At 38.9% G+C, this 72089-nt stretch overlaps 1 protein-coding gene and 1 long non-coding RNA gene across 2 annotated transcripts; one reads left to right on the top strand and one right to left on the bottom strand.

Annotated features, from left to right (window-relative positions):
* Positions 1–10772: 10772 nt before the first annotated feature.
* Positions 10773–11524, bottom strand: LOC135834216 (uncharacterized). Its single transcript, XR_010556613.1, has 2 exons — positions 11055–11524; positions 10773–10971 (listed from the first exon to the last, which is right to left on the bottom strand). It is a non-coding gene; the product is annotated as an uncharacterized LOC135834216 (long non-coding RNA).
* Positions 11525–46919: 35395 nt separating this feature from the next.
* Positions 46920–55609, top strand: LOC135838232 (uncharacterized). The gene is made up of 2 exons (XM_065353856.1): positions 46920–53482; positions 53600–55609. Exon 1 carries the CDS (start codon positions 46920–46922, stop codon positions 52413–52415), a length of 5496 nt encoding a protein of 1831 aa, XP_065209928.1. The 3' UTR covers positions 52416–53482; positions 53600–55609.
* Positions 55610–72089: the final 16480 nt, after the last annotated feature.

Raw genomic sequence — 72089 nt, 5'->3', positions numbered from 1 at the left:
CCACTTGTGAGTCGTCTGGCCGGGAACCTGACCGACTCCAGATCAAGGTGGGAAACACCGAGGCAGAGAACCGAAATAGTGCATGTCCTTTGGATGGGTTTCAATTGGTTCGACGACCAAGAGTGCTGATCAGCGGTCTTCCTGATTTGAACATGCGTATATAACACCTTATGTGTTACAGTTCATTTTTGGCTCACATCGCCAATGATCAAGGTAACAATCGCCCTAGCAGGCGGTTCTTTCCATTGGCAATGGAGATGGCAATACCGTGCTCTCGAACAAGCTGCATTGCGCAAGGTTGTCGGCATGGTATGCCTCCATGGCAGAGTACCAATTAATAGCATGTCCTTTTTTTCAGGGTGTAAAGGGTTCGTAAACCTTGACCACTAATTTACCAATTTTGAACTTGCTGTAATTCGTGAACCAGTTAAATAATACCTTGCATCTACACGACGGTAGTTGCATATACCAACACGGTAAAAATAAACTCTCCGAGCATACTAATATAACACCTAATGTGTTACCATCTATTTTCGGTAATATCATCTACACAGCCCAAAGGTGAAGAAGTCTTTGAGCACAAGTCTCCTCAAGATCTCGCGATTTGATGGTGACTTGTCCCAAGTTCTCAACATCTTGGCGCGTAGACGTACCGTGGCAGAGTACCAATTATTTTAATATGCTCCTAGTGGAGGTGTTACGAGCGGCTTACAAAATCTGACCTGATAGTCGATTAAAGCGCATACTTCAACTGGTTGTCATTACAAGCAATGTGACAAGGCCGAAATGAGCTTTCAGATACGATTCGACGATCGTTTTCCTGTGGCTCGAAAGACTCGATCAGTTTATCGTGTGAGAACTACACCGCGGTAGTTCTAATTACCATCGCGGTAATTGTGCTCCCTGAACATTGTATCACCTCGTGGAGATACTATCTGTCATTTTTTGGTAATAACACCCAGCGTTGAAAAAATAGTGGGTGTTTACCCAGGCAGAGTACCTGTTGTCTTTTTGGTAATGGCCCAAAGTTTCCGAAAAAATCGTGCAGGATTTTAACAGCCACTTCGGTATTACCCAGGCAGAGCACCTGTTGTCGTTTTAGGTATCAACAAAACACGAGGAAAACAACGCGAATCCGTCGCTTCTTTATATCCTGCGATACCAGGGCAGAGTACCTATTAAATTAATGTTCTTCTAGGAGACTTGCGGCTTACATTTCCAACCTGAATGTCGGAGAAGGCGCTTTGCAACTGATCGTTTTATTTGAGAGGAAAGTCAGTTTATCTTTTAAAGGGACTACACCGCGGTAATCCCGAATACCATCGCGGTAATTCATTTAGCTCTCTGAACATTTGTAACGTTCTTGCGTTACGTACGAAATTGGAATTATTCACGGAGCCATCGGAACTCTGTCCAGTGGAACTCGCGCCGTCTCGGTTGGACGGGAAGCGTGATAATTCTTCATTTTAGGTCACGTTCGGATAGCGTGAGCTCGCCTCAATCTAAGACTCTAGAAAGAGAGAGGCTCGATAGGTATCGCGTATCCGATTCGTGCCTTGGCAGAGTACCTCTTATTTTAATGTTCTTGTGAGAGCGAGCGACTTACATTTCCAACCTGAATGTCGGATAATGCGCATTCAACTGACCCGTTGTTGCTTGTTGAGGGCTGCGGTCCAATAAATAAATAAATAGTTGCGTTCGACGACGCATCTTGTGTCAACCAGGACAAAAAAGAGTGCTCTTCAAACTAGCTACACCTACTGTGTGGCTTATATTGTTTGAAGAGACTTTGCGGCTTACAGTATCAACCTGTTTGTCGATTCATGCGCCATCTTGTCCTGAGGCGGAAAAAATATCTATTCAGACTGCGTGAAAATCGATTCTGGCAAATCAATTCTCGAGTTTGCACGGGGTATGGAATACCAATTCAACGATTGGTGTTCACGTGAGATTACTTCGCCGAGTATTCATCACGCTTAACCAGTTGCAATATACGACGATATCGCATTAAGGGTTTGCAAAACACAAGAGAGAAAATATAAAGCAAAAAAACTCTTCGAAAATGCAAACAAAGATGTTACTAATAATAAAGTCGTTTCTACCTTCGACGAGGTAGTAACAGCTTGTAGGAACTATGTACAAATTAACGAAAATTAATACTAGAACATAAAAAAGTAAAAAATACAAAACAACTAACAAATTAAGGTGACAAACACATCACTGGGTGAAAATTCAAACAAGAAATAATACGAAATGTTACAAAAGAGAATTAATACTAATCAAAGGAACAAAAACGTCATCACCGTGATACATCAATCACAAAAAATTAAGTCTTCTAAAAATTAGTTCAAAACGAAAATACAAGTAACAGAAAATTCATACACGTAGGTATGTAATTTGAAAACAAAAGAAAAAGTAATTTTAACATGATATTTACATAACAGCCATGATGAGAATAAAAACAATAAAAACTTTGAAATATCTGCACGCAGGCAGGATTGACAAAGAAAATACAAAAATACAAAAAACAAAAAAAAAATTATTTACAAAGAAAAATTTACAATGGTAGTATCGAAAAACTGGTCATTGCGGTGCAATTCGAATGTCATCGACGTAAGTAAGCGGCGCGGTGATTCGTTCCAATTGGATCGTGAACGGATGTGCCGTCGGCGCTTCGTTGAGCGGTAGAGGATTGAATTCCGTGTTCGGCTCGGGCTCATACCGCGACTGGAGTATCTCATCGACGATGGAATCATAGCGGTTGAGGGGACGTACCGTTGATCGCCGATGAACCTGAGTCCAGGTGATTTGTCGCTGATCGGTAGAATTTGCCGGTCCCTGGATTGGTTGAAGTTGCGGCTCGTCGTTGGCATTGCGGGTGATCTCATAATATCGCCGCTCTTCGCCGCTTGGCATTACCGTGATAATGTCGGTTACTTCCGGAGTTGGCGGCCGGCGAGTGAGAATATTCGGCTGGAACCTTTGACGACGCTCGACGGTGTCATCGTTCGGTGCGAGTAAACGTCTCAACTCTGGGTGCCACGGTGGAATAATTGGCCATGGTCGGACTGGAACTTCGTTGCCTCGGACTGGCTCGTGTAACACGTCCAACGATGGCTTTCGGAACGAATGCCCTACTGGCATTTTCGATACGCAAACCATTTTTTCGATACTGTTGAAAAAATATAAAGTATTAGAATTGGCAGTAAAAAACTCAACAAACTACGACGAGTTTGTAACATAGAGAAAAGACCACCAATTCGACGATTGGGATATAATTCTATTTTTCGATCAACTCCTGTTAGAGAAGTTCGAAAGTTGATGTATTGAAAGTTTCAACAATTCGACGATTGTGAGCTTTCAATGTTGTAAATTTGCCAAATTAAGTCTGTGTAGAGTAACAGCAGTGCAAACCATAGTATAAAATACTCTTTGTCGAGTTCAATTGAACGAGTTGTTGTCGATACATAAAAGCAGTCATCTTGATTATGACATCTAATGCTTATGTGCGCAGTTTTTTCAGATAAGGCATACGTTACTGTGAATGCGTGCACCAATCTGTCGACAAAGCGCAATATATAATAAATATCGTTGAAGGCACACCAGCGTTCTTGAATATTCATTATTGCTGTAATCAAAATAATTTCGACAAAGTAAATAAAAGAAATTGATTCAAAATCTTGTATTCTGATATCAAAAAGTCATACAGTATAGCTTATTAGTACTACGACAGTGTGTTTTGGCAAATGTAAGAAAACGAAATACGATCGAAACAAAACAAACAAAAGAAAAATTTTTTAACTATTTATAAAGAAAACGCGAGTTGGTTTAAAGATCTTCGTCGTCTTCATCCTCCTCGTCGTCTTCACCTTCATCGTCATTTGAAGGTTCGATTGCCGGTACGCCCGTTTGCTGTACTCCTTCATCGAGGAGCGCTGCTTCGGTGCGTGGTGATACTGGCTGTTGAGATTCTTCGTCGTTGCGAGGACTCTCATTAGTCAGATCATAAGTACCAACGAGGTGTGCCGGCTCGGTTGTTTCGATCGCTTCAGTAGTGACTACGGTGGTCACTACTTGTCGAATGGTAGTAAACTCATCATTCTCGACGGAATGTAGAGTTAGAGTCGTATCCTGTACCGCTGTATCAACCTTTGTGAGTATGCGCTGCTCGACTGACTGCGCTCCTTGAGGTAGTTCCTCCTCGGCGGAAGGATCTGCCGTATTGGTAAGGTCGATTGTTTTGAGCGGTTTATTCGACTCCGTTAGCGACGTTGATCCGGTTAAGTCGACCGTTTTCACTGGTTTCTCATGCTGCGTTGATTCTGTTAAATCAAGCTTCGGCACGAGTACCTTTGGCTGAGTGCCGACTGTTCCTTCCGTCGTAGGATGTTTGGCATCAGTTTGTTTTTTCGGTTGAGACTGTGTACCGAATACCTTTTTGAGGACTAAGTTGCGCTTAAGCGCTGCGTTTACTCGCAGCTGCTTTGCACGCTGCTGTCTCGGAATGTACGTCAGTAACGTTTGCGGCGGCGAGAGCTTAACTTTCACCGAGCTGCGTGATTTGCGCGGTTTTGATTTGACGACTTTTGTCGTGTCGCTTTCCGATGCAGATGCAGAGGTTGTTGAGTCAGTAGGCTCAGGTACGCCATCGGTATTACCGAATATCTCGTACATTCGTCGCTCCGTTTCGGTCGGAGGATTTCCCGATGGTGGAGTTTTTACCATATATCCGATGTATTTGTCCTCTTTATCGGTAGTCGGGTTAGGTTTAAGACCGGTGTTGAGTACGGACGACTCATCTCCCGACTTTACCTTGCGATCTTTTGATTTATTCGACGATCGGTGCTCTGAGCGGGAGCGTTCTCTTGCTTTGGAGGTTGCGCGGGATGGAGTTTTAGACGAGCTTTGCTTAGACTTGTTTCTTGAATCTTCCGACGAGTTCCCGGATTGTTCAGAAACATTGCGGGCTGGTTTCTCCTTCGACGAGGAGATGCCCGCTTTCGCATTGTCAGCTTCTTTCTTCCACTCCATCTTTTCCTTCAGCGATTCGCGCGATTTGGCGTCTGCGGCTAGTCGCTCCTGCTCTTTCTCTTTACTAGCTTTTACGTCGGCTTGGATTTTAGTGAGGACTTTGGCGCGTTCGATCACCTCCTTGTCGGTAAGCGGTTTCTGTTCGTCGTCAGAAAAACCTACGTTTGTTAGGTGCAAGCCGCTGTATGGTGAAATCTCAACTTTCGTTGAAGTTGTTGATTTCGCCTTTTGGTTGCGCGGATCTAGCGGATGACATCCAGGTGTCGCTGTACCCACTTTGGGGTATGGCGGCGTGCCCACTGCATTATTTCCCAGGTAGTTCGCTGTTGCCTGTTGCAACTGCGGGTTTACGTAGGATGGTGACAGGGTGTCGGTTACTATGTCATTCGGGCTTTGCTGAAACGACGATTTGGGTAGATTGAACTGCGGCATCACTGGTGCGGAAGTTTGTTGCGAATCGACGTTCGTATCAAGCTTCGCTTTTGATGTCGGCGGCGTTGCAGGTGACGATGCGGCGCTATTAGCGTTATTCAACTCGACGGTTGAATCGTTTTTTTCGATGACTGGTTCCGGAATAAATACGGCTGCGATACAGTTTGCTACTTTTTGGTATGTAGCTTTCGTATATTTCGGGCCAAGCTCGTCCACTGATGCCAATTCCAGGTTCAAGTCGTTGAGTAAGTGGCTCGCAACCATATACTGGAATTTTCCAGTTCCCCAATTGTACGAGAATGTTTGTGTAATTTGCCGGAACGTGTTGTTGTGCAGTCGGCCGCTTGCGTTCGGAGGCAACATGATTACCTGTTCGACTTTTTTATCTCCTAAAACTTCGATGAGTTTCCGGAAATTTAAGTCGAAGGTATTCGGTGGCGTAAATGAGAAGATGTCGAACGTGCCAATAGATATCATGAGATTTTTCGGGATTTGTTTTAATTCGACGATTAACTCAATCAATTCCGAAATCTTCATGTCGCGCTTATACATGCGCTTATCCATGTTGTCATGGTATGGTTTGCCTTCCGTAATCGCATGCATGATGCCATGAGCATGGATGTCGCCTACAATCCAATATTTGTACGCGAACAGAGCCATAACGGGTTTTGCTTCGCCGATTTTCAAACCGCAGACCGAAAAGTGTTGCGGGTAGGCATTCGTTGGGTAGAATGGCGCTAACACTTCGTGCGTTACCTCCGGGTACCGTGAATCGAAGGTGTCTCGATTTGCTTTCGTATTGGACTGTTTTCCCGGTTTTGCCCGCTTTTTCTTTTTTGGTACAACCGCCGGAGACTGGTTCGCCGTTGGTTGAGCGCTTTCGGCTTGATTCGGTACGTTCAAATTCGCGTTTGGATCAACGGAATTCTGCGTGTTGGCGGTATCAGGCGCGCTGGAGTTCGACTGCTCGCCACTTTGAGCGAGTGGTCTTCCCCAGTAGTCTGTTTCCTTCTTTTGCGGAAAATTCCAGTAAGGTGAAATCGGCGAGTGGGAACTTGCATCCGGTACAGTCGGCGCTGTACCCGGTTGCATGAACGGGATTTTGAAACTAATAAGCGCCCCGTCGGCCGCGTCCTCGACGTGAGCGAGTGTCCGTGGGGCGGTTGTCGTAGCGGCGTTCGTCGTGATGGTGCTCGTATTCGTCGTACCGTCGATTATCGTAGCGTTCGTCGTAGCGTCCGTCGCTGCGTTCGTTGTAGCGTTCGTCGCGGCGTTCGCTGCGGCGCCTGTTATGATCGGGAAACCGGGCGGCGGGCGGTGGAGGCCTCGCGCAAGGTTGCTCGCGGTAGCGGCGTTTGTTTGAGGTATCCCTGCGCCCACCGGCGTGGGCGCGGGGATACCTCTTTCCGCGTTTTTTGACGGCTTCGGAACTTTCGGCGTGACCTTTGGTGTACCGTTGTTGACCGGAGGTGGTGGCGGGAACGGTGACGGTACAAACCCCTGGCAGAGCTCGTTTGTCGCCGCGGTAGGTGCAGTGGTCGTCGAAATCGGCGTCGTATTCGTCGGTAAGGTGGCCGTAACCGCTGGCAGCGAAGCTGGCGTCGTCGCATTCGAGCTGGTTGCAGATTGCTGGTTCAAGTGACTGGCTATCGCTGTGGAGCTCGGGAATAGCGATGACATTTTGGCTTTACGAAGTGCCTCGTATTTCGCCGTAGTAGTTTCCAATTGAGCTTTTAAACTCGCGATCATATTATTAGCATCAGTTAATTGTACTTCGAAATCTGACATTTTCTTGTACATGTCTTCGGACAAATCTTGTTGTAGTTCTCTGTCGGTATGCAACTGAGCGATTTCCCTACGGAGAGCTTGCAACTCGCTGGTTGCGGCTTCCGTAGGTTCAGGCGTCGAGATTTGAATACGAGTTACCTCTACCTTGTAGCAGATGTCCTCGCTCACATCTCGTTCGCATCCAATATGTGTACACTTAGTCAACTGCACGCCGGCAGGATTTCGAAGTTCGGAGTTTTTTATCGCTTTCATGATGCAGCTCTTATGATAAAGATGCTGACACTTGGTTATGTAGATTGATTCGGGGACCTTTTTGTCGCCTCCATACTGCTTGCCTGGTGACGTAATCACCAAACCGCATTTGTCGCATGCGAGATGCGTAGATTCTGCCATCACTGTGAACAGAAATGCGACGAGGTGTTAGACGAAGATGTAAGGCAATACCGGTTTAGCGAAAAATAAATGTTGAATAATTATTCGAAAACAAATCGGCATGGTGGGCCTATTGTCTTTTACGTTAACACTGCTTAGTAATGTGAAAGCATAATAATCATACGAGTTTGTACTTACCACAGGAGCTGATGACAAATATTCAAAAGTTTGAAGCGAGAAAACGAAAAAAATAATATACTCGAATAAGTAATAATTACTTACGATAGCAACGCAAAAAATATTACGCGAAAAAAGAATACAAAGATTCAAAAACGCATTAACAAAACATATAGCAAGAGCAAAGACATGTACTCGATAGCACGTGAAACGAAATAATGATTTCGATAGTTGGATCAGGTTCGTCGTTGCTTCCAACTGCCGAGTCTTTCCCCCACTTCGCTACTCGGCGGCAGCGAACGGGATTGGTCGAACTCGGCGTTGTGTTGGTAGCGATGCGCTCGAACGGCAGGTTTTGACTATAACCTTCTAGAATGTTCTAAGCAGAAAATGTCAGACGGCGCCGATTTTCCTGGAACGGGTTTGTCAAAATGTGCGCCTAAATGCGCAGTTCGGCGGTCTTTATTGTTATGATAAACTACGTCGCAATTAAATCGAATTTTTTTAACGGCCTGTCAGCCATTTTGCTATCGCTACGAGTCACGTCGCTTTCTCTTCATCGAAAGAAAACATCTGCCTTTTGCTAAATGCACGTTTTTTCTTTGTCTCGAAATTATTGCGTCAGATTTCTTCATCGATTCCAATCTTTTCTCGGATTCGATGGTTGAAATTTGCGTGCTGGTGATTTTTGTAATTATCACCTCGAAATTCTAATTATCCAAATTGTTTCTTCTTATTCGTCACCAATTAAATATCATTACTCCTGTGGTTTTTATTTGTGTCTTTTTTTTTTTTAGGTGTTTATTCGAAGAAATTTGCATCATAGTCTTTTACTGTATTGCAAAAACTTCGTGAAAAAATATCCAAAATCTATTATTTCGGTTATTTTATCGCAATTTGAAGTTTTCAAAATTACATTTTGATATTTGAACTAATTTCGAGTCAACAAAATTTAATTATTTTGGACTCTCAATTATTTTCATACGTATCTAGGATTTTTCAAAGTTTATTATCATTTCGAAAACATTTCAAAATGAGCGAATTTCAACTCTCAATTTCGATTTCTCGCAAACAAGAGGGCATATGTTGGTGAAATGAATCACTATCTGTGTATAGTATTACATTTCTTGATATGTACTTTTCGAAAATGAAAATGTTTCAAAATCTATTATTTCGAAAGAATTTTGAACTTGTCTGCGTTTGAAAATTGCGTTTTTGTAATTTTATCTCTTCGAATTTCGAGTTGTAGTGTTTAGACAGGGTATATGGATTTGTACATTAATCTCAGTATGCTAACTAAGTTTTACCTGTACGTTTAGCTCCAAAAGCAACTTTCTGAATAGAGTTTGCTATGTTGTCGATTTATTCCAGTTTGAATTCAATTTTTTCTGATTACTTTTCAACTGCTACTTTCTGTTGTGAAAATCTGCTTATTTTCATCATACTCGTAGTTGTTTCACCGAGAAAAATAAACATTGTATTACTTAACACTGATGCTGGAAATTCTAAACGACTACATAATTAGTCACTGTACCTGTATTTTCTACTTCTAAATGCTACGTCTGGCAACGTTGCTATATTCCATTTGTACCGCTGGCGGTATTTTATACTACGATAAAATTTGCTCGCCCTTCGTATACGATCTGGAATCTGTATGAAAATACGTGAACGTTATTAGCGATCATAATTTCTAAATAAATTATTACTGCTAATTATTCATAAATCTAGGTTGATTTAGTACTATTATTTGGTCTTAGTATAATCGGTTTCAGTTTCGTAGCTCTTTTAGCTGTTTTTGAAATTTTAAACTAAGAGACCATCGGTATTTTCTACGTGGCTTCTCCTAGCTAATTTATTTCGCAAAATCATTATTAATTGAGACCGGTTACGTCTACGTAGCTCTTCCTAGCTACAATCACTTTACTCACCGGTAAATTGACCGTAGGTATTCTGCTAATGAACGTTCGTTAAAATTATCTTTCATTTGCGTATCTGAATTGACTAAATTATTCGTTAGTTATGAATGATTTGATTTGGTTTGCTGCTAATTTGTAATTTTGAATTTTACTCACTTTGGAATATTTTTCAAAATACTAAACCGAAGAATTAGCGTTTTAAAACCAAGTCACCAAGTACCTACTGTTTTACTTACGTTGAAGTACGCAGTTTTTACTCAGCGATCATTATTCTGAAAGATAATTACTGTAACGTTTGGTTTCGTCTACGTAGCTCATTTTATAATTTGGAAATAAACACTATCTGAACAATCTGTACTCTGAGAGATCGTCTGGTACTCATTACTTACTTACATTGAAGTATGTAATTGGTACTTACGTGATATTTTATTTTGCCATAAAGAAAATTTTGCATCAACGTTCGGTTTCATCTTCGTAGCTCTTCCACGTTAGAATCATTTCACTCGCCGGTGAATTGATCGTAGATGTAATGCTAACTTTCAAAATCTAATCATAAGTTCGAAACCAACTCTTATTAGAGTAATTTTCAACTCACGTAGCTTGTTGCTAACTATTTTGAAACGAAAACCGAATGCGATGAATTCATTGTAGAGATTCACTTTACCATTGATGTGTAATATTCACGTTGCTTGCTTTTATCATCGAATAATTTAGTATACAAATAAACTTCGAGTTGTTACCTGAATTTGTATTTGTAGTTATTCGATGTATTTTTCATTTCAGCCTTCATCATTGCTTAATTGCAGCTTCCATTTTTCTTGAGCGCTAAATAATCGATTGAGAACGATATTAGTATCGAGTTTGATTAAAATACTCTCAAGCGGTTGAGTTGTTAATTATGTGAGGCATATGTTGAACGTTAGGTTACTTCCTACGAAGTATCCATTTGTTCATTTGCGTGTAATTAAGCTGTGTGAGAGCGTACATTGTTTACTTTCGGCGAAGTATGCAATGTTAAGCTGTGCAATGAGAGTGTGAATGACTAATTAAAGCAAGCAGTATATAATACATCTATATTTAAGGTATGAAAGACAAGTACGAAAATGCAAATTAATATGATATGACTAAAATTATCACGACAATGATCACATCTTGTATGTGTTTCATTCGTCGCAATCTGGTGCGCTGATTCACCCGCAAATACGTCGATTCGCTGGAGTTTCTACGCCGTCGTTATCGTATTAACTAGTTACTCCTTGATTTAACAAACAAATAGCGTGATAGATTAGTATCTATGTTCATTTGTGCAATTAATAACGCCTTAATGGCAGAACATACTTCGTAATGATCCGTATTTTCAGTCAGCTCGTCCCACCATTGCAGGAACTCTAACTTGATCCATTTCATCGTTTCTGGACCGTTACCATTTTGCACGTAGCATTTCCGATATATTTCGCCATGTCTTTTTGTAATTTTGCAGGTTTGACGGATTCGTTGGTTGGCGATGGTGTGCTCGTGGTTGTTATGGTCACCGTTGTTCATTTCCGCTTCCATTTTTCTGTTAAAAATCGAAGTCAGATTGGTATATTGTTTGATATTAGTTTGGACTAAATGCTACGTAATTGAAGGTTTACTTACTCGTTTCAATACAGCTGGCACTGTAGAAATCGCTAAAGAGTGTATTAACACGTTAGTTAATTTCAACGTAGCCTTTAATTACTCAAAAGTACAACTTTGCTAAGAACAACTTCTAATTCGATCAAACTTTCCTTCGAAGTGATGAAATCGTGATAAGAGCACATTTTCGCCGGTGTTAGTTCGTCTGAGTACATGCGAATGCGGTGGCTTACGTTTTTTGCCCGTAACGTAACGTGTAACGCTTTGAATAGCGTTATTTTTCAAAAATCTGAGATTTTACTCAAATTTTGCGTTTTAGCTATCTAAACCGAGTATTGGCTGTTACGTGGTTATTCCCTTGTGGAATATTTACGTGTCTAGTGATTCTCAAAGTTGGATTTCAGTTTTTTACCGAATTTCAACTTTGAAAAATTCCAAACTCAGCCAATATTGTAGTTAAATTTCAGTCTTTTACCGAATTTTAACTTGTTGAGACTTGTACTGGAGCTTACGTGATTTGTGATTATTCAAAAATCTAATTATTTTCGAAATTGATCATTTTAAATGCCCCAGTCCGCGTTTACATGTGTTTGTTTGTGTCTTCTAATCAAATTATTTGAAATTTAAAACTTTTTCTCGTATTTGTGATTCATTCTGGCTGTTTTAATTTCCTGTTTGAAATTTTGCCAATCAAAATAAATTTACATTGTGACTTGGATTTCGGCGAATCCTGGTCTGTGGCGTATTTTGGTCACTATCTGGTTATAGTGTTCAAAATTTCCAGTTACGATTTTACAAAATAAATTGACTAATTTCAGATTTTATTAAGTAACCAGCCATTCATGGCGTTGGTAATTGTACTCTTTAAGAGTTGAGCAATTGCATTTTCATTTCTAGGTATTTCACACTGAGGTGGAATTTCAACCTTTATGATTTCCCCTTCCAGTTTATATTCTGGTGGGAGAGAAATGAAAATGTTAATTTCATTTTCCTCAGGATTAATCTCAACTGTGACTTTATTGACCTCTAAGTTTCTTGGTTCCACAGTAAAAACTTCTTGTAAGTCTTCTGTGAGCGAAAGTTCTGAGTCTTCAATAAAGTAACTTTTATATAGACTTTTCTCAGAGTAATGATATGGGACAATCTGATGGAAATCGTAGGTTCTAAGTGGGTCTTGACCCATACGCATTAGGCGTGCCTTGATTCTCTCAGATTTTCTCTGAGATTTAGTCAATTTATTTGAATCCTTTGCCAGTTGTGCGCTGCCTCCTGTCGTCAAATCTCCTGTTTGAGATTGCGACATTGAAGGTTGCGGCTCCGCGGCGTTTGTCACAATTTTAGGTGTCTTTGGAGGTCGACCTCGCGGCTTCCTAACAGAAGGAGCGAGTTGTGCACTTTGTTTGGGTGTGGCTGCGGATGCCCCAGTCGAAGTTGAGGATTCTAGTTGATCCTCTGTGCTCGTCTGAGTCTCCCCAGTGGCATTGGTATTTTGAGCTGAGTCATTTGGATCAACTTCCTCTCGTAAATCAGTGGATGTTGATTCCGTAGACTGTTGTTCAGTTGGCACTTCACCATTTACTGCAGTTTCAGTAATTGGTGGGTTGTGCACTTCAACTTCTACTTGCAGTTCGGTGACTGTTGGCGTGCTAGCTTGATCGCGTTTTTCAGCTCTTTGTTGAGCTCGAAGGTCGCGTGCTGTGTTTTCAAGCTGTCGTAAAATAGCAGGTGATGCTTCTGTAATGTCACGCTCATTAATACCGACACCCTGCGGTGCACGAGTTGGCGGATCGTCAACGTCTTCCTCGCTGTCAGACATTGCTTCGCGAGCTTTGAACAAAAATTCTTTGATTTTTTCTTCAATAGAACGCTGGTCTAGTAGAGATTTGAGACAGTCGCTTTTTTCCATGTCTTCGATGTTTTTACTAGTTAGGAATAGCGTTAACTGTCTTATGTTCGAAATTCTATCTACAGTTGTTCCATCTGTAGGTTTCAGAAGGTAACTGTTGAAACCTGACCATTTTATTACTATGAAAGGTCCATGTTTCTTTTGATAGAGTTTCGCCGCTGTTCGTTTTTCGAAACTTGACTGTTTGTGGTTGGTAATTAGTACCATATCGCCAGGTTGCAAATATGTAGGATCAACGTGCGTTTTGTTGAAGCAATATTCTTCTTCAATACGCTTTTGACGTCTTTTTTCTCTAATAAATGCTTCAACGGCTTGGCGATCAGTCAAATTCCCGCTTCTGTCTTCTTGCCATTCACTCGTGTACACAGCTTTTTTAGCTAACATATCTGCTATGATGTTAGTGTATTCTACTTTGCGTGCGTATACGTGCTGAAATTCTACATCTTCGAGCTCTTGCCTGATAGCAAGAATACGTTGAAATAGTTCAGCATGATGAACTGGCTTGTTTCGGGAATTCTTCCAATTATTGGTTTTCCAAATCGAGCATGTGTTCGTTAGCGCTTTGATTACGTAATTCGAATCTGATAACAATTTTATCTTCTTAACGCCGTTATCTCGTAATATTTCTAGCGCAATGATTATTGCCATTAACTCGGCATAATTGTTCGTAACCTGGAATTCTGTGCTCACAATCCTGTCAGATATGTTAGCAGTTGAACCCGGTTTGAAACAAATTCCTATTCCAGCAATAGCTTCGGGTGAGCCGTTTTTGGAACAGGCGCCGTCGGCTGTAACTCTGGCATAGCCATTGTTGTCGATAAAGACTTCCTGTTCATCGGACGGGACGTCAAATATCTTGAGTTCGCGGCTTCGACATTCCTCAATGGTTATTGATGGAATTTGGTTGTTTTCGTTTTGATCATGTAATCGTGCTAACGCATCTCGGAAGTTGAAAGTTCTGATTTCAGTAGGAAAACCTGGAATTGTCGTGTCTGGTATGAACCAAGCCTCGTTGGGCTTGAAGCCAAACGACGTTGGTGTGTTGTTAATTTCGTTTTGGATTTCTCCAACGAATTTACTCCAACCAAGATGAGTGCGATATGGATCATAAACTTCGTTGAGTTTGACACGTAACTTATCGCCTATTACTCTCATTGTTCGTTCCACTGAAGAACTTTGAGGGTTGTAAGCTGTCGTGTGTGCAACTTTGATCTCGCATTTTTCCAGCAAATTGTACCAGGAATCGGAAATAAATTGCGTACCGTTGTCAGTGATCACTTTCTTGATCTTGACATCGTGGATTTCAATTTCAAATAAAATTGATTCCATTGCGTTGCAAACTACTTTCTTTTGAATCCTGTGCATGTCTCGAAGCCAGACACGACTGGTAAAGATTTCTTTTGCAACTAGCAAGTATTTCGGATCGTTCTTTAATGCTGGAACTGGTCCATATATGTCTACCGATAGCACGTCGCCAATGGCGTACGCCTCTATTTGAGCGTATTCCAGGACTTTGTGCTTCGCGTAGTTCTTGTTCACTTTGCATATAATGCAGGTGTTTGTAATATCGCGTATATACGCGAGTGAACTAGGATGGTAGTATAGTTGTCTAAAAATCATGTCTAATCGATTTGCCCCAGTATGCCCATAGGCACAGTGTAGGTAGTCGACAGTGTCGTAAAGCAAACGATCAGGTAAATATGGTATTTGCGATTTGTCTGGTAAAATTTTCATCAGACGTTTTTTACCATCGCGTGTGTACATTATGTCATAAATTTGTTTTTTACGGAGTGATGTACCCTGTTGCTTCTTATTATTTGCTGGTACGTCTTCTTCTAAGACATCCATTATCTTTTTGCAATGTTTATCTCTAGCTTGTTCGTCTTCTATATTGGATAGTAGGTCGAACAATCTGGGTACGTTTTCGTCCATAAATTTGCAATCCAGAGGTGGTAGAGCGGTCTTTTTACTGGCACCTGTTAGTTCATGATTGTCTTCCTTGTGAAAACCTTTCGTGAACCTGGGTACCACTTGGTTAATCATCAATAGATCGAGCTCTGTTAGCTCTTCTATGACGATATTTCCAACTACCAGTTCTGGTGCTTTAATGTCGTATAAAGCTTTATTGGATAACTTCATGTCATAGATTAGATCGAAATTGCATATAGTTGTAACCCATTTTGCAGCTTTTCGGTGCGTTTTCGCCAGACTCTCAAATTCTTTGTAAATTGGGAGCAAATTGGCGCGCACGTGGACTCTCCTACTGAAAATCCACATCCAAATCTTTTTAATGACTGAGTAGAGTGTTAGCATTTCTTTGTCATACAGCGTAAAGTTTTTCTGGTGCTCCTTGAAGCCAACAGAAATGAACATAATGATTTGCTTTTGTTCATCTTCCTTGTAGAAGAGAACTGCATTCATTGCATCGTCTGTATAATGCGTATCCAAGAATAAGTCGCCCTCACGTGGAGGTTGTTTCAACGTGAATTCCTTCAAGTACTCCGATTTGAGTATGTCGAAGGCCTTCTGTTGAGCATCCGTCCAGACTATAGGGTCGTCGCCCTTTGTCAGTTCGTATATTGGGCTCAGGATTTGCATGTATCGGGGAATAAACGGCTTGTACAGCACGGTGTTCCCAACAAGAGCTAACACTTCTTTGTTGTTTTTAAGTACGAATTTGCCATGTTTCATATGGTCTTTCTCAAATTTCAGGAATTTTTCCTTTTTAAGGTCCTGTTTATCAATGTTTTCTTTGGATAAGACGAACCCCAAGTGGTCTGTACGCCTCTTGAAAAAGTGGGTTTTGGTCGGATTCAGTTTTAATCCAGCCCGTCTTATTTTTTCGAATACACTGAGTAGTCTATCAAGTGTTTCTTTAAACGTAGTACCAGAGACTTTGACGTCATCCACAAACTTGGAGATGCCTTCTTCGTCCTTTAGCACTTGGTTTATCATATGAACAAACTCACCGCTCGAGATCTTCAATCCGTACGGTAGTCTGTTAAATTCGTATACTTGGCCGTTTATTATGAACGCTGTATACTTTTTCGATTCTTCATCTAGCTCTAATTGCCAGAATCCGGACGTAAAGTCCAGCGTACAAAATAGACCATCAGGTGAACCACTGAATATTACGCTATCGATTGTAGCGGGTTCAGTTAGTACGCATTGTAAAAAGTTGTTCAACTCGTCAGCTGCCAAACACAGTCGTATATCGCCGTTCTTTTTAATGACGGGTGCGAGTGTATTTATAAAAACTGAACGAGATGGCCGAATTATTCGCAAATCTAACATCTTTTGAGTCGTCATATCTAGGGCTTGTTTTAACCGAGCTGGAGGTCTGTATTTTTCACCTCGTGGCACCGCTAGATGCCCCTCACCGGGGATAAAGTTGAAATGTACTTTTTCACCTTTGTAACATCCCGGATTCAGACTAAATATGTCTTGATAAGCATTGATCTTGTGCATGGCATCGTCTACCTCCTTTTGAGGTGCAATGCCAAGCTCTCGTATTTCAGCTAAATCTTCGATGAGATTTTTCTGCATAATACGTACTGCTTTAATTCGGTCTTCTTCAGGCTCTTTTAGCTTGTCTCTTGTAGACATGCTTGTGGCCATTAAATCAATAGTTATTGTTGTGTGTTCAGGGATCTGCTCGATCTTAAATAAAGAGAGCGCGTCTTTGTAAACATCTGGGTTTATAAATGCAATTGTAAAATGATCGTCATCCTTAGGTTCGTGACTTACGCATCTCTGGCGGAAATGTAAGTGTAGATCCAAATGCTCCATGGCTACTCTTCCCAGTATGAAAGTGTTGCCAATGGTGTCCATTATGTAGAATGGTACTACAAATTCCTTCGGACCAAAATTGAATGTAATTTCGGCCAGAATTTGTGACGCTCGTTCAATTGCGTTATTGGCCATACGTAGCTGCACGATGCGATCCATAGCGATTTCGCGTACTGCATGTGGCACTTTCAATTTGAGTTGTTTCAGCACATTCCTTGAGATAACGTTGGGAAGTGCTCCCGAGTCCAACTGAATGGCGACGATCTTATCACCTACTGTGATTGGAACGACGCAAGTTGGGTCATCGGTACCTTCGTTTACCACTAATGGTTTAGCTTTTTCTTTCAGCTGAGTTTCATCAAGGTGTGCGTTGTCAATCGCTTCGAGTGCTCGAGCTTCTTTAATTATTCGTTTTCGAAGTGCATGATGTCTCCATTTCTTGTCGGCAGGTAGGCCTCTTACGAATTTCACACGTGTTGTAGTCGTATCACTATTACACGGGAATGTCTTAATGCCATCCCTTGTCAACAATCTGAGCAATCTGTCTTTGGGAGGTTTCTTGATTATTGCATTTTTAACTCCAAAATCTCCGATTGGTCTTCGATCTTTCGCTCTATGGTGAATGTTCAAGACTTCAAAAGGAGTTGGAGAATAATCAAGTTCTGGGATTTCGTCTAATACGAATTCCGGATCTTCCATTATCAAACATTTGACATCCATCTCTCTGATGGATTTCTTCGTCCGATTGTTTTGTACTAGACCGTCGTCGTCATGTTCTGTTAACTGAGCCGGACGGGTGTACTTATCCGTGAATGTTTCATAATATTCTTCTGGCAACATGCAACACGTTGGATCTCGTTGGCAATTAGGATTATTGCACGAGGTTCGGTATTCCATAAATAAGGTTTTCTTTCTAGGTTCGACGACCTGACTACCTTTTAATGGTTCAACCTTTGTTGCTTCTTCCTGCTTAGGTTGCTGTTCAGGCGGAGCCATGTACGTGTACGGAGGTTGCGGACGTTGTTGGAGAATCTTTTGCATTTCGTCGTATGGAGATTTGAGCGCGTTTCTGCTTAAACGTACTCGTTTCCATTCTTCGAATAATCTGTATATACCTGTACAAGCCATGTCGTAAATCACACGGTACGTAGGTATAGCAGGGTAGTACTTGTTCCTATCCTTTTCGAATTTGAACTTTCGTTCACAAGGAATTACTCGTTGGTTTTTATCTGCCATGACGCCAATCGCTTCGACACCGGGGGCCGTTATCAATTTTTGCGTCTGCAAATAATACATTGGCGGTTCTTTCCAGAATATTACAATTTGGTCATCCGCCGCATTTTGGAATATTTTACGGTATTCGATATATCGATCTAGTTTAACGCCAATGCTTTTGGGGTCACCTGGAATGCAGGGTTTTACTATTGGGAAGATTAATATAATCAATTCCGCCCCTTTATCTTTGACTAGTAGATCTAAGAGTTTGTTTAGACTTTTCTTTATTTTGTCATAAGGTTGAGGTGAGTGATTCAATTCGAATTGCAGAGCTGATAGAACGAATTTCTCTCCTTCGGGGAATTCCGTTTTCTCTATACGTCTGTATAATTCCTCAATTGGTAATTGATCACGTAAATATGGTGGCACCGCTACAGGTAATGGCGTGTCTCCTCTTTTTAGGAAATGCGCTATACCGTCGCCTACCCAAATGAATTCCGTAAAGATTGACTTCATGGGGACTTTGATGTTACTAGACCGTGCCCCTGTAGTGTCTAGTCCTTTTAGTTTTCCGAATTGTCATCGTTTCCTTGGTCTTGACTCTCGTTGGAATCGTGATCTAGGTCGATTTCTTCGATTTCTGTGCAGAAATCGGCGTTATCCGGAGTACCTTCTCCTACCGTACCATCTTCGTTTATTACGAAGAAGTGTACCGGTAGAGGTATCTGACTAGACACTTTCGGTTGGAAAGTCGAGGGTTTTCTGGCTTCATGCGGTTTTTCACCACGATTGTCGCTGTTCTGGGGTTTTGCATTATCGTTGCTGTTGTTATTACCACCAGAATTGTTCGAATTGGTATTAGAATGGGTGTTCTGTTTAACACCATTACTATTACTAGTTTTGTTCGAGTTGGGATAGAAATTGATTTTCTGATTCCCTTTGAAATTGTTACCTAAAGCCTTTTGTAGCTTTTGGTATGCCATTTGTAGTTGTCCTTCGTTTACATTTTTGTTCGTAACAGCTGGATACGATTTCTTCGGATGTTCCGGCGCATTATGCGGTGAATTCGTGATCATTGGTTGGGTCGTCCAGTTCCCTATTGGAGTAGGACCTTGCGTAGAATTCCTATTCCTGTCAGAATTAGAATTCTTCGCATTCTTCTGCGAATTCCATCCTCCATTAAGGTTGGAATTCTGGAAGTTTTGATTGTTTCCCATATTCCAACTTATCTGTGGACCGAAGTTCTGGTTCGAGTTCATCTGAGTCTGATTACTCCATTGATTCGAATTCCAGTTGTTGTTCGGGTTTCCGGGAATTTGAGCCCACTGTCCATTCGCATTGAGTATCCAGTACGTAGATTGTGGTAAACCATTTCCGTTATTCCAGTTGTTGTTAGGCATTCTATTCCATTCGAATGATGGAGTTTGTTGCCATTGAACGGGCGTCATCGCGCTGTTGCGAACTGCAATGCGTACATTATTCTTCGGGTCAGAGTCATAGTTGGCGAATTCGTCAAGTTTTCTTATAAAACCTTCCACTGTAGTTTGTTTCGCTAATTTCTTATCGTATGGGTAGGGCACTTTTTCAGCTGCTACTTCCAATACTTTGGAAATATTTGGATGTTTGCGTTTGATTAGAGATAGGACCCATCTCTTTATCTCCAAGAACAGACGTTTCTCCGTTTTGGTTTCGCAAAAATATTTCTGGAAATATTCCCATGCATCGTTTTGACACTGACTGTTCCAATAATGTTGAAGGAATCTCTGTTTTAGGTCTTCGTAGTCCGTTATTCCCACCATGTCGCCTTTCCACTCTGTCGCATCTTGAGTCTCAATTACTCCTTGGAATGCGTAAATTTTCTGAGTTTCGGCGGCATTGCTTTTGTTTACGTAGTCTTCAAACTGACGTACAAATTCATGAGGGAAGTAACGTTTCGATTCGTCATAATAAATGCCAGCACTTCTGACTAAGTTGGCATTTATTTTCAAGGTTGGGTTGGAATTAAGACCACTGTTGGGTCTACATCCACCTTCCTTTCTCATATCCGCAACTGCATGAGCTAACTGGCTGCATTCTGCCTTATGTTTTGTCATTTCATTTTTGAATAGGTTGGTCGCTTGGTCAAATTTGGTTTCACATTGCGTTGCCTTTTGCATCGCGCTGTCAGCTTTTTGTAAAGCTGCACCGGTAGTTTGACCTACATATTCTTTCATGCCAGTGGCCCATTGGGTACAGTGTTCACGAACGTCTTTTACGTCGTTTCTGTATCCGTCAATGTTGCGGTTTGTACTACCTGCATGGTCCACAAGATTAATTAGACAGTCTTCTATTCGGATAAGGCTGTGTTCTTGAACTGCTTGACCAATCTGTAGGTTCTCTATGGCACCTTCAGTGAAATCCCATGTTTGCTGAAACAACGATCTCAACGGATCATTTATTTCAGCATCGGTGGCGATTTCAGGTCGTTTCGGTTCAGTTTTGGATCTGCATTCTTCCCTTTTTGAGTCCCTGTAATTTTGCAGGTGACGTGTCCTCGCTGGGGGCGGGTCAGGGAGATCTGATCCATGTACCATGTTATTTTCTTCGGTAGGTACGTAATCTTCGTCATCCTCATCATCATCCTCGTCATATTCTTCGTCAGAATTGTTTGATGGCGGATGACTGCTGAACAATGATTCCACAAGGTTCTGCGGACTCGATTGTTGTTCAGGTTGTTCTACGTTTAAATCCTGCGTAGGTGGATTTTTTCGATTTTTCCGTTTGGATTTGTTATCCGAATTTTTCAACGTAACGCACGATTCTTCGTGCGTTTCACCAATACATAAGCAATGTACTTGGTGTTGCGTAAGGGCTACCGCTTTACTTCGGGTGCCTGCAGCTGGTCCAGTAAATGCCATTTCGTTCGAATTCAACTACAGCTGGGGTAATATTACGACGAATATTTTCCCTTTTTTGTGTGAAATTTCTATTAAATTTCGAACACAAATTTACGTGCAATGCTGGTTTTAATTCGCGAGTTGGTTCTGGTACACAAAAATATTCTATCACGTAACTTGCGCTTCACTAGCACTGAGCTATACAGTCGGTTGACTCAAGTCGCTAGATTACTACGGCGAGTAATCCGGACAAGATAAAAAGCGCTGAGTCAGGACGAACTGTTTCACACGTGCTCGAAACGTGTTTCTTAGCGGGATACGAGTGCAAAGTCACTTCAGAGGTGACTCGGACAAGATAAAGAGCACTAGATCTCAGCTAAAAAATTAGCTTCGAATGAATCGCGAACACGAACACGAATTGCTGGAGAAAAAATTCAGGTGCCAAAATACCACCTTGGGTATTTCTGAAAAAATACAAGGACACTGAATTATCACTCAGCTTTGGGTGCTGGTTTGAAAAATACGCGAAAAATACTTGCGATGTGTTTGCTTTGATTGAAAAGCCACTCGCGAAATGTACTGTAATATTTTACGATATTACTTACCAATACTGCTGCAAAATATAGCTTCGAACAGAAGTTCTACTGCTGCTGATCGCGTGGTTGAAAAAACAAACACAGAGAAATTATGCAAATAAATTGCTTAGTATCAAAATTCACTTTAAAAAATAAAACGTGAAAAGATACCGGACAAGACACACACGGAGGACGCAAAAATGCGCGCGAAAAAATAACACAATGACAGTCAAGCTGCTTCTCTAGAGGAGCGTTGCTAGAACCGTCGTCACACTTGAAAAGAAAAATATATAATGCGAGCCGCGGTAGCTATCAACTCGTCGGTTGGTGGCTACGCAGCTGCAGCAGCGACATCAAAAGATGGCGGCTAGTGCGACGTGTGTGTCTGTCCTTGGGTGGTGGTAGGGGTCACGCAACAATGCGGCGGACAAGCTGGAACTCGCTTTTCACGTTTCAACGAACGGATTGAGTTCTGAGAAATTCTCAACGGATATTTTATCCATCGATGGATTTCATCATCTACCACCACACATACACATGTAAAAATAAACACGTTTTCGTCAAATTCTGGCAAATTTGACTAGGTGTGTGTGTGTATGAGTGAAAGCAACTTAATACTTTCGTGATTATTTACTTTGAAATATTCACAAGTATTCTTTCCTTTCCTATTTTCGGACACTTTGGTCTGAGAATAGTCAAGAAGTGAATCGTAAGTACAATGAAATCATACTGCAAGTATTATTTTCCAAAGTTTGGTCGCGATCTAAACTTTGTACTCATAACGATTTACTTCCTCCAAGCTCAGATTACGACGAATCTGTGCTTTTTGGACACTCGGAAGGGCGCCAATGTAAGAGGGTAAATTGACTTAAAGCATGATTGGTAATGTGACTTACGATGGTTGCTATTGTGTTGTTTCCAAGAAATATCCCTTAGAGTATTTCTACTAAATACTCACTGGAATACCTCACATGCTCGGCTAGGGCGTGAGTAGGAAATGGTTGCTTTTACACTCTTAACATATGATCATACACACCATAAATAATAACAAGTTATACACGAGAATAATATTTAATGTGTGCAATATTAACAACACGTTACAAGTTTTACATAATCACATATTCTATGTATTTATGTACGTTAACAAGACACTTTCTTAAACTAAATATACACACGTTGGTGTTACACACTGTGGTGTAGGTTTGGATAAGTGATCTCCTCTGGCAAGGAGATCTAACTTATTCACACTGATATGTGCAAGTACTTACCCAGAGTGGCGACGAGTAGATCATCACTCCTTCTCGTCTATTGATTGGTTTCACTAATAACTAACTAAAACTAAAGCACTAAATATAACACTTAACACTCGAGAGTAAAACTTATACTTAAATGACTGCATTAACCCATTAACCGTGAATAACATACCCGCGTGCACTCGGATACATTACTGACGTTCTGTACTCTCGTCGCTTGGCTCGTATGGCTAGCTGACGAGAATACAACGCAGTGTTGCCTTAGTGCAACGCAGTGTTACCATGTGGGCGAGCCCTATACATACCACGTACGGCATAGTAGTATATCACAGCCCACAAAAAATTTCAGCTCTGGAAGGTTCCTGGGGAGGAGGAATGAAACCTCAAAGAGCGCGAATTTTTGAAAAGTCTTTTCGGTTCTTTAATAAGTTTTTGGCTATTTTTTTCGATTTTTTGAAATTGGCAAAAATGATCAAAAAATTTACACCGCCACGTTCCAAAGTATTTCCCCAGTTTTAGGAAAATGATATCTTTTGATATTTTGGCCAAATTAATGCAAAATGTCCACGATGAAAAAATTTCAAAACACAAATTTGTCAAAAAAATCAGCGATTTTCCGATTTTTATCCGTTCAGTAAAACACTGAAAACGGTCTTGGATTTTCTTAAATCTCAAACACTTTCATTTGGGACTAGACCATTTTACCAAAACAAGTTGGGTAGCGACAAAAGCGAAAAAACCACAATTTTTTTCAAAAGTGCCTCCACTTTGAGGGCTTATTTCTCGTCTTCAGGAGCACCTCCGGAGCTAAAAAATTTCCGAGTGACTTTCAACTCAGAATAAAAGTCTCTGCTGAATTTGGTCAAAATCCGAAGACTTTTTTTTGGGGACGATCAATCCAATTTCTTGACCACTATACATGGTTATAAAGCGAAATTTCGAAAGGATTAGTTCTGGATTGAATTTTTCATCAATTTGCAAACTCCAGAAAATGTGAAGAAAAAAAATCGCAATTCAAACTTGTCTGAGCCTTCAGTGAGTTTTCAAGTTTCCTCAAAAAAAAAACGATCTAATTAAGATTCGCATTTATACTTAAACGTGCTAAATTACGAGTACCTACTTTAGACGGTTTTTAATAACACTTCTTAAGAATCTGAAAATTCCAAGATACGGCTGCTGGAGGCTCCAGAAGCCCAGAACGGCTTGCAATCACTTCCAATCGACTAAACAAGTTGAAATTAAGGTAGGTATATAGAGAAATTGCAGCTTTCCAACGTTATTTGGTAACATTTTGTGGAAATTTCAAATTTCCAAAACTTGCTGGAAGCTCCAGATCTATTCACAACTAATGGAAGCCATTTCAGATCAATTTTTGGGGTCGAAAATGAGAATGAGACACACATCAAATTTTAGCTTCGTAGGTCAAATTTGGATTTTTTTCTTCTCTTTTTGCCCTCCCATCAATAATTCAAAAATACATTTGAGCATCTGAAGTTTTTGGTTGATGATAAATGAATGCATGTTCTATTAATTTAGCTAACTATATCTGGTTTGAAATTTTTTTTGATAATTGAAATATTTTAAGTATTTTTGTGAGCTGTGATCTAATTAACCTGCCACCTCTCAGTGGGGGCAAGTCGCCCTGGGCACCCGTTTCAAAAACAAGTTTGTGAACTTAGTTTTTAGAAGAGAAAATGCAATCGTTATTTTTTAAAGTAGGTACCTACAATGAAAACTTTATTTCATTTTTGAAGAGATGCTTTAATTTGTTCCATGAAGTTTCCATTTTCCTTTCACAAATGAAGTACATATTTTTTATCGTTTCTTCAGAAATTGAGACTGTGTGTTCTATGCTCAAAAATCAAGTTTTCATTTTTTTCCTTCAAAAATGAAGTTTTTTTTTCTTCAAAAATTAGGTTTCTCATTTTTTCCTCTTCAAAAATGAAGTTTTAATTTTCTTCTTCGAAAATGAAGTTTTCATTTTCTTCTTCAAAAATGAAGTTTTTATTTTTTTCTTCAAAAGTAACGTTTTTATATTTTTTTTATACAGAAATGAGGTTTCTCATTTTTTCTCCTTCAAAAATGAAGTTGTTTTTCTTTTAGGAACGAAAGTCGAATTTTTTGAAAATGAAGTTGCATCATCTTTTCAAAAATGAAATTTTTGTTTTCTCTCTTCAGAAATGAAGTTTTCGTTTTTCCCTTTGAAAATTGAGCTTATATTTTTCTCTTCAAAAATAAAGTTTTCATTTCTCTTCTTCAAAAATTGAATAGGGTATTGTTTGTTTTCAGGAACGAAAGTCACATTATTTTGAAATTGAGTTATATTTTCTCTTCAAAAATGAAATTTCCATATCTACTCAAATGCTATTAAACCTAGTTTTTAAAATACGGCTTCTGTACAGTAAAAATCAAAAACCTCAAAAAATTGCTTTGTCGTGAAACAAATTCTAATCTTGATCATAGATTTCAAAAATGAAGTTTTCATTTTGAAGGAAACTTCTTGCTTTTTAAAACTTCTTTTTGGAGAAAACTTTTTTTTGAAAAACGTTTTCAATAAACCTTCTCTAGAAAATAAAATTACATTTTTATGGAGGAAGGGGCATCATGTAGGTGAACTTGAGGGAAAATCTGCAGTTTTGTATGTAATATTCTGGCTAGATTTCATCAGCTAACTTAACTGTTAATCGGTTCAATTCGTTTAATCGCATATTATAATCGTTCAATTCATCCCCTAATTAAATTCACATCCTAAATCAAAATATTTACTCACGCCATCAAAACTCATTTAAACATTGTAAATTAAAAATCACTTACCCACGGTTTCCGAGCCAATTAATAGACGATAAAATTTTGAAGCTGTGGGCTCTTCGTTTCCCACAGCCACCCCCGATTCACACGATAATTCGGACCCCCGATTCACACGATAATTTGGAGCTCATAAAAGTCAAATTTGAAATCTTTATGGCTCCGGGCTCACGTTTTCAGCTCGCGCTCCGCTCACGCTCTCAACCATTTTCAATATGGCAAAAACCGAGATTTGAATAACTTTGATTATTTCACATTATAAAAAGATGACACTTGCAACAATTTGTACAAGAGCTAATGAGCTCTAAGTACCTTTTAAACCCTTTTTAAATTAACCACAAGTAAGTACATACAAATATTTGACATGACTTTTACGACTTTTTTATTACTTACAAATTATTCAGTATTGAACCCTTTTTCATTTGTCGCGCACACGTACCCTCCAAATTGCAATTTTACGAGCTCATAAATGTCACCCGCATTTCGAAATCGCGCATCCCTTTTTGATTCTTTCCCAAAATAAATTTAACCAACTATCTAACCAATTTGCGGACTTCGAAGTCCTCCCTCTCAAAAATCGGACCAATTTTTATTATAAATACAATTAGGGTGATGAGTTAGCAAATTCTCAGTTGTTTTTTGGATCTTCTAATAGATACTTCGAGTTCTATATTACTGTTCGTTTATCAACTGCCTATTTTTTGTATTTAAAAGTTCGTAGCAAATTTTCGTTTTATCGAGTTTATATTTTTTCATTGTCGAGTTTGCAATTTTTGTCAATTGTTGAGTTCACAGTTTTACTAATTTTTTGTTCAATAATTTCTGAGTCGCTTTCGAAGATTTTAATCGCCGAATTAATTTGTGAATCATTTAATTGAAATAATTTTAATTCTCAAATTATTAACGTTCTTTTAATCGCACATTTTGTAAATTTTTACTTCCGCGATATTATTTGGGAATTTCAATTCGCGAATCCAGTGGCACTTGAGATTTCCAGTTTTATTTCCTGATTATTTATATTGTACGAATTATTCTATTTACTTGGTGAGTCTCCTTTTTGAGTTTTATTTATTTATTTTATTTATTCAGATTTTTGTAATTAAGTATTTTTTCCTTTCTACTTCGCCTAAACTTGAATTTCTATTTTTTTTGTGTGTGTAAATAAAGATTTAAATATTTCCGATTTTAAACAGTAAATTTAGATTTTTCATTTTGATTAGATTTTAAAATAATTTTCTTATCCAAAATTTTGTAAATTAATATCTCGAATTTATCAAATTAAAATTTTAAACCTTAATTCTCAATTTTATTGATTTCAAACTTGAGGAATATAACATGTAAACTACTAATTTTGTTTTCTTTAAAGAAGGGAAAGGTGAGTGAAAAATTTTCAGGAGACCCTCATTTTGATGCCATTGGGCCAACATTATTGGCTCTCGGCTGCATTGGTTCTTTATCACTAGGTACTCCTCATGCTTACTATACAGTTCTCTATTTCTCTCCTCAGTCATCACGAATTTTCAAACCTTTTCTGCGCTTTACATCCTCATCCTTTCTATCATCGCTGTTTATTCATGACAATTGACAATGACACGAAAGATACACATCAAAGACATATGTAGGTACGAGTAACTCTGAATTACTCTCATTCCTCGCAAAAAACATAAGGACAAAATGTCAAACAAGCATTTTCCAGTAGCCTATTCCAAAACAAGCTCATTCTTGGGCGATTCAACTAGATCGCAAATCTCACGATTCAGCCAGCTTATGGTTCACATACTTACTCCAGTAGGTTCTCCAGATGAGGGGTACCATACAAAAGCATGCGCAGCAGCACACACGACGACGACGCTCGCAAGCCTTGATTTACTATGCTTACGCGTTTCTCCGCTGCTGGCATATGGATGAACGGCACTAGCACAAGCACATACACAAGCATCGTTACCGATGTACATTAAAAGGTGACAAATTGTTATTACCGCGCCATTGTATGTATATGTGGCGCGTTAAACATTGCCACGCTGCCGCACAAATGCACATTGCAGACTGCAGAAGTGCAGAGCGCATATCGATGTGCCAGTGCCAGTGCCGCGTTTTCATTTTATTCTTTTTTCTTACATAGGTATATAGGTATGTAGTTAATATACTCGCTGCTAATCCGATACATTGAATAAGGTTAACGGTTCGTGGCCACAGTTGTGTGAGGTGCGTATTTGCACTTTGTACCTATTGCTGCAACAATGCAATGGCCGATGTCGATGTTTTCAAACACCAGGACCAGATCAACCTTTAGAGCAATTACGTTCTTTGCACATTTCACTCGGTACGGTTGGTTATGATTTCATCTCATGACTGAAACATATGCTTGGAAAATGAAGTTGAAACAGTACCTTATCCAAGGATCTGCCTATTAGTAATATCATCTGTGATGAAGCAACGACCCAATTCATCTGAAATGAGACAATTTTCAAGAAATTCCAATACCATTGTCGTAGATTCGCCAACATATTCATTGCTGTCTTGAAAGCACATTGTACATTTGCCATATAGAACACACGAATGCATGATCTCGAATGCGACGCAATGGGCAATTACCTACTTAATCAGCGCATTAGTTAATTTATTCGCAAATACGGCTTAATTACTTACTAGTACACGGGGTAAGAACGCCGAGACCACCTACAATGTTTATTACACGCTTATCGCACCGATCTATCTCGACCCTTTATATCTCTGTATACGATGCTGCCTTTGGGCGAACGCTGGCGCGTGAGTGAGACAGTAAGTGGATACTTGACTAGCATCTCTTCTCTTTAGTAGCATGACATTCGAGCTCGACGCACAATTAAACGGTCAAGCTGCGTGTACTTGGTCACATAGACCTGACGTGAGAGAAGGACGGAGACAAAAAAAAGACATCAAATACATAGTGTAAGATGAACAACGAAGAAAAAGATCCATATCAAACTGATCACTTTCTTAAGTAGATGAAATGAGCGCTTGTATTCTCATATAAGCCAGATGGATTATGGAATAGATCGTCTTCAGCCTTTAGTTAGATCGTTAGTGGTGCACGTTAACGGTTAATTTTTTACGATCAATAGCATTTTTTGAAATATTTTGAGCACGAATTCCATTTAAAAAATGTCTTGCTTTCTCCCTTCGTTTCAGAAAATTTTTTAAAAGAAATGACAAAAATTGAAAGGTGTCATTTGAGAAATTTAAAAAAAATCATGTTAAGAACAATTTCGTTAAAATAGGATTTTAAGGTTCTGGGTGGGAGAGAGGGGTACACTGACCCACAAATTTGAACATTTTTTCAAAAAGTTACAAGTAACATGGATATTGATTTTTAAGACACTGAGCTCGAATACGAAAGTATTTTCCAAGTATTACTTACTCCTTCTAACCCTTCACCTCACTCCTCCCCCATTCCCTTAAAAATAGTTAAAATGCAAAAAATCGAAAATTATATGTATTGTTTATGTGGCATCTCGCTTGTGTACCAAGAAATGGTACTTTGGCTAGAAAAAAATTTATGAAACGGACCAAGGGAAACCGAAAGAAGATTCCAAAATACGTATCTAACTATCTGTGCAAATTTTAAAATCTGAAATTATTCAGTTCTCGATTTTTGAAAAAAATTTTCAATTTAAAATTTTGCCCTGAAAAAAAAATCAAAATTTGATCAAAGCACTGTACTAAGTGGCTGAAAGTTAACTTATGCAATATTTTTGAACTACCTACTGAATCGATTGGGTACAGCTTTGAGCTGTTGTGAACCCTCTAGTAGATTTTTGAATTCTCCATAATCGAATAAAAATTGCAACTGCGGTAAAAATAAAATTCAGTGTCTGTAAAGTCGGTGGATTCACCATCCTTATGCCCTATTCGATCGATTTCAAAGCACAACTAAATACATAACTTTCAAAATCAGTTTGAAAAAAAAAAAAAACAGATACAAAAGACTCTTCACGCATTTAGCGTGAGAAGACCGACTTTTCTTCAAAAAAATCTGATTTCTAGGTGAATCATTCGCGAACGAGTTGATCAATAGTTACTGAATCCTTCGCGAACAAATCGATTCATTTGCTCAATTTTTGATAAATCATTCGCAATCGAATTGATTCGTATAATTGACTTGTTCGTGAATGAATCGATTCGTATAAGTGACTCGTTCGCGAACGAATCGATTCATTTATTCAATTTTTGATGAATCATTCGCGAACGAATCGATTCGTATGAGTGACTCGTTTGCGAATGAATCGATTCGTATAAGTGACTCGTTCGCGAACGAATTGATTCATTTACTCAATTTTTGATGAATCATTTGCGAACAAATTGATTTGTATAAGTGACTTGTTCGTTAATGAATCGATTCGTATGAGTGACTCGTTTGCTAATGAATCTATTCGTATGACGAGTGACTCGTTTGCGAATGAATCGATTCATATATGTGACTCGTTCGCGAACGAATTGATTCATTTACTCAATTTTTGATGAATCATTCGCGAACGAATTGATTCGTATGAGTCACTCGTCTGCGAATGAATCGATTCGTATAAGTGACTCGTTCGTGCGTGAATCGATTCGCATAAGTGACTCGTTCTCGAACGAATCGATTCATTTACTCAATTTTTGATGAATCATTCGCGAACGAATTGATTCATTCGCTCAATTTTTGATGAATCATTCGCGAACGAATTGATTCTTATGAGTGACTCGTTTGCAAATGAATCGATTCGTATAAGTGACTCGTTCGCGAACGAATCGATTCATTTACTCAATTTTTGATGAATCATTCGCGAACGAATTGATTGGTATAAGTGACCCGTTCGTGAACAAATCGATTTATTTACTCAATTTTTGGTGAACCATTCGCCAACGAATTGATTCGTATAAGGGACTCATTCGCGAACGAATCGATTCATTTACTCAATTTTTGATGAATCATTTGCAAACGAATTGATTCGTATGAGTCACTCGTCTGCGAACGAATTGATTTGTATAAGTGACTTGTTCGTGAATGAATCGATTCGCATAAGTGACTCGTTCACGAACGAATCGATTCAATTACTCAATCTTTGATGAATCATTCGCGAACGAATTGATTCGTATAAGTGACTCGTTCACGAACGAATTGATTCATTTACTCAATTTTTGATGAATCATTCGCGAACGAACTGATTTGTATAAGTGACTTGTTCGTAAATGAATCGATTGGTATAAGGGACTCGTTTGCGAAGGAATCGATTCGTATAAGTGACTCGTTCGCGAACGAATTGATTCATTCCCTCAATTTTTGATGAATCATTCGCGAACGAATTGATTCGTATGAGTGACTCGTTCGTGCGTGAATCGATTCGCTTAAGTGACTCGTTCGCGAACGAATCGATTCATTTACTCAATTTTTGATGAATCATTCGCGAACGAATTGATTAGTATAAGTGACTCGTTCGTGAACAAATCGATTTATTTACTCAATTTTTGATGAACCATTCGCGAACGAATTGATTCGTATAAGTGACCCATTCGCGAACGAATTGAATAATTTTCAGTGAATCATTCGCGAACAAATTGGTTCGTATATGTGACTTGTTCGCGAACGAATCGATTCATTAACTCAATTTTTGGTGAATATATTCACGAACGAATCGATTCGTATAAAAATCTGCTGGAGGCTGCAGAACAGTTCGAATCTATCACCAATCGTCTTGTATGGTTGAAAATATAGTAGGTATTAAAAAAATTTCAGCTTTTCACATCAATTTGATCAAATTTTGATTTTTTTTTCTTAGAAATGTGTAGCACCTAAGTATGTATCTAATAAATAAATGAGTTTCAGTAATCAAAATTAACGCTTGTGGGTATTTTGAGATCCTCTATGGATTCCTGGCCTCGAATTGGTGTCATTTTGGCGAAGTACCTAGACCTACCACCAATGTATAATTTTTTAGTGGTGAAAAAATTTGAAATTGATGGATTAACTATAGTCTTAGACGAGTAAAAATATGACACTTTTTTAAATAAAACTTACATTAAAGGAAATGGAACCTTCCTGTGAGAATTGATTTCTTTCGATTTAAGGTGAAATTCATATTTCCACGAAATACTTCAAGGTTCGAAATTGATACGATCGAGCTAGAGATATCAAACTGCGAAAGAATGCTTCAATATTCGATTTCTACCTGGCACCCTTCCCTGCCTTGCACCCCGACAGTGGTTCAGACATGTCAGGTGCACTATACGCATGTGGGACCTAGTTTCGCGAAATATTTTTATTTTTTAGTCGATCCGATATTACGTTGAAATGAAATTTCAGACACAGTCGGATGAGCTGCGATATGACGGTGTGAGGTGGTATTCGATACAGACTATACATACCTATAGGTATATAGGATATTTAATATAAAATTTATACTGTATCGAAAAGTCAGCCATCGAGTCGTGTTCTGTTATATATAATATACGCGCAGCATTTATAAAAATCAAGAAGAAAAAAAAAGGATGATCCGCAGGTAGTCGTTTCTGGTTGTTCCAGATCACACACAACTCCCTAAATTGTCGGGTAGGAGGAGATAAATCGTCAGCAGAAATGAGTTCGCGTTATGCCCGGAATGTAGGTATAGGTACACTACACGGTAGAAATATCTTCTATTTTTCTTTTTTTTTTTTTACCTCTTCCTCCATCATCTGACCTCACTCCGATACTACCATACAAATTACAAGTTGTCACTGGATATTCTTCGGCGACGGGGGGTCTTGTCAGAATTTACGAAATACGGTTTAAATATACTCAATACACGGACACACACTCGACTCATTTTCCGTCTTTCTTTCGCTCGCTGGCTGCCTCACTCGTAAATGAAAAAAGATCCAGATCATTTTCCAAACTCGTTCTCCTCTCGTCTCGTCCTGCGATGGGCCAGAGGAGGCGAGGAGTCATTAACGGGCCCCGAATATGACGTTAATTCTATCCAACAGCTTCCAAATTGAATATTAAAATATTTTCGTTATATTATATAGGCAATTATTACCAAGCGGCGTGTTTAATTTCATGTAAACATATTTACACTTCCCCATATACGACGTACGATTTAATCGGTTCGACTTTATCTTCGATTATGTGAAACCCCTCCTCGGGCCCTTGTCTGCATCTCGCGAAAAAAAAATCAGTATCTCTTTCATTCGTAGAACGTTCATTGATTAGTGCGAAATTCAGATTTTTTAATTCGATTGTAAAGCGATTTGTTTTTACGCGATGATGATGAGCTTATCTTCGAAGTAGGACCACTTGCCATGATTTCATCAGACATTGCAGTTTTTTTCATCGAACTTTTCGACAAAAATCCCAACACAACAGCAGCAAACATCGAGATTTCAATACGAATAGGTTAGGAAGAAACAGTACCATCGTCCATGACCAAAGAAGTCGACTTTGTTCGCATTCTACACCTTTCAAATCGCTCCAATTTTTTCGATCATGGATCATTCGAAGGCTTGCCAGCTGCGCTGCAACTTGACTTATTAGTTATTCATCTCGCGGAAGTCAGATAGTGCGGGTTCGAGTGTCAAAATAGACAAATACGATCGTGCTAGTAAAAAAAAACAACTGTAAGTGTATGTTCGAAACGATGATGAAAAATACGCGTGTGGCCGCCGTAAAAGGCATCTCCATTATTTAATTCTGCTCTCGTTGTGGCAGTCTTATAATCGCAATCATCGTCGCTGTCAACTCACATACTACATATATCGATATTTCCACCATAGTTACGCGCCCTGTTCATGGGTTCTCGGGCCCCTCACGCGTCAGTTGTTACGTATTTCTCGCCCTTTCAAATATTCGACTAATCATCGTCGTGTATTCAATGCGCGTGTAAGTAATGCTGATACGATGCTGTCAAACGAAAAGATAAACATCTACGAACAAAAATACCTACTAGGAATCATTTTTAGATACCTGTATCTTGCAGAATCAACTGATCAGCGATGATGATGATCGTGATGGTTTTCAAAAGGTAGCTTGATAGGATAAGTGTGGAAATTATTTCGATGATTTGCCCAATTTAACGCACGGACAGATTCTTGAAACGGATTACTATTTATAGAACAGGTATCTTGGTGAATTTAAGATCGTTTCTCAATTTCGATATCTCAGTTGAAATTCACCAGTCATGAAGATTTGTCGTACTGTTGCTGAAAAGATGGGAAAACTCGTATCTGAACGCTATTTTGAAACACTTTCGCTCGGAGACTCTGCTAACATCAACATCACTATTTTCTTATTATTTTTTGTACCTAACTTATTCAGCGTAAGGTCGTATTGTAATATACATAATATATTAATTATCCATTTCGAAATCTAACAACTCTTTCCTTATTCGAACAATTCAACTTTGGATTCTCGTCTTTTTGCAGGATTTTATTATTTTTATTTCAACTGTTGAGATTTCCCCAAATCTGATCAGTTTTGTTTGATTAAATATCTTATGATTTTAACTTCTATGATAAAATGCAGGTCTCATCTTATCTGAAACGTTTATCAGACAAAATCTGATAAGGGCAAAATTGGATCCAAAGAAAGTGTAAATCTGATCTGATCAAATCTAATCGTACCGGATTTGTATCCAAAGAATGTCTGAACTTGATTAGATCTGATCTAATCAGAACATTGATTTGATAAAATCTGATAAAACCAAAATTGGATCTAAAGAATACTTATCCGAATCTGATCTGATCTGAATGTTGATCTGACGAGATCCAATCATACCAAAATTTGATCTGGAGAGTGTCCAAATCTCATCTGACCAGATTTAATCAGAACAAAATTGCATCCAATCTGAATCTGATTAGATCTGATCTGATTGGAATATCTATCTGACAAGATCTGATCAGACCAAAATTGAGTTTGAAAAGTGTCTTGATCTGAATGTTGATCTCACAAAATCTGATCAGACCACAATTTGATCTAAAGAATGTCTGAATCTGATCTAACTGACCTGATGTGATATGTACATATGACAACATTTGATCAGATCAAAATTGGACGCAAAGAATATCCAAACGTAATCAGATCTGATCTGATCAGGCCGAAATTACATCCAAAGTTGAATTAAATTTGATCAAATCTGATCTGATCCAAACATTAATTTGAACAGACTAAAATTAGATCAATAGAATGCCTGAATCTGATCTAATCTTGTATGATCTGATGTGATTGGACAAGATTTGATCAGATCAAAATCGGACGCAAAGATTCCGAACATTGATTTGACTAGACTAAAATTGTATCTAAGGAATGGCTGAATTTTGTCAAATCTGATTGGGTCTGATTTTCTCTGATTGTTGATCTGACAAAAACTGATCAAACCCTTATTGGATCCAAAGAATGTCTGAATCTGATCAGATCCAATCACAACTGATAAAACTTGTCTAAGGTGGCTTAAGCAGACTTTATCAAAGTTTACTTTCTTCAGCTCCACAGAATGTCTGAGTCTTATCATTTATGAATTATCAAAATTCAGTAATTTCACCCCCTCCCCTGTAAATTTTAGATGGAAACCATTGGTAGCGGCACTGCCGGGCTACTGAATTAAACATTGTAAAAACTTTTGAAGAGAAATCAAGGGGGCTGACCTCATAAGGGAACCTCTTGAGGTGTCCGCCTCCGATTTGAACGGGACTGCGATTTTTGGAAAGAGCATATTCTAAAACCTCCAAATCTAAATTTTCAGCTGCCCAAGTTCATTTTTCGATTTTTGGCGAATTTTTGAAAACCCAAAATTGACTATTTTGGTGATTTATGCTTTTTTTAAAAAAGTACGTACTTGATCAGTAAAAATGTTCAAAATAAGTCCTAAAACTGATATTAACCCCCCAAAATCCAAATTTCGCCATTTCCAGCCATTCTGGAGCCTCCTGCACTATTTTTCAATTTCTCCAGAATTTTGAATTCGCTCCAGAAGGCGTGAATATGAAGTTGGGCAGCTAAAAATCGAGTTGTGTGTTATACTCGACCTGTTTAACGGAATTATCCTTATTTAAGGCCATTCTGGAGCGGACACCTGAAGAGTGGTTTTTTGACCAGCTTTTTTCATAAGAAATCCAAAAAAATCAAAATTTCACCATTTGCGAGGAAATTTTCGAAATTTGCTCGAATCGCTGTATTTCGACCACAACAAATTCCCTGAGACCAAGTTCCGCCATTTCCATCCATTCTGGAGCCTCTACTGCGATTTTTCAATTTCTCCAGAATTTTTAATTTGCTCCAGAAGGCGTGAATATGAAGTTGGGCAGCTAAAAATCGAGTTGGGTGTTATACTTGACCTGTTTGATAACGAATTTATCCGCATTTGAGCCGATTCTGGAGCGGACACCTCAAGAGTGGTTTTTTGACCAGCTTTCTTTCAAAATGAAAATATTCAAAAATCAAAAATTTCCCGTTTGCGAGAAAATTTTCGAAATTTGCGCGAATCGCATTACTTTGTAATGAACTAACCCCACGATGGCGAATTTCGCCATTTCCAGCTATTCTGGAGGCTCCACCGCGATTTTTTAATTTCTCCAGAATTTTCAATTTGCTCCAGAAGGCGTGAATATGAAGTTGGGCAGCTAAAAATCGAGTTGTGTGTTATACTCGAACTGTTTAACGAATTTATTCACATTTGAGCCGATTCTGGAGGGTACACCTCAAGAGTGGGTTTTTGACCAGCTTTTTTCATGATAAAAATATCCAAAAATTAAAGGGAGGCCCAAGTATAAGGCTGGAAATGGCAAAATTCGCTCTCGTGTGGTTAATTAATGACAAAATACAGCGATTCACGCAAATCTCAAAAATTTTCTCACAAACGAGGAATTTTTGGTTTTTGGATAGAAAAAAAGCTGGTCAAAAAATCACTCTTGAGGTGTCCGCTGCAGAATCGGCTCAAATGTGGATAATTTCGTTAAACAGGTCGTGTGTAACACCAAACTCGATTTTCAGCTCCCCAACTTCATATTCACGCCTTCTGTAGCAAATTCAAAATTCTGGAGAAATTGAAAAATAGCGCTGGAGGCTCCAGAATGGCTGGAAATGGCGAAATTTGGATTTGGGGGGTTAATATCAGTTTTAAGGCTTATTTTGAACATTTTTACTGATCAAGTACGTACTTTAAAAAAAAAAGCATAAATCACCAAAATAGTCAATTTTGGATTTTCAAAAATTCGCCAAAAATCGAGAAATGAACTTGGGCAGCTGAAAATTTAGATTTGGGGGTTTTGGAACATGCTCTTTCCAAAAATTGCGGTCCCGTTCAAATCAAGAGGTTCCCTTGTCAGTTTTAATTCGAAATAAATGTGAAAAAGTCTACTAGTAAACATTTCGACTCAGTCGTATACCACTATTCAAGTCTCCCACTCATTTTGGACCACATTTCGATTCTAAACTTCTAAAAATCTGAACATTCGATATAAAGGGGTTTCTTAGGTCGCTGATTTCGATTTTCAACCCCATTTTATCGATAATCCTAAATTAAGCCCCTCAGAGGAGGATTGATTTTTATATGTATAATTACATATTTCAAGTCTTAGATGATTCTAGCTACAGTATCTGATATGTAATATGAATATTTCTACTTGTTTTATGTTTTTTTTTTACATCACTGACTTTGATTTTTACACCCATTTTACCCAAACCTCAAAATTGAGTCCTCTAGATCAATTTTTAGAAATGAAAAAACTGTAACATGGGTGGATGGAAAGTTAGGTTCTTGAAGTCGTAGATTTTGATTTCTTCGCCCAAATTTTCCCCTTTAGCTACTCTTTTCCTCGTCTCCTGGAGGATGTTGAATTTCAAAAGTCTTCAGAATTGCAACAATGTGCATAGAAGTCTGACTTTTCAATGTCACAATCATTCCAATTTCCCACTTGATACGTACTTTTGAGTTAACCAAGAAGTACCCACAATACCCATATTCATCATTCCATATATGATACCAAAGAAATCACCTTTTACATCGCACCTATACATTTTATAATCCAATATCCGAGATGAAATTCGTCGCAAATATGCATCAAGAAGGAAAGAGAATCGAAGAGAGAGAGCGAAAAAAACACTGTGAAAAAATTCCACAACCGCAGATAAAAGATAGAAAGAGGCAGGCGCGAGAAAAGTGTTGCGAATGTAGCTATATTGTTTTTATACGATAAAGGACCATAAATTTCTTACAATCAGAACAGTAGACATTTGAACCCGGTCGCTAGCGGTACGACAAAAAGGTGTGAAAAGTAGCAAACGGACGTGCTTCACCGCAGCGAACGCGTTTAACGCGACCATATATGCCTTAAATGCATAATGACTGCCCTTTATATTCTACTGCACGCAATCTCCGTGCTACCTTCTCTTTATCATATTGTTCTTTAGCATCGCTGATAACAGAACCGGCTTTTGCGCGCCTCTCATGCGCGCTATAATCATTCTTTATATGTTGTTTCTTCACATACTCGTACGACGACGACGACGACGAGTAGGTACCTCTCTGTCTCTACCTGTGTGTATATGAATGTGTATAGCTAATATCTATCGGTAGTATACATATAAGACATTCGTATATATGTAAGATGCAGAGGTAATACAACAAGTCGCGCACTACACAGCACACACAGTGCAGAAAACCACCTTCGAAGTGTGAAAAAGTAGTTTTTTTATCAAACGCTATACATTACTTAATCTTTTCCTATGTTCCATTCTCGTAACTTAGTTGAATTTTTTTTTTATCATCTGCACATACCTACTCAGCACTCACCGAAGACGCGTGCGTGAGTATTAATAAAAAAAAAATCAATATTATTAATCGTTTGTTCTCTCGAACGAGGGTCTTCGCAGCGACCAGCACGTACATTTGGTGAGGGCACGTTTCACATTATATGACCCCTCGCAATGACAAAACCTCTCTATGGTCACTGAATATAAGCGAGAAAATTCAATTCTCTCGTTGAAAGTTCCTGCATATAGGTATAAGGTACTACATATGTAAGCACACTGCGCATATGTCCGAGTATCATGCCTGTAGAAGTACCTACGTTATACCTACGAGTACATATAGATTTACCTAATCAGAAGTAATGTATCGGTGCCCATCCCCGAGTACCATACCTATGTTAGAGCTATGCATATGCAATGAGGACGCTTTAATTCTGTTAATGGAAAGGGTGGTGTATATCGTTAGCCGGAGCAATTAAACCAATTGACATTATCGCTCGGTCTTTTGACGACCATTCAACGTTCATCGTGCTTTCCGGCACGATATCCATTACGTATAGACGTTAACTCCTATGGCCGATTATCGGATACGGCTACGTGTGCCATATTCGTGTAATGAATTCCGATAAATCACCAATTAGCGCGATAGCACGACCATTTCAGATGAATTTGTGCTCCAACATATACTCGTAAAACTATATACAGGTACGTGAAAAGCCAAAGCTCATTTGAGACATTCATTCCTTGTATGTTTTTTTACATGATTTCAAAACAGTTCTGCTTCTCTTCTGCCTCGCCTTTCGAGAAACTTTATAATCAGCCTTCTAGCCTCACAATAGATTTAGCCGAAAGTGAGGTCATTACTGAAAGAAAACGTGTGGTGTTTCAAATTTTGGAACACTTTACGAAAAAACGTATTTTTAAAAACAAATGTTGACATAGGTAGATAATTATACACTTAAGAGTCTAAAAAATGAATGTAGAAAAAATTCATAGGGTAAAAATTCCATTTTTTTTTATATACTTTGATCATGATAGTACATAGAAATACTTGTCAAATATTTAGATTTTTGCCAAAATTTGGAAATCATTTGATGGAATTTTGAATTCTCGACGAGTAGTTCTTATTCGTATACCTATACTTGATGACAGAGAGAGCAAAAATGTATTTTTTACAATTTTTAAAACATTTTTGAACAATATCACGTTAGAATTTTTTTATTGAGATATTCAAGTGTAATTAGAGCAAAATGTTGTTTTTTTGTACATTTTTCACCTCCTAAGAAAGAAAAAAAAAATCATCTTTTCTATCAAGAAAATAATAATGAAGCATTTCAACATAAGTATAGCTATAGGAAAATATTATTGAAATTTTATTTAGCAACTTTGTAGATAGGTATTTAAAAAGAAAGTTTGAACCCCAATGTTGATTAGAAACACCACCACCATAGCCACTTGAGTTTTTCATTTGGCAGCCATTTTTAAAATTTTCAAATGTTTCTCTAGCCCGCAAAAAAATCATAGGGACCTTCGGTCGACGAGTAAAATAATTATTAAAAAAATCGACGACTCTTCGTACAAATGTTGGTTGATTTAGCAGGGAATGATCCATAAGTTTTCGGCTATTTTTCTAGATTTTTTAGAATTGACAGCAGTGACTTAGAAAATGGGCACCGCCGTTTCAGAAAATACCTATCCATTTCAAGAATGATATCTTTCAATAGTTTTGCGTACCGAATTATCTAATGCAGAATATTTGCAAAGAAAAAATTTTCAAAACATGAGCACTGATTCATCTGTAGAGAGGAGGAAGAAGGAAGGAGCTGCTGTGAAAAAGTCAGCCCATGGAATTTCAGTTCAGTTCAATTGTGGATGATGAAGAAGTTCTGCATCAGTAGCAGCTGTAAAAATTATTGCAGTTCAATTTAATTGCGGTGGAGAGAGTTCTGCGCCAGGAGCTTTTGTTAAAATTTCAGATCAGTTCAATCATGGTGGAGGAGGTTCTGCACCCGGGACCGTGTTGAAAATCTGCGCCAGGAGCTGTTGTGAAAATTTTAGCTCAGTTCAGTCCATTTGGGTGGGAGGAGAGCTCTGCGCCAGGAGCCACATTGAAAATCTTGGTCCATCAAATCAAAGCTCAGCTTGATGATGAAGGTGGGGAGTTCTGCGCCAGGATCAGCTGTAAAAATTCCAGTTCAATTTAATTGTGGTGGAGAGAGTTCTGCGCCAGGAGCTTTTGTTAAAATTTCAGATCAGTTCAATTGTCGTGGAGGAGGTTCTGCGCCCGGAACCGCGTTGAAAATCTGTGCCAGGGCCCGTTGTGAAAATTTCAGCTCAGTTCAGTCCATTTGGGTGGGAGGAGAGCTCTGCGCCAGGAGCCACATTGAAAATCTTGGTCCATCAAATCAAAGCTCAGCTTGATGATGAAGGTGGGGAGTTCTGCGCCAGGAGCTGCTGTGAAAATTTCAGTTCAGTTCCATTAAAAAGGAAGGGGTTCTGTGCCGAGAGGCACAGTGAAAATGTAAGTACCTACATTAAATTTAAGTTCAGTTGGATGATCAAGGTGGGGACTGGGGAGTTCTGCGCCAGGAGCTACCGTGAACATTTCAGATCAGTTCAGTTCATTTTGTGTAGAGGGGATCTGGCCAGGGGCCACGTTGAAAGTCTCAGTCCACTGATTCCAAGTTTAGCTTGATGATAGAGGTGGAGAGTTCTGCGCCAGGAGCTGATGTGAAAATTTCAGTTTTGTTCAATTATGGAGGAATGAATTTTGCGCCGGGAGGTGCTGCAAATATATCAGTTTCATTGTATTATGGTGGAGGGAGTTCTGCACCAGAGGCCACATTGAAAATTCTATTCCATCAAATCAAAATTCAGCTTGATGATCGAAGTGGAGAATTCTGCGCCAGGAGCTGCTGTGAAAATTTCAGTTGTGAAAATTTCAGTCCATTAAGTTAAAGTCCAGCTTGGGGAGGGGAAGTCTACGCCAGAAGCAGCTGTGAACATTTCAGACCAGATCAGTTCATTTTGTGTCGAAGGAGCTCTGGCCAGGGGCACGTTGAAAATCTCAGTCCATCAATTCCAAGTTTAGCTGGATGATAGAGATGGGGAGTTCTAAGCCAGGGGCTACTGCCAACATTTCAGTTTCGTTCTAATGAATTGAAAATTTTAGTCCACAAATTAGTGTTCAGCTTGATGATGGTGGTGGGGAGTTCTGCGCCAGGAGCTGCTGTCAAAATTTTGAATTACTTCAATTAAGGAGGAATGAGTTCTGCGCCAGGAGCTTCTGCCAACATTTCTGTTTTGTTCTAATGAATTGAAAATTTTTGTCCACAAATTAGTGTTCAGCTTGATGATGGTGGTGGAGAGTTCTGCGCCAGGAGCTGCTGTCAATATTTCAAAGTACTTCAATTAAGGAGGAATGAGTTCTGCGCCAGGAGCTGCTTTGAAAATTTCAGTCTATTAAATTAAAGTTCAGCTCAGGAAGTGGGAGTTCTGCGCCAGGAGCTGTTGTGAATATTTCATATCAGTTCAATTAAGAAAAAGGGGGGTTGACCCTAGGGGCCGCGTTGCAAATTGCAGTCTACCAAATCAATGTTCAGTTTGATGATGAAGGTGAAGAGTTCTGCGCCAGGAGCTGATATGAAAATTTCAGTTTTGTTCAATTATGGAGGAATGAGTTCTGCGCCAGGAGCTGCTATGAATATTTCGGATCACTTCAATTACGGAGTGGAGGGTTCTGCGCCAGGGGTCGAGTTGAAAATTTCATTTCAATAAATCAAAGCTTGCATGGCTTGATGATGAAAATGGGGAGTTCTGTGCCAGGAGCTGCTGTGAACATTTCAGCCCAGATATCAGTTCATTTTGTGTAGAAGGGGCTGTGACTGTAGAGGGTACTTGGGACTCCATGTTACCACTCTACAGTGGTAATTTGATGCCCAGGTCGGAGGCTGCACTGAACCAGGTGCAACGCCATCTGGTGGACTGGTTCAGGGAAGCTGACGGCCGAGAGTAAGTTACAGAGTTGCTTCGCAGTTTTCCAATCTTCTTCTAACGAGCAAGATAGAGCTTTTACGCTAGCTTGGAGAACGTTTATGCCTTTAAGCAGAATCTTTCGTTGTTATATGAATGGTAGTAATTGTACATTGTAGCAACATGTACTATAAACCTTGTTCATGTGCTTGAATAAATATCAGGGTTGGGTATCTACGCGTAGAATAACCTATTCTACATTTTGGTGTAGAATGCGTAAAATTTGATGTAGAATGTGTAAAATGCGTAGAATAGGCGTAGAATGTGTAGAATGCGTAAAATACGATGTAAAATGCGTAGAATGCGACAAAATCACCCATCTGAAAGCCAAAAATATTGTTTATTTATCAAAAATGTGATTTGAACAATTAAAGTTCAACTATTTTGTTCAGCAAATTAAATTGGAAATGTGAATCTTCTTTTTGATTATGTAACCTGATTATAAAATAAATGATTAAAAAAATGAAAAAATAAAGTTTTTTGAAAAAAAATTGTCTGCACATTTACCTATTCTACGCATATTCTACGCATTCTACACATTCTACGCATTCTACGCATTTTACACTATTTCCAGGCTATTCTACATGTGCTATTCTACGCGTAGAATGTCCATGTATTCTACATGGTGTATTCTACGGCACAACCCTGATAAATATTCAGAGTAAATCACTTTGGTCATTTATTGCGTTGTTATATTTATGAGAGTATTTGGTATATGGTAAAACGGAGTTAGGTATTTGATACCGTGAGACTTAGTCGTTAGTAGGCCTCAGAGCCAGATGGTATAAGTAGTCTGAGGGCTAACAACGAGTAGTGTAGGATTTACCATTACATTGGCGCCTTATGCGTGGTCTTCTTCCGAGTAGTTAAAAGAGTAGTTCTGTGTAAACGTGCAACTCTCAACCAACGGTCGGACAAGAACCAGCGTGCAGACAGGTTAGTGTACGTGTATTTATCTCGCTTTTAATCTCGTTATTTTTATCTCGTTATTCGCGTTGAATCGTATCCGCGAGTGTAAAAATTGTGTGTAAAAATCACATACCTGTCCAAGATTTTTCCTGCTTGATTTCTGTTCACGTTTGAACCTGAAACAGGAACGAGCAGACGTAAGCTAAGCCGGATTTTTCGTATATAAATTAGATTTATATACAAGAGTTGTTTTAAAAATGAGTTCTAATCGTGGTAGCCGAGGTGGTCGCGGCTCTTCGAGTTCTTTGAACAGGAGTAATTCTGGTTCTGGGAACAATTTAGAGTCGTTAGAAGACTATAGGCGAAATATAGGGTCCAACTCTGCTAGTGGTCAACAGAGTAGTCCTAGGGCGTCTCAGATACCTCAAAGACAGCCAAGAGATGCTGCCGTTGCCTGCACTCAGAGAATCCACGAGACTTTTCCGAGGCGCAGGAACGAGAACAATAACACGAGTTCGGAGGTCCCTAGGAAACAGGCTAGGCTAAATGACGACGAGGAAGTAGGCCAAAACAGAGTAGAAATAGGCGAGCAAGCAAGCCTAAACATGCAGCAGGCCATCTCGAATCTGGCAGCCTTGAGCACGAACGAACCTGCTCAAGGTATGCAAAACGAGTCTGAACCTCCAGTGCCGAGTGCGAATGTCGATGCTAATCCTATGCAGCAATTGTTGGACGAACTAGATGCTATTGCGGCAAACCCGAATATTTTAAGACGAATCCCGAGTAATGAGAACTTAGCCACTGGTCAAAATGTGCAAAGTGGCGCAATACCGAACGTGTCAAGTGATCCGAGAAGCTTGAGTTCTAGAGAAACTGTTCGCGTTGAGACAACAGTTGAGGAAATCGAGCTAAGACGTGTGTCTGGCGGTAGCCAGGGGGCAGGATCGAGGCCTATGTCGAGACGTGTTAGCCCCCTCCCCCCTCGAACGAGTAGAGCTAATAGTGAACCACGTTCCAACGTGACGATCGAAGATGTCAGTGTTGATATTGAAACTGAAGCTCAAGAGCAAATGGCGCAGAGGTTTAGCGAGTTGAGAATGGACAATACTCGAGCTAGACCTCAAGAGGTGTTGTTTGGTGGTTTTTTGCCATCTGATCGCAGGCCCAGGGACCCCAACGCACCTCCTCCCTATTCAGTCAGAGACCCGCGTGCGAATGCTCAACAACCGGTAGGCACTGCTAGGCAACCTCAAAACCCAAGCTCGGAATTTATTAGAGAAATAAACAACATGACAACAGGCGCAGCTACGATGCCACGTCCAAGCGTGAACGTGGCCGCGCGAAGGTACGATTTTAGATCGGTTGAGCTTGGTGTTGAGCACCAACTCATACGAATTGAAAATAGGCAGCCGGAAGCCTCTTTGGACGTGTACGTCGACGCGCAGGTGTCCAATTTGCGTGATAATTGCGATATTTTAAACCATAGAGCCGAATGTATCGAAAGTGGCCTATCTCGCACGCGAGGCGATTTGGAACGCATTTACCGAGAAGTTCAAGCGAATATCACCGAAAGAGATGAAACAAGTACCGCTAGAATGCGCCGAATGGCTGAAATGTGGGGTACTTGCCACACTGGTTTGATAAATAGAATTGGCGACCAAATTAACAATGAAGGCCTACGTGTAACACAGACAATGGATGCGGTCACGGAATTAGCAAATGAGATACGTGTCGAAAGAGAAGCTCGCCAAAGAGATGCTGGTTTAATTCGTATGTTAAATCAAAGAGTAGTTGATCTTGAGAACGAGCGTCAGGCCGAGGCGTCGCGAGGCGGGAGGCCACGCTCACAAGCTCAAGAAAGCTCAAACATACCCCAAAGTGACCCAGTGCCACCGGATGGTCGTAGATTCGGATTCGACAACCATTTTCAGTGGCAGGACGTACCGGAAAGATGGCAGCAAGGACCTGCTTTTAGACCACCTCAGGGTTTAAGTCAAGATGTACGATTTGATAGACCTGCAAGCAGAGGCGCGTCACTCGGACGCATGAATAACATTCAAGAGAGACCTCAAGTGCAAGTGCAAAATCAGAGGAGCGAAGCTGAATTGCTTAGAGCTGCTGAGTGTGCTGAATTGGGCTTGAGAATCGCGTACGAGCCTCTGAACGATAATATCAACTATGGTGCAGGAAATAGCGTGGCTAAACTGAACACGTTGCAAATATTGAAAGTAACGTATACGACCGAGAACGAGTACGAGCCGCACCTTTTTGTACGTCAATTTGAAAGTGCGATGAAGAGCATGTTCGCAACCGAAGAAATTTACATAAGCATGTTCAAACAGTTGGTTGAACATCCTGCGGCGCAAACCTGGAATGCAAATACCAGCACGCAGACATCGTACACAGCCCTGAGACAGTCGTTTTTGCAGACTATGTGGAATGAGCAGCGCCAAGAGAATGCCTTAAATCATGTCAGAACGTTGACACTTCCGAACACGTCATCAACGGACATGGCTAATACAGCGCTGCGCTGGTTAAGAGTGGTCTCGAACGTGCAAATTAACGAGTGGCAGATGATAAACGCGATATATCCGAGACTTGATAGGTTATTGAGAGTAAGAGTGTCAACTGAGGAGCGCAACGATATTGTGCTGTTTGCGAGACGCTTGCTGGAAATGACCAAAAACGAGGAGTTTTTGGATAATGCGCAAAATCAGAGTCAGGGTCAGAACCAAACGAGACGTAGGAATCAAGCCAATGACAACTGGCAAAGAAACACCAACAACAACAATGGTGGAAGAGTAACGTTCGATGATAGGCGCACGAATTCGAATAACAGGCGTGATAATTATAGATCTAACGATCGAAGAGATGATAGAAATAGGTCTGACACCCGAGACACTCGTGATACGCGCAACAATCGCGACACACGCGACAATCGAGACAATCGCAATACCAACCGCGACCGAGATACGCGCAATCGTGATGATAGAGACACGCGCAATCGTGATACCAGAGACACGCGCAATCGTGACGATAGAGATGCGCGAGATTCGAGAGACAATCGCGATAAAAGAGGAGATTCGCGCAAACGTGACACTGATGCGAATAAGAGCGGCGCTAACAAAGGCGATAATGATCAGAGACGCGAGCGTGATCGTAGGGCTAGAGATGGCGGTACAGCCAACGAAGCTGAAGGGGATTATAGAGATATAGATCCTGGGGAGTCGTTGGAATCAGAGGAAGAAGGGTCGGTAAGGTCTGATACGTCGTCTTTAAACGACGACCAGACGCAGGCTTAACAAAACAAGCCACAGCCCCCACGCCCGAGCCAGATCTCCCCTACGAGCAATATGACTTAGTTGGCGACGCTTTCGCTCAAATTTTAAGTAGAATTATCGAGTCAAAAGCTAAAGAGAACGGTAGCGGAGATGATGCCAAAAAAGAAGGCAAAAAAGACGTTGAAAAAATCGCAAAGAAGTGCTCCATGGCAACCATTAGGGAACATGTTAGAAAAAGAGAATTTGAAAAAAAGAAAGTCATTCTCTCTCTTGGCACTTACGAGTTGAATTATGGCAATATTCGAGACAGCCATATGAGACGCCTCCTACGTGAAATAGTTGGCACATTAAAAGAGAAAGGTGTCGAAGACATTAAAATTTTGTTTCCAATGATTTTTCCAGCTGGAAAAAACGACCGAGGAGTTACAGCTAAAAGATATTATGCTTGGAGGAGAATTTTTGAAGAAGTCTGTGACAACGAGTCCGTTACTCTGTGGTGGTCGCCAGCAGCAGTATTTATCAGGTTGATCAGGTTGGAAGATGGAAGGTTGAGGTTTCAACCTGACAAATCCGGCAAGGTCATTCCAAGAGACAATAGGCTGCAAAAGAAAGCGAGTGGCTACGTGCCAAACGAAGCAGGCGAAAAAGAGTTGCTTTTCGAGATGAAAAAATGTTACAACCATAAGTTTAAACCAAAAAATTCAGTGTTCAATTCGCAAAACTTATGCGTAGAAACGAGTACGAACCTGTCTGCTGAAGTTGTCACCGAGTCGGATGGCGATTATTTAGTCACCACCAAAGAGTCAATTGAAAAAACGAAAGCGAAAATGCCAGAGAGTAGCAGGCCGATAGCGCAAATTATTGAAGACCTAACCAAGATGGAAGTGAAGCTGTCTCCGGATTGGCAGAAAAAAGTCAAAATGGTCTGTAAAGCGTGGAAGAATAAGCAAGGTCAGCCTATGGAAGAAACCTCAAGCGATGAAGAAACAACGAAATCGAGCGATGGGGCACCAGCCAATCATCATGAAGTCGCAGTCAATCAGGCAGCTGCAGATCAGAGTAGCACACCAGAGAGTGACGTCATTGATGAGAAGCGGACCGATCCAAACACTGTTGAACCGTTAGTGAGAAGCCAGATAGAGAATTTCGATCAGGCTAAGACCTGTGTGGTACCGCTGCGGTTCGCGGACTTAACTTTATTTACTCAGTTAGATTCTGGCGCTACGCCCAATATCATGTCGGAAACTTGTGCCAATAATTTAATAAATAATTATAAAGAGAAAATTGAATTTATTTATTTAAAACGAGTACTTCAGTGTAGATTGGCTAACAACCAAGTGGTAAGAACGTGGAAAAAGGCAATAGTAGTGCCATTGAAATTTGGCAAGCATAAGATCAAAGTGCCATTTTTTGTGATGCCTGGTGACAACAAGTTGTTACTGATTGGCACGAAATCGATCGAGAAGCTAGACATAAAAACAGACGTAAAGAAAGGTACTGCTACGTGTAGGCCACCTGGCACTCACAGAGCTGAAGAGGTTGTATTTGCAAAGAGAAGCGAATATCGGGTTGAAGACATGTATACCAACCAAATACAACTTGAAGAAGAGTACCAAAAAGAGACAGTAGAAATAGTTTCACGAGCTGATTTACATAGTTTTTTTAGAAAGGATGGAAGGCCTAAAGACGATGGGCCTGAAATCTTTGAAAGAAACCTGAGAAGGTACCTAGGTGAAGCAGTTCGTGAAGGAAGGATTACGAAAGCCGAGTCTGAGGAGGCACTCGAGGAGCTGCTCAAATTCAGAGATGTGTTTAGTAGATTTCCGGGTAAATACAAAGGAGCTATGGTGAAATTGAAGTTTGTTGACCCTAACAAAATTCCGAACTTCGTAGGGCCTAAATACAATCCGTCAAACAAACAACTTGACAAAATTAGACGTGCTTTGGCTGACATGGTTGAGCAAGAGGTAGCAGAGCCGTCTGATACGACTTACATAAATCCATTAGTGCCCAACGAGAAAAAAGACGGAAGCGTAAGACTGTGTTTAAATCCAGTAGAGTTGAACCCGATATTACAAACTAATTACAACGAGGCGGGCCTCTTAGATAGAATAATTACCTCAGATGGAGAAGCCCGTTTCTTCACAACGTTAGATTTCACGACAGCCTTTTGGCAGTTGGTACTGGATCCAGAGTCGCGCAAGTATACTGGTTTCAAGGTCGATGGTAGAGTCTACCAAATGATAAGACTCCCATATGGCTTGAAAATTTCATCTGCGGAATTTGTAAAAGTAATTAATGAAGTAATACCGGATATGCCTGGAGTTACGAAATACGTGGATGATTTGTTGCTAAGGTCACTCACCTTCTCAGAGATGCTGAGGCTGTTGAAAAAAGTACTTGAGTTGTTGCGTGAGCATGGGCTCAAACTTAACCCGAACAAGTGTAAATTCTTTGCCAGTTCCACCGACCATCTTGGCTTCAATATTTCAACTAGAAGCATAAAAAAACAGAGTAAGAAAATTGAAGGCTATTTAGAGTATATACAAAAGAAGACGTTAAAGAGAACTGGTAAAGTTAAATTAGGTAACGTAAGAGATGTTTTAACCTTAATAGGGTTAACTGGTATATATAGTCGCTTCATCCCTAATTATCAAGATATTGTGAAGCCACTCTATGATTTAACTCGGAAAGGCGTGCCATTTGTATGGGGCACCGCTCAAGAGGAAGCAGTAGAGAAGCTCACAGTGGAATTTACGAAAGAGTTTGAGCTTATGTCACCAGTTGACGGAGAAGATTTATACCTAGATACAGTGTCTACTGAGCATTCGCTCAATGGAGTCTTATACCAAAACATCAAAGGTGAAGACAAAGTAGTAATGTTCGTGAGTAGCGCGTTTAAACAACATCAGCAAAATTATACGTTAATTGAGCGCGAAATGTTCGCTTTAGTAAGAGTAATAAATAAGCTCCAGCTTTGGCTCCATGGTAGGCGGATACACGTGAGAGGTGACCTCCAGTCAGTCGTGCACAAGTTTACAACTCTGGCTAAGGTGCATAGAAAAGCGGCTGGCTGGATCACAGAGTTGAATTGTTACGACCTCGTGTATGATTTGAAACATAAAGTAAGAGGTCAATGGTACGGAATTCAGGCGCCTGAGTTGACAGTTTACGATACAAATTGGACAAACATGGTGCCATTAGATGTGTCATTTGTAGAATTGGTAAAAGATGAAGTCTTGGATCACCTGAGACGCTTGGACATCTTCCAGAGTCGTGATAGGATGTGTACTAAAATAGTGCGCAAACTGAACGCCTCAGAGCTTGACATGACTGCAAAACAGTTAGAATCAAAGAGAAGAATGCAAGCTAAATATGCAGTGATCAAAGAGAAAGACAAAGAATTGCTATTCAGAAAATTCAAAGATGGCTCAAGAATTCCAGTGATGCCTGACGAGTTGTTCAGGGATACCATTTTTTACTTGCACGAGATGTATGGCCATATTGGAGCGCATAAACTAGAAGCGGTCTTTAAACGATTATATTATTCACCAAATATTGTGAAAACTACACGAATTATTACGAGCGAGTGCATCACTTGTAGAAAGACCAAAGGTTATAGCGAGAAGAAGCGCTTGCAATTTTCACAAATAGAAGCGTTTAACATAGCGGATGTCATTTCTGCGGACCTGTGTGGACCAATAGCGAACGAGTACGGAGAGCCTAAGTATATGTTTGTCGCAAAGTGCGTATTTACGTCGAAAGTGTGGATTATTCCACTGGAGTCAATTCCAGCTGAGACAGTAGTGCATGCGATGGAAACTGTGCTCAATGATATAGAGAAGCTGGGCCACAAAGTTCGCAAAGTAATTACAGACAATGGCAGCCAATTTAGGAGTGAGGCGTGGAACGAGATGCTCACCGCGAATGGTATAAAAATAGGCCATACTACAACTTACAACCCTCAGTCTTCTCTGGTTGAGCGCACGATGCGCATAATTGGAGATAGGCTGAGAGCAAAGTTGAACGATGAGCCCGAGAATGACGAGTATACTCACCACGGTTGGCACGTGCATGTTAAGAAAATAGAGTCTGAAATAAACAATACCCCTACTGAATTTGGCATAAAACCGAATGAGGTATGGGGCATCGAAGATGAGTTTTCTGCCAACATGCCAACCAAATTGGCTAAGTTAAATTCTAAGTACCTGCTCAAGAAGCTGCAGCAGGACCAAATCGAGAAAAATCCTAAATCTGTGACTACCGAGACGCTCATGGAAAAGCCTATGGAGCTCTCAAACCTGATACGTGACGAAGATGGTTATTACTGGGCAGCCGTTGATGGAGCTTGCTCAAACAACGGTTCCAGTGATGCCATAGCAGGTATAGGGGTGGCTTGGACTCCTACTGGAGAATTTAATATATCCGAAAGAGTAGACCACCCTAGGTACCGGAATACCAATAATTTGGCCGAGGCGATAGCTCTGTGCAAAGCTATGAAAGTGATGCTCAAACTAGGTGCAAAAAGAGGAAAAATATTTTCGGATTCATGCTATTTAACAACAGCAATAAATTATAATGTAGAGAAATGGAAGATCAATAACTGGAAGAATGCTAGTAAAAAACCAGTTGTGCACCGAGAAATTTTTCAAGAAATTTTAGAATTGAAAGAAAAGTTTGAGAAGTTTGAGTTAAAGCACACACCTGCGAGAAGCTTTGATCGTAACAACCACGCCGCTGATAAGCTAGCGCGTAAGGCGGTGTATACACAAGAGTTGGTAGACCTGCGAGTTGATGAAATGACCGAGCAGCAGGCGTTAATTTCATTTATTCGAGAAAAGAGAAAGCTACAAAGATCAAGAGATGAAGTAGCATTTTATAAAATTAAGGGAGACCCCATTTGTTACGAGGAGGGGGAATTAGTTATGCTTACGGAACACAGACAGAGCTCATATGATAAAGGAGTCTCGAAAAAATTGTTTCCTAAGCGTTTTGGGCCTTACATGGTCATGAAGCATGTCGGAGATAATGCATACAGAGTAAGAAGCATAGCTAACGAGTCTGATGAGCAAATTGTCAATGCTAGGCAAATGACAATTTATTTGAATTTAGAACAACAAGAGAAGCTCAAAAATGATCCGAAATTAAAGTCAAAGACAGACTCAAGGCCCTTAATTGAAAAAATTAAAGAGAAAGTAACGCCGAAAGAGATAGAAAGGCCAGAAATTGACGAGGAGGTCGAAGAGGAGGTCATTGACCCTAAAATACACGATCAAGTAGCAGAAAGAGCAGCTAGGCTATTGGCTAGAGAATTGCGAAAGAAAGAGCTAGAACAAGCTGAGGAAAAGAGAGGAAAGAAACTGCAAGAATTCCAGAAACTCAAAAAGCATGCGAGACGCAAGTTAGATGATAAAGAAAACGAGAAGATTGCTACGTGCATTAAAAAAGCCGTTGGGTTGACAACAAAGGCTGGAGAGATACTTGCGAACGCGGAAAAGAAAGATAGAGATAGAAAAAGAACGAAAAAGTTGAAGCCAGGTGAAAAAGCACCTGGGTCAGACGATCCGGATTATGTACCACCTACAAGCACGAAAAGAAGAAAAAAGAAAACAGTAAATTTTATAGCTCTGGAAAAATTAGAATCTCATCACCGTGTGATGTTCGTAGAGTTGTACATGAATTACGAGGACGTGCTGAAATAAAAAGAGAAAAAGAGTAGCTGGAATTCGAGGTACTGGTTGGTGCCTAAATTTTAATCTGTAAATAATTTTTTTTTATTAGTTTTACATCTTATTTTATTCAAATTACTCGTAGCAATATTTTAACCTAGTTTTAAAAAACCAAAAAGAGCAAGCCATCGAAAGTAAAAGCAAGTTCTATCCGAGTAGCATACGAGCTGTATGAAGAGAAGTAGTACTAGCGAGTACGCGGGGGGTAGAATGGAACGAACGCAACGAGAACGAAAACGAGCGGCTCCCCGCAACCTGTAGTTACGAAGCAGAGAGTAGTCTGTACGTTAGCGAGTAGGCGGGGGGTGGTAAAGAGTCGCACGCATCAGCTGATAAAACTAGATCGGTTGAAACGAACCAACGAACGAGGAAAGTAATGCCAAGGACGTTGCAGTTTTGATGTATTATTGATGCGTGTTATGTAATAACGTGAATGTTTGTTGAAAGTTTGTAGTGAAGTGCGTATTCGTAGAGTTCGGCATATTGATGCTTTTGTGGTAAATTTTGCGCTAATTGGTGATCGTAAAAGCTCACGTACGCGTGTGTATGTGCGAAATCGTATAATTTGGCGTAAAAAAGTAAAAAATCGGGTAATTTATTTGAGAAGTGAACAGTTTGCTGCATGTTTGTTTCGGTAAGGTCTAACAAAGAAGCCTAAAATCAAAATGGCGTAAGTCTATTGAATATGGTTTTTAATTCGCTCGTGTTGTATTTTTCCGTTAGAAAAGTGAATAAAAATTCGAAACGTGTTGATTAGAAGAAAAATTCCAGTAAAAGAGTAGCTCCTCGTGTATTTCGACTGGGTAAGTTGAATTTGTTTATCCTCGTGTGCAATTAATTTCATTGTGTTACACGATACGTCATGCTTAATTAGTGAAAGATTATTAATTTAGTGTGGTATTTTTTGCACACAGCCGAAGAAGCTACCGGCTATACGAGAAGCGACGTGGTTTTTTGTCTTGTTTCAACGAGTTGGAAAAACGATAGTGGTCAAGTGGTGGCATGAAATTTTTCGACGAAGTTTTGTTTTATTACAAAAGGTAAGCGAAATGCACAGAGTAAACTATCGTATATGTGAACGTAGTGCTAATTGGAAGTACGTGTAATTAAAAAATGAACTACGAGTAGCGTATTGAGATGTTTATTACCTGTTTCAGCTGATTAGTTGGACGTTTGAGTAGTAAATATTCGTTTGACGAGAATTCTATCGACGCTGAGATTAGGTAAGCTGGATTAGAAGTACCTACGAGTAGTTTACACGTACCTACAAACAAAGTAAGATAATACGAAAATTAATTACCTGTCGATGCTTTCAGTAATAAGACATATTGGATCGCAGTAAATCGATTCGAGAAGCTGGAAGTTTATTTTAGTCAGACAGAGGTAATTAGGATAAATAGAGTAGATTACGAGTAAAATACGAAAAATGCATTTGTACTTACCGTTGTGCCGTTGATTTGCCACAGCTATTGACGTAAAATGGATGGCGCGGACGAAAGAGAAGATATACCGAGACGAGCGTTTGTTTGGGATGATAGCAACAGCAGCACTTCCGAAAGGTAAAGATCTTCGATACCTGTAAAATAGAGTAAAAATTAGATTATTCTCGAGTAGCATCGATAATTAACAGAGTACGGTGTAATTGTTATTCAAATTTAGCGAAGAGGAGAAGACTGTAAATTATGTTATTTTTATAATTTTTTGAGAATGTAATTGTTTTTTTTGTTTTCGTTTGCCAAGAGAAAAGCCAGAGAAGCAGTGGTTTTTTCTATGTTATTTTACAAGTAGATGGATTGATTAAGTTTAATTTTGTATGTTTTTTTTTAGTTTTGTTTAATTGTTTTGTTTGCGAAAGGTATACCAAATAAAGAGTAGTGTACCAAGAAAGTGAACAAGAGTGAATCGATTTTTTGTGTTTATCGTCCAATGTGATATTTGTGTTCCATTTACGTGAATTCTGTGGAATAATTTCTGTGTTAGGCAAACGAGTAGAAAATAAGAGAATTGAATTTTTTTTTATTTATATTGTTGTATCATCGAAAGAGTAGCCAGAATACGAGGTGAAAAATGTGATATAGAATAAAACTTACGTAACGAGCATTGATGTTTTCATTTCGCGAACCAACGTGTTTGAACCGGCATGGTAATAATGGGTAGCTTTGAACACCAGCGAGATACCTGTAAAAAACAAAAAGAGAAACAAAGTACAAAGTTCTTTTTGGTAAAAGCAGTAAAAGAGAAGTAAAAATATTACATCCCGTGACAGGTATCAACGAGTAGCTGCGTAAACAATCCGAGTAGCTGGAGTTAGCGTGCGTGAACTGGTCTAGACGTGTTGGAATTTCAGCACCTGCGAAAAACAGAGTGTTAATATTCAGAGGTAGACTATGAGTAGATGAAAGAGTAGTTACCTGAATCTGGAAGCAGTGAAGCAACGAGTTGAACTCAAGTGAAAAACCTGGAACAGAGAGAAAGAAAAGAGTTGAATTATTCGAGTAGCTCACCTGAGTAGTTTCACAGGGTTCGAGTCAAGAAGAAGTTCCAGAGTTCCAGCCAAGTTCCGGCCCAGACAATGGTATGATGTATAAGATTAACATAGTGATAAAATTCGATTGTAATATTATTATTAACACAAATGTTTAGATATGTTAATCTTAAGATCGCGAAAATGTAAAAAGATTCTGCAAGAGTAGCCAGATAGGGATGTAGGGCCATATAACGAGCAGGCCACATCTGGCATACGAAGCGGGGCAGGGGGAGCCCAAGTACTCTACGAGACGCTGAGTAGGCCTCTTTTAGGCTGCGTATCCAGACGGGCCCCCGAGCTATACCCAGCCGGGGCATTATGTAGAGGGTACTTGGGACTCCATGTTACCACTCTACAGTGGTAATTTGATGCCCAGGTCGGAGGCTGCACTGAACCAGGTGCAACGCCATCTGGTGGACTGGTTCAGGGAAGCTGACGGCCGAGAGTAAGTTACAGAGTTGCTTCGCAGTTTTCCAATCTTCTTCTAACGAGCAAGATAGAGCTTTTACGCTAGCTTGGAGAACGTTTATGCCTTTAAGCAGAATCTTTCGTTGTTATATGAATGGTAGTAATTGTACATTGTAGCAACATGTACTATAAACCTTGTTCATGTGCTTGAATAAATATTCAGAGTAAATCACTTTGGTCATTTATTGCGTTGTTATATTTATGAGAGTATTTGGTATATGGTAAAACGGAGTTAGGTATTTGATACCGTGAGACTTAGTCGTTAGTAGGCCTCAGAGCCAGATGGTATAAGTAGTCTGAGGGCTAACAACGAGTAGTGTAGGATTTACCATTACATGACCAGGAGCAAATTGAGAATCTCAGTCCATCAAATCCAAGTTTTGCTGGATGATAGCGATGGGAAGTTCTGCGCCAGGAGCTGCTGCGACCATTTCAGTTTCATTCTATTTTGATGGAGGGAGTTATGCACCAGGGGCCATATTGAAAATTTTAGTCCACAAATTAGTGTTCAGCTTGATGATGGTGGTGGGGAGTTCTGCGCCAGGAGCTGTTTTGAAAATTTCAGTCGATTAAATCAAAATTTGTTAAGCTCAGGGAGTGGGAGGTCTGCGCCAGGAGCTGATATGAAAATTTCAGTTTTGTTCTATTACGGAGGAATGAGTTCTGCGCCAGGAGCTGCCATGAATACTTCAGATCACTTCAATTACGGTGTGGGGGGTTCTGCGCCAGGGGCCGAGTTGAAACTTTCATTTCAATAAATCAAAGCTTGCATGGCTGGATGATGAAAATGGGGAGTTCTGTGCCAGGAGCTGCTGTTGAAATTTCAGTCATCTAAATTAAAGTTCCGCTTGATGATGGTGGTGGGGAGTTCTGCGCCAGGAGCTGCTATAAAAACTTCAGTTCAGCTCAAATAAAGAGGAGGGGCTTTGCGCCAGGAGCTGCGTCAAAAATTTCAGTCCATCAAGACTGACTATCCTCACTTCTTAACAATTGAGCTGAACTTGAATTTTAAAACAGCTCCTGGCGCAGAACCCCCTACTCCCCAATTGAACTGGATAGACGTTTTCAAAGCGGCTCCTGGCACAGAACTCTACTATTATCATCAAGTTAAACGTTGGTTTAAATTCGATAAAATCCACCAAAAATGAAAAAATCAACTTGGGTAGCTGAAATATTGGTTATGGGTGTTTCAGATCATGCTTTGTTTGAAAATCGCAGTGCTGTTGATTTTGGAGGCAGACACCGCAGGGGTTTTTTTTGCAAGTAAGTACCTGCCTACCTATCCTAGCATCAGAGTTACGGTCTCCTGAACGACTCGATGCCATCGACATTTATGTACTTACTCGGAAAGATTGAAAATATGATAGATATACCTACAAGTCAAATTTCAGCCATTCACATCTATTTGGCCAAATTTTAATTTTTTTTGCAAGAAATGAGACGACATTGAAAAGTGAAAGTTATTCAAAAAACCAGATCGAGGAATTAATTTCTTGATAATTTTTGAAAATTATTCTCCTTCAGTTTTTAAATTGGGTGGAATTTGATCATTAATCTTGGTGCTGCTTATCATCCTTTTTTTCCTAGAAACTTTGCTACTGCACTTCCTTAACATTTAATGCCCATTACCAACGCCTTCTTCATCATAATGTTTCCATCGAGTTTCAAAATTCGAGTCACAAATAGTGAAAATTTCTTCCTTGTATTTTTTTCAATTTTTAAGTACTTCGAATCCTTATTTTAAGAACAATATACGCCTATGCTGTGAAATGTGCATCTTGGAATTGACAACGCTGCGCCGATAACCGAAACTATAAAATTAATTCAATCGTTTCATTTCCGACATCCATAACCAGGTATTCCAATCGAACCAGGTTCAGAGAAAATGATACTCATTGAAGATATACGATTCGTCACCTTGCTCAAGTCGGCGCTACAGGAATGGTGTTATTTTGACGAAGAACAGGTTATGAGGAAAGTGCGAGTGAAGTTAATTACCTATCTCGAAGGGATGTGCAATACACGAGTACATACTTATACATATAAAAGTACTAGACCAGGTACACCTATGGCGATGGCGCTGGCGCGATAAAATTATCTCGGTGGCTGTACTGTACATCCATAAGCGCCAAGATGTACATCGCTGTACAGTGTACATAGCCTCGTACGAAAGCCTGTAACGGTGCCGATTGGTGAACTTAAACAGACTCGGGGTAATTGTGTATCTAATAAATTAAGAATTGTAACGAAACACCATCGCACATCGCAGCGCGACCGCGTGTTAACACCGACAATTATTTTGAAAACTAACGACCGGCCGCTGAAATGACACGTATAAAATGTAAAAAAAAAAAGCTACATACACGATACAGGTATGTGTCTATGTAGAAGTACTCGTACTAGGTATTTTTCAACTAGCTGCAGTGATGATGATGATGATGAAGAAGGCAGCAGCAAAGTGCAGAGTGCAGAGTGTACCTACCATATAGACGAGAGAAGCGTAACGTAACGCGTTGTCGATGTGGCGAATATAATTCATTTAGGTTTTAATATGTAAAACGAGTAAATAATTTAAATATGTTAATTAAATAGGTACAGGTTATCGGACACTTATATGAGTGTTTCGTTATCTGATACTGATATTCTTGAACATGAGTTTTAAAAATCATCGCATCGCGTCGCTCTGCGCTCTCGCCATCGCTGCTCGTTTGACTTGGCGCGATTTTACAGTAACACGAGTCATTCGAAGAAGACGCACGCGCGTCACTCGTCCCATTCCCAGTCCCATATGGGTACATGGTGTGTACTTTGCAGCGCACTGGGCGAATATATGAGTATGTAAGTAGGTATATATACGTACGGCTATAATTTATTAATAATATTGAGAAGAAATAGTGGATGAAAGCTAAGTCGTAAAATTCGATGTCACTATCTGGAAAACGCGGACGCGCCGACTCTGACCATAAAAACCGCTGTATTCTCATATACCTACTCGTACCAGAGTCTTCTTCTTTCTCTGAAGACGACTGGACTCGCTAGTTTCAGTTTTTTTTTTCATCATCATCATCATAATCTTCTTCTTCACCTGAGCTATATTCTCTATTCGCGTGTGGGTGTAGATGTTCGTCCACTCTCGGCTAATGGGGTTTTATACCGACGATTGCGATGAAATAACGCGGATTTTGATTGAATTTCTTAAAATCAACGCGCTTGTTCTATTGCCAAGTTCGGCTCGAATTTATAACGTTGATTTGGATCACCTTATTATCGTATAGGTACTTTAGTTTTCTAGAGCTATTCTGCTGTCTATTTATGGACCTTTTTGTGGTTTTCGTGTCTTTGAAATCGATATCACACTCGAATCGTCGCGTCATTATTATAGGAACTCGTTATAAACGGATATCTACTTCGAGTTTTATATGGATATTGCATAAATTCCAGCAGAAAGACACGTGATGTTGCATATTTTTCAACAATGGGCTACTTAAACGACAAAAATTTTGAGCTGCTGAAACGATTTTTCAAGAATTTGTAAAAATCAACAAAATAAAGTCAACTCTAAAATCGATTGCAACCGTTTTTCAAGCCTTGCTGCAGTCTCTGACAACTGCCAATATTTCTGGAACAATTTCAGTAAGCTTAGTCTGAAGAAATATCAACTTTTGCTGGAGAGAATAAAAAAAAAAAAATGAAAAATTTTGCTTGGGCTGTAGCTGACAAGGGAACCTCTTGAGGTGTCCGCCTCCGATTTGAACGGGACCACGATTTTTGGAAAGAGCATGTTCCAAAACCCCCAATTCCAAATTTTCAGCTGCCCAAGTTCATTTTTCGATTTGTGGCGAATTTTTGAAAATCCAAAATTGACTATTTTGGTGATTTATGCTTTTTTTTAAAAAGTACGTACTTGATCAGTAAAAATGTGCAAAATAAGTCCCAAAACTGAAATTATCCCCCCAAATCCAAATTTCGCCATTTCCAGCCATTCTGGAGCCATCAGCGCAATTTTTCAATTTCTTCAGGATTTTGAATTTGCTCCAGAAGGCGTGAATATGAAGTTGGGCAGCTAAAAATCGAGTTGTGTGCTATACTCGAACTTATTAACTAATATATTCACATTTGAGCCGATTCTGGAGGGAACACCTCAAGAGTGGGTTTTTGACCAGATTTTTTCATAATAAAAATATCTAAAAATTAAAGTGAGGCCCAAGAAAGGCTGTAAATGGCGAAATTCGCTCTCGTGTGGTTAATTATGACGAAATACAGCGATTCGCCCAAATTTTGAAACTTTCCTCGCAAACGGTAAAATTTTGATTTTTTTTCTGATTTCTTATTATGAAAAAAGCTGGTCAAAAAACCACTCTTGAGGTGTCCCTCCCAAAATCGACTTAAATGTGGATAAACATGAAAAACAGATCGAGTATAACACACAACTCGATTTTTAGCTGCCCAACTTCATATTCACGCCTTCTGGAGCAAATTGAAAATTCTGGAGAAATTGAAAAATCGCACTGGAGGCTCCAGAATGGCTGGAAATGGCGGAACTCGGCCTCAGGGGGTTTGTTGTGTTCAAAATACAACGATTCGAGCAAATTTCAAAAATTTCCTCGCAAACGTTAAAATTTTGATTTTTTTGGATTTCTTATCATGAAAAAAGCTGGTCAAAAAACCAAAAACCACTCTTGAGGTGTCCCCCCCCCCAAAAAATCGACTCAAATGTGGATAAACTTGAAAAACAGATCGAGTATAACACACAACTCGATTTTTAGCTGCCCAACTTCATATTCACGCCTTCTGGAGCAAATTGAAAATTCTGGAGAAATTGAAAAATCGCACTGGAGGCTCCAGAATGGCTGGAAATGGCGGAACTCGGCCTCAGGGGGTTTGTTGTGTTCAAAATACAACGATTCGAGCAAATTTCGAAAATTTCCTCGCAAACGTTAAAATTTTGATTTTTTTGGATTTCTTATCATGAAAAAAGCTGGTCAAAAAACCAAAAACCACTCTTGAGGTGTCCCGCCCCCCAAAAAATCGACTCAAATGTGAATAAACTCGTTAAACAGATCGAGTATAACACACAACTCGATTTTTAGCTGCCCAACTTCATATTCTCGCATTCTGGAGCAAATTCAAAATTCTGGAGAAATTGAAAAATACCGCTGGAGGCTCCAGAATGGCTGGAGATGGCGAAATTTGGATTTGGGGGGTCAATATCAATTTTACGACTTATTTTGAACATTTTTACTGATCAAGTACGTACTTTTTTTTAAAAAAGCATAAATCACCAAAATAGTCAATTTTGGATTCTCAAAAATTCGCCTAAAATCGAAAAATGAACTACGGGCAGCTGAAAATTTGGATTTGGGGGTTTTAGAACATGCTCTTTCCAAAAATCGCGATCCCGTTCAAATCTGAGGCGGATACCTCAAGAGATTATCTTGTGAGGTAGATTTTTTTGATATATGTAATTGGAATGAATAAGGACATTCAATAGAAGGGTTCTGACTTCAGATGAAAAATATTCAAAACACATTTACACGCCTTACAATGACCCCCCCCCCCCCAATTTTTTCAAATTTTGGGGCTCCGAGGAAAGTTGTCTCTCAAGACGAGGATTATTTTTTAAACTTCTGGCACAGAAAGAGGAAATTTTCAAAGAATGTCTTACAAATTTTGATTTATTTCTCTATTCCATTTTTTACAATTTTTTTCAAATTTGGGAAGCTTCATAAGAGTGGTCAGATGTTTTTTTTTTCTGGAAAGATATTGGTTTTTTAGGAGAACTCCTACGCAGAAATGGGAAATTTTCAGATTATTGCATTTTTTGACAAGTCGTTAACCTAACATGCCCATTTGACTCATTTTTCATGGGAAAAAAATCGAAATTTGATCACGTTCAACGTAAAAATATATTTTATTTTCAAAAACCCCGAATTAGTTTTCAATTTGTAATTTTTTTGCTTCAGAATTTTTAGTTCATGAATTTCGATTTCTGATTGCATGTTTTTCAAAAATTTTGATTTTATGGATTTTCTCTTTCTGATTGAAAACGCTCAGAATTTTGAATTTAATATTCAGTCTTAAATTTTATTTTCAGTTTTTGATTTAATTTTTTTTTCTTTGTTTTTGAAGTTTTACTCATTGACTTGTGAAGTTTGAATTTGCCTCTGTTTTTCATTATACTTAGCTCTCAAAATTTTCATTTTATTTTCTACTTTTGATCTGGTATTTTCACAATTTATAAAAGAAAACATCAGTTTTTATCTACTTTGAGTCGACCCGATTACTTAATCAAAAAATATTAAAATGGTCCTAAGACTGTTCAAATGTGTTGGGATCGCACAAATATTTTTGGTCAAATCGGATCTGATTAGATCTATGGATCTAAATTTTTTCTAAAAAAAATAAGAGCTCTTATTTTTCCCAGAAAAAAAATTCGAAAAACTTCAATTTTCAATTTCAAACATCAAAAAAAGTTAAAATTTATTCAGTTGTTTTATTTCGACCTCTTTCTGACGCATTTCGTGAAAAAGTTGCTAAGAATAATCACACTCATAGCAAAAAAAATAAAATTCATTTATTTTTTAAATTTTTTCGAATTTTGATTTTTTTGTGATGAGTTTATTTCATTGAGGGAAGGAGGTTTTTCAACTTTTTCAACGGATACGTAAAAATAGGGGTCGAATGGGTCAATTTCACCTATCAAAAGTTTTTTACATGTTTTAAATCAAAAAATCGCATTTTTTCGCAAACTTAAAATTTTTTAAAATCAACTTTGCAACACGTTACCATCCCAATTTTTTAATACCGTTGTTCAGCATAAAAAGTTGTCCATAATATATTTTTTTCAGAATTTTTGAGAGTCGGAACGATGTGAAAACGTCGTTTCGAAAATTTTTCAGCCAATTTTTTGTATGAAAAAAAGGGGCAACACTGATTTTTATGATAACACCAAAAAGCCTTTCAAAACCCCTAACTATGGGAAAATGTTCCATTTTGGCAGGCATCGCAGTTATCGAGTAACCCACTGCTGAAGAGGATGATATTCTAAGTTCACTGAAAACTGTGACACCCCCTGGATGGCTGCCTTTAAGAATGGGCTAGAGGGCTGCGATTTGCGTCATTGGTCATCCCTTCGGAAATTCTTCCCACAGCAGAGATTTCAAAAAAATTGCTGACACCCCTTTTGGTCGAATTGACGTGGCATAATGACCCCATAATCTAAAACTTTACAGCTTTTCGAAATCACAGGAGCTGTCTCTCGTGGGTCTTGTTCCGTGAGAAAAAAAAAACAGATCAAAATTGGTGACTGAGTAACCGAGATTATTTTGTAAGATATGTATGACTTGCCGATTGAATTTGCCAAGTTTCAGCTTGACCAAATCTTCGCAAATAAGTGATGAACAAAGAATCATTCCAATTGACGACCTTCACTTTCGAGTATTCCGCTCGATCTTCGTATATCATCCTATATCACTAATTAACTAATCAATCGATGAATAGAGTCGACGATGGCTTCTTTTTCGGTACCATCGATAATACGATTACGAAGAATCGTCCACCCACGCTCATCATACCGATACGGATCTTGATCTAGTATCTGCGGAAGATGCGAACAACGCCCGTACAACCATCAGGGTCAGTTTTTTCAATTACTGGAGTGCATATTGGCGTTGAAAAAAACGTACTTAGCGATAGACTATAGACCTTCTTCTTGTTCCGTGTATCGTGGTTGTCGAACAGAATGCAGACAGTATTTGGTCAGTGGATAGCGCAGTTACAGATGCGACTGGGGAACACAGGGATGGAGATTACGAGCAGGGGAAAACAACAACACGCTGAGATATCGAACGCTGGGTATATTAGCCGAATCGTGCCGCTCCGCGCCGCCTTCCTTGATTCATGAATCGCGCTCAAATCTCTGATTGATCGACTGTCTGTAGTCACACCGCTGCTAAAGCAACTGCCCTCCGATAAATAATGAATAAATTAATAAAAATTGACGTACGTGTATCGATTTATCTTCCCAACATCGACAACAGTTCTATAGTATTCGAGTACCTGCATATTGTACAAGAAGGTACTTAAAGATGAGCAAAGACCAGACACGAGGCGAAGAAGGAGGAAAAAATAGCCAAGTGGGAAAACCAATCGATTCGATGAATTATAATTGAACGAGAAGAATGACTGCGGAAGGGGGCAAGCGTGAAAATCGCCCTAGTCCGAGCACAGTACGCGGCGTTGAAATATTTCCTCGTATTAATTATACGAGTAGATAGATATTATAAACGCGTATATGTAAAAAAGGAAAAGGCATAATTTCAATATTGTTCTTGATTAAATTCAATTTATTCTCAGCGACGACGAACGGTGCTCGTGTGTTTATTACGGCGCGGTGCTAAATGAGAAATGAACGCCTGGGCTCAATGAAGAAGACGAGTTGATAGATGAAGGGGAAAAAAATACTTACTCGATAATAAAACAGACGCGTTCGTATATGGTTTCCCCCTCGGCTCTGCCTGAATGCTTTCCAATAATAATACAGCGCATCGCCTCATCGCTGAAAGAATCATCTTCCAATACACAAAAACTAGAATTGTATATACACATACAGGTACGTCGTGTATTTGGCCACAGGCCTTTTCAATCATTTACCGGTTTTATTGCTTTTAAATGAAAGTAAAAGTGAAAATTAACCGTGCTCGTTCGCTTTTATTTTATTAACGTCGCGTCGTCGCGGTGTCTTCGCTAATTAATCGTATGCCTGCACTGTGGTCTATGGGATGTGAAGTTGCAAAAGTTGCAATTAGGTACTCTGGCTAGGCAAATGAGTTTTTTTTTTCAGTTCAAGGAGTATGGGCAAAATCAATCTTGCGAAAATTCCAGATCAAAATTAGAAAATAAAATTGAAAATTTTGAGAGCTAAGTACATATAATGAAAAATACAGTTAAATTCAAAATTCACAAATTAATAAGTCAAACTTCAAGAATAAAGTAAAATGTCTCAAAAAAAAAAAATGAAACTAAAAACTGAAAATGAAATAATAAACCTGAATTGCGATCAAAAGCTGAAAATAAAATTTAAGACTTGATATATTAAATTCAAAATTCCGAGCGTTTTCAATCAGAAAGAGAAAATCCTGAAAATCAAAATTTTTGAAAAACACGCAATCAGAAATCGAAATTCATAAATTAAAAATTCTGAAGCAATAAAATCATAAATTGAAAATTAAGTCAAGGTTTATGACAATAAAATAAATTTTTACGTTGAATGTGATCAAATTTCAATTTTTTTTCATGAAAAATGGGTCTAATGGGTATTAAGTAGATACCTATTTTAAATTAAATATTGTCAAAAAATGCAATAATCTGAAAATTTTCTATTTCTGCGTCAAAGTTCTTCTAAGAAACCAATCTCTTTTCAGAAAAAAAAAATATCTTTAATCCTTTAAGCTATTTTTGTCCACTGTTATGAAACTTCCCTAACTTGAAAAAAAACTTAAAAAATGAAGTAGGAAAGCAAATCAAAATTGGTAAGACATTTTTTAAAGATTTCCTCTTTCTGTGCCAGAATTTTTAAAAATAATCCTCGTCTTGAGAAAAAACTTTTTTGGGAGTCCCAAAATTCGAAAAAATGCAGGGGAGACATTGTAAGTCCTGTAAATATTTTTTGAAGATTTTTCATCTGAAGTCAGAATCAGTCGTTTTCTACGTAGGTATGATAATTTTGAATTTTTTTTTTTTTTTTTAAATTTTGTCGCTCGATGAACTTGAAAGCTGCAAACTTTTGGAGCATGATGAAGATGGTGAAATGTCAGTACTTCAAAAAATCAAGAAAAACCGCCCAAAACTTAAGAAAATTTTTCGACTTTTTGAAGTTGGCAAAAATAAAAGTAAAATTTGCACCACTGGGTTCCAGAATATTTCCTCACTTTCAGGAATGATATCTTTTAATGTTTTGACATAATTATCGTAGGTACCTATAATGCGAAATATTACGGAGAAAAAATTTTCAAAACACGAATTGAAACTTCCAACCGATCATGAGACCCCAAAAAGTGGTTTTGGATTTGCACGGAAAGAGCACAAATCAACGTATAATTTCTAATACACCACTTTCATTTAGGACTGACCATTTTTCTTAAGACAGGTTATCAGTAGTGACTTAAGAGAAAAATTCACGATTTTTTCAATAAAAGCCCCTCTTTGAGAGCTCATATCTCCCCTCTGATGCACATTTCGATTGACAGGTCAGCAGGACTTGCACGAAATTTTTCAAACCTTACAAAGTTAGATCGAAAGATCATGCAAAAATTTATCACCTGTCCAAATTTCAAGTGCAAAAATCAAAATTTTACCAAATTGACCAAGAAGCTAAAATTTGAGCTATTCCCTATTTTCGACATGCTAAATCGATTGGAAACGGTTTCAACCCGTTTTGAGCAGTTCTGGAGCCTCCAGCAGATTTTTGAAACTCGAGATTCCCACAAAATTCCATCAAATTGGAGTTGGAAAGCTAAAATTTATTCTAAAAACTAATTTAAATACGCTACGAAGTGCTGCAGGTAAATTTCAAGTCGTTTTGGAGCCTCCAGCGACTTTTTGAAAATTCCTGAAGCCTCCAGCAGATTTTTGAAAATTTAAAATTTCACACAATTTAATGTAATGGAGATGGAAACCTGAAATTTACTCTACACTCCAATTTTAACACCCTCTAAAGATGACTTCAGGTGGGTTAAAGTCATTTTGGAGCCTCCAGCGGCTTTTTTGAAAATTACTGGAGCCTCCAGTAGATTTTTGAAACTTGAAATTTCCCCAAAATTTCATCAAACTGAGATGGAGAGTCGAAATTCATTCTGCAAACTAATTTCAATACGCTACAAAGTTGACTGCTGGTGGATTTCAAGTCGTTTTGGAGCCTCCAGCGACTTTTTGAAAAGTTGTATGGCGTTTTTTTGGAAAATTGAAATTTCCTAAAAGTATCTGGAAGCTTCAAAACCATTTGAAACCACCCTGTAGTCTGCGAAGTAAATTTCAGCTTGCCAACTCCATTTGATAAATTAATGTTGCGGGAATTTCAAGTTTCAAAAATCTACTGGAGACTCCAGTAATTTTCAAAAAAATCGCTGGAGGCTCTAAAATTACTTCAACCAACCGGAAGTCGTCTTCAGAGGGTGTTAAAATTGGAGTATAGAGTAAATTTTAGCTTTCCATCTCCATTTGATGGAATTTTGTGAGAATTTAAAGTTTCAAAATTCTGCTGGAGGCTTTAGGAATTTTCAAAAAGTTGCTGGAGGCTCCAAAACGACTTGAAATTCATCTGCAGTACTTCGTAGCGTATTGAAATTAGTTTTTAGAATAAATTTTAGCTTTACAACTCCAATTTGATGGAATTTTGTGGGAATTTCGAGTTTCAAAAATCTGTTGGAGGCTCCAGAACTGCTCAAAACGAGTTGAAACCGTTTCCAATCGATTTGGCATGTCGAAAATAGGGAATAGCCCAAATTTAAGCTTTCTTGGTCAATTTGATAACATTTTGATTTTTGCACTTGAAATTTTGACAGGTGATAAATTTTTGCATGATCTTTCGATGTACGTTTGTAAGGTTTGAAAAATTTCGTGCAAGTCCTATGTTGAAACGCAAAATCTGCGATTTCGGCTGACCTGTCAATCGAAATGGCCGCCATTTTGTAAGTAAGGTCAACTTTTTTTGGGTAAGTTTACATTAAAATGTTCCTTAGGGTGTCCCCTTTAAAAAAAAAAGTTGCCCCAGAAGATCGGGGGGGAGGTGAGTTGCAATTACTCCTATTGTCATATGCCGGACTAAAATTGGTAAAATATTTTTTTTGGACATCCCTGCTTTTTATTGCAGTAAAAGTGTTTCTCAAAGCACCTGTTTCACAAATTTATGAAAATATACTCGAGTAGGTACATACAAAATAAAAATGATCATTATTTGATATTTAATCAACGAACAAAACTTGAAAGTTTGGCGCCGCCACCACATCGCCTCGCCCTCCTCATCCAGCTCAATCACCAGTAAGGCACACTGCAAATACCTTCCTGTTCTGCAACCATTATAGGGATTTCACAAACTGGATAACTCGTCGCTGATTCGCATATCTTAGGTCACATTAACGCGCCTCATCAAATCTATCAAGTCAAGTTAAAGTCGTCTTACGTTAGGTCTGTCGGTTGACACGGAACAGCAAAAATGCCCATACAGCGTTCGCGGTCGGCTACATTGTACATGGCCTGCGGGCTGTGGCCACGATAACCAACACACATACTGTATCTACGAGTATATTCTTCAGCATAAGCTATACATACTCGACCGAGCCAATGTACGTATAATAAATCGATACGACAGATATTTAAATGCGAATTGTCCTGGCGGGAGATGCGTTTATAAAATGAAAATACGCGAACGTATCATATAAGGTTCAAGAAAGAGAGAAAGAGACGAGACGAAGCGAAGGCGAGGGATAAAACAGGTGATATGGACGTTAGTTCGCGTAGTACACACTGCACAGTGCACATAGAGAAAGCATGAATCTGAGAATTGCATCTTGGAATAAAAGCAACCTCCTCTTACGTTGTTGTTGTTGTTGTTGTGGTTGTTGTTGCTGCTGCTGGAGCTGGTGCAACGGCAACAACAAAACATGCGAGTATTCCGTTCGTGAGAACTAACAGCTTGTAAATATTGCCCATTTCATTTATACTCTTTACCTATAATGCGATTGATCTTTACCGAGGTCACCAATATACCGAGAGACGCGTATCAGCTATGACATATCTGAAACAAGACCTATTAATCACTAGATAAACGTTACAAATCAACCGTGTAAATCGCATGTTTCAGTTCCAGTATCTTTGCTCTATGCTATAGACTGAGAGCGAGAGCGAGAGAGCCGAGTAGATTCGACGTGAATCTCCTTTTTGCACTCTTTGCCGTAAGAATCTATATATATGTACGAGTATACGAGTACTCGTATGTGTACTCGCACATACTGCATAAGAGTATGAGCTTCTGTAAGTTGGTATATTAGGTGTTGTGTGTATGGAGCATCGTAATGCATCGTACCAACTCAAAAGATCATCAAGAAGACCAACAGATCAATAATATTACGAATTGATAATTGAATAAAACGGTCTTCGGAATAATAAATAACAAAAATTACGTACTGTAGAAAGTAAATTCTCCACTTTCAGCTCGTATCCTAATTACATTTGTAAATTGAGATCCACTTCTCGTAATTTAACTGACAAATGTTTATCCTTTTCGCATAATCTAATGCCTAACAGGTTTAGCAGGCGGAATTTTTGCCATTAAGACTCGTTGCCAAGCCCAATTTTTCAATATTCGCTTCGATGATCATATGCCACGAAGAATGTAACTTGGAAGTAACAAATTTAGATGGAAAAAAGTCGTATACCGGAAAATCATTGTAATATGTCCGCTGGCCAAGCGCATTCCTGGATTGGAGTTCTTTTTAAAAAACAAAACCTGTTCGACTAATTTTGAGTTGGTATCAGGTGAACTACATACATGAAAAATTCAAAATGTTTCAGACTTCCTCCGTCGAATCTGATCATCCAAAAATTTGCTCAAAAACATTTTTAAATCAAAAAAAAAATTGGCCAATTTTTCGCTTCAAAAAGGACATATAATTAGAAATGTTTCAGCGCTTACCGCTAACACACAGTTTCTTCCAGACTGATGGTGCATAGCATTTCATATAGTTAGATAGTGGGAAAATAGGATAAAATCGTCACCATGTTCAAATATGCACATTTCTAAACTTCACAAGCACTCAAACTTTCAAACAGTTTTTTCTCAAAATACAACTTTCACACATATGTCCTTTTTGCTATGACGTCTTCAATTTTTAATTAAATAAATACAAATTCTGAAATGGTATCGTCAAAAAAAAAAAAAAATCATCACTCATCACGAAAAACGTTGTTTTTCACCTACGAATTTTTTAAATGTTTGCCCTCGCTTCGATTGGCCCTCTGTGGTTTTTTTTCAAATTGAGATCGAACTTTTATACATACAAATCTATTAAGTATGTATTCAAATTTTAAGAAATGTTCAAACCAAAAAAACACACTATTCACCAAAAAACATTGTTTTTCTACTTCTCGAAACTAGCTTTTGCTCTCACTCCACTCGGGCCTGTTTGCTTTTCATTTTCAAAATTGAATATTTTTTTTTTAGAGAGATAGAGAAATATTTTTTAAAAACCCATCATTCAAATTCTAAAATTTTGAGACAAAAATTTTTTTTCAAAAATATAGTTTTTTCATCTTTTAAAATACGATTTTTTACAAACTTTTGCCCTCGCTTTGCTCAGATCAATTTCTATCTCTTTTCTAAACCAGAAAAAAATTCATTTTTGAAACTTCCATAAATTCAAAAAATAAATAACAATTTTTTATAAGCCCTACTTAATGCGAATTACATATATCAATTGGAAAAATTGTCATAACTTTAAAAATTCAATTATTTTTTTCGACAAAATTTATATTTTTTTTCTCATGGCAAATTTTTGTTCCACGCCCCCCCCCCCCAAAAAATCTCAGGTTTTGTTAATGTCAGGTTGACTAATTTTTGCAAAGTTGAATATAAATATAAAGACAAAAACAAAAATCATTTGCACAACTTGCATTCATAGTATCCAAAGCTGAGAAAAAACAAGACGAGAAAGATTCTCACGGGAGAGGGGATAAAATTTTGAGGGCCCCATTCGGTGCATCCGTCAGAGGTCCCCTACCGGTCCGGCTCGTCACTGATTAGGGGTGTGATGTGATCGAACTGGTCTGATCACCTCCTCCCTTCAAAAGAAACATTTAGACGAAAAGTTGGGAATTTTGGGAAAAATTGGGTGAGTTGGAGAAAGTTGGGAAATTTGGGAAACCTGAGGAAAATTAAGTAAGTAGGGAAAATCAAAGAATTACCAAAATCCATGGGTTTTTACTTCTTGAATTACCTACATATACGTAGATCTTTAAAAGTTTCTGCCCTCGTTTTGCTCAGGCAAGATCATTTCCCTTCTCATTTCTCTCACCAGATTGGAGAGTTGAAAAATTGACTTGTCACATCAAAAATACTGTTGTTTTATATACTTGAAATTTTTCAAAAAAAAGGGTCTCTCTGGTTCATTTCATTCAAATTGCTAGAAAGTCCCAACATCTGCTAAAATATCAAAAAATGTCCTATTGTTACCGAAAATTTGGAAACAATAATTTCTTGTCTTTGTAAAAATTGGTCGTTTTTGACAGTATAAGTAGATAGTGTTTGTCCTGAAAAAAAATGAAAAATTGTGAAAATCAACTTTTCGAATTATCAATTTTTTAAAGCTTTTGCTTTCACTTCGCTCGGGTAGATTTGAATTCTACGCTTGCAATTTTGCAAAAATTTTCATAAATGAAAAATTAACTTCGGAAATTTAAGAAAAATAACCAAACATACCTACAGATCTGGTCCGTGGGTAAAACAGTGCAAAATGACTAATAAAGATGCAAAATTTCATTAAAATGCCAAAAAGCAAGAAATGTTGACGTTGAAACTTTTTATATTGAAAATTATTTTTTTGTACCTCCATAACTTACTGTACATTTTCTGAAGGCGAAAATTCAAGTATTCTGTTATTCTGTTTTTAAATTAAATTTTCAAAAGCCAAAAAATTAAAAAAAAATTGTGAAATTGGGATTTTGGATTTCTGTATCAACATTGCAATACACATAGAACAATTCAAATTTTTTGTCAAGTATAAAAGCATTGTTTTTAAACATTCAAAATTATTCAACATTTTTGTTTTCAACTGCCTCTTCTAAAATTTGGACCACATCTGGCAAATAGGCATGAAAAATACTGGTCGGTGGATCGAAGGTAAAAAGTTGAGAAAATTCCAGTCTTACCCCCTACCCTCCGCGACATCACTTCGTCACGTTCCTCTGATCAAATCTAATCTTGGGTATCGATGATGATCTGATTATATTCCATAAAATTAAAAGAGATCCTCTCAAAATTTAGTCAGCTTAAAAAGTTTTGCATCTCATTCCGTCTTATGTTTTCTTCAATTCATTCAATTCAAAGAAATGGAAATTTCACACGAAGTCTTGTTCCCTCGAGGGATAAGTGTCATTCCAACCAACATGCACAAAAAACCATCCAGATTACGGGATCAGACTAGAAAGTATCCTCGTGTGTCTACTCATCTATTAAATACAATAAAACCGCGCGAGCAATTGCGACAATTCTAGTTTCGGGGCGAAATTTCATCAATTCGTCGACAGGTAGGTCTACCTATGGGTTGGCAGAAGCAGAATTCATCTCGATCACGAATACCTCGTGCCTGTCCAATATAGAGCGCATCGATCAGGAAGATACACAAATTACACCTGCCGAGCACGACGATCAAAAGAAAATCGACGGGGTAACGCGGTTGAATAAAAGTATTCTCGGATAGGAGACGAGGTGGGGTATTAAAGACGACAACGACGACTAAAAAAAAAGGCCCGATAATTAAATAAGGTTATTGACTTTCGAAACGGTGTTCTAGTGTGCGTTCGTTGTGAATAATATGTACGTAGCTATGAGATAATTGCGTTATATACGAGGCCGCAAAATTAACCGTTCGAACTTTCAT

This window comes from Planococcus citri, chromosome 2 (assembly GCF_950023065.1).
Source record: "Planococcus citri chromosome 2, ihPlaCitr1.1, whole genome shotgun sequence".
Lineage (NCBI taxonomy): Eukaryota > Metazoa > Arthropoda > Insecta > Hemiptera > Pseudococcidae > Planococcus > Planococcus citri.
The sequence above is the reverse complement of the archived record's forward strand: the minus strand, read 5'-3'. Positions and strand labels throughout refer to the sequence as shown.

What these genes read in the sequence shown, in the direction of transcription:
- LOC135838232 (XM_065353856.1), top strand. Translation starts at nt 46,920, where the DNA reads ATGGCAACCATTAGGGAACATGTTAGAAAAAGAGAATTTGAAAAAAAG.